Below are 70,460 nucleotides of genomic sequence, written 5' to 3'. Positions count from 1 at the left end.
CAGCCCTGTGTGTTACAGTGTGTTTTCATGAAGTAAAGCAATGTCTGAACATAGCTTTGTAATGATTATTTAAATATGAGGTAAAATCAGGTGCACCTCTCACCAGCTGGGACTATGAACTTGAGGTCTCAATTTCCTCAAGCAGTTTATTTTCATACAGGCTTCCTGACAGCAAGTTACCATTACCAGTAGTTTCAAGGGTGACTGCATAAAATCAAAGTGCAACAAAACCATCACAATGTACCTGGCTCCTTGTTTTGGGGGTCCCACAATCTTCACATTTTAGTAATACAGGTGAACAAGACAAATTTCTATCTTGGGGCTATCAAAGTGTCATACATCCCTCATAAGTGAAACCAGATGGACAGCTATGGTGTCAACAGTATCTTGTCAATTTTGAGGGACAAATAAAAAGGTTTAGCACTCATTACCAATTCTTTAAGGGACTGAAAGGCAAGCACACCTATTTCACGATAGAAATTTGTATCCTTAGTTCCATAATCATTTTCTTTTCCTACACAGCAAACATGACTATACAGCAAGAAATCAAACCTATACTAGCAATATATTGGTTCTGATTTAGGCATTGGATTATATTCCTTTGTAAATGAACAATTCATTCTCTAGGTGGCTACAAAACTCCTCATAACACTAACTAACTTATTTAGGCGAGGTAGTTTTTGTAGCACGAGGACTCCAATGAAGTCACTGCTCCAAGCCCTTCCTGGCCAGACACAGAAAGTGTTAGAAGATTTCATCCTAATAAGTGTTAATAAAAAGTTGATACCCACAGCAACTCTACAATCTAATATCTCTCTTTGTGAGCAATAGCTGTTGTGTCAATAATTTCAGTTCCTCCTGGCTCTTTCTTATTACTCCCTTTCCTCTCTGTTGCATCTGAAATAGACTCAGCAGCATCATTTTGTCTGAGGATGTGGTATCAAGTGATTCTACTCTTTACAAGAACAGGGTGAGGGAAAAGCAGTAGGGTTACAGAGGTCACAAAACCAGGTTATAGGATTTCAGCATTACAAAAACTAGAGCTTAACATTTGCACTGAGTTAGTTCCTAACTGAAGAGTTAGTTCCTAACTAAAAGATGCATTTTCTCAATTATACCCTCAACAGGGAAAGTTTCAGCTGTGCATCACATGCAAGTCCAAAGTGTCACTGTCTTCCCCACCATTTACTTACATAGATCCATAATATGGTTTCTGCAAATGGCACAGTTATCAACCACAATGTCCCATGCCCACAGAGCTACTGCGTTCCACTAGAAGGGAAAAAAGGGAAGAAAAACACAATTTTGGTTCAGTTTACAGCACATGTAACTTTTAAATTTAGAAGTGGGGGGGATTAAAAAAAATATTTTAGAACTTCAGAGCAGTTATTTTTCACTATTCCTGGTTACTAGAAAACAGGGGTTCATTCCTCTCACAAACCTCCCAGGCTCTCCTTCCAGCCACAAGGCCAAGATAACTCCCATAGCTGCCCCTTTTTTTTGGGAAACAAATGCAAACACCTCCATTCCTATTCAGAATCCAGAGGCAAGGATGCAGCTCATACATCCTCAGTTCTGATGGAAAGGGCAGTGCCTTGCAGAAAGGCCAATCCAGGTGTCATTTTGTTAAGGGAAATTTCCATTATTTGCAGCAGTTTTTATGGTAATCACCACCACATCCCCAGGACAGCTGTGGTCAAGAACTAAAATAATTTCTAATGCTACCCTTCACTGGCCCCTAAACAGTCCCCTCTGCAAGAAGGTTGCTAGACTGAAGGAGTTGGGGCTGTTCAGTCTGGAAAAGAGAAGGCTCCGAAGTGACCTCATTGTGGCCTTCCAGTATCTGAAGGGGGCCTACAGGAAGGCTGGGGAAGGACTTCTCAGGATCTCAGGTAGTGATAGGACTAGGGGGAATGGAATGAAGCTGGAGGTGGGGAGATTCAGGCTAGATGTGAGGAGGAGGTTCTTCACTATGAGAGTGGTGAAGCACTGGAATGGGTTGTCCAGGGAGGTGGTTGGGGCGCCGACCCTGGAGGTGTTTAAGCCCAGGCTGGCTGAGGCTCTGGCCAGCCTGATCTAGTGTGGGGTGTCCCTGCCCATGGCAGGGGGGTTGGAACTAGATGATCCTTGTGGTCCCTTCCAACCCTGGCTGATACTATGATAGACAATGACCTACCAGCAAGGCTGAATATAAAGTTCTGGATGTACTACTAAATTAACCTTTCAAAGACTTTGCTTATAAAAAAGAAACAACAAGGAATATCTCTGTCCCACACTACTTCAGGGGAAGGCCTGGCTACAAATTTCCATGGCAACTTTAGAAAATTGATTCAGAATAAGGACTTTAAGAAAAGCTATGCAGAAAAGCACAGCACCTTTTTATTCCTCCACAAACCCCATAATCAGGTGTTCTGTAAATTCATTACATAAATGGGGTTGCCTTCAATAGTCAAAGCAATCCAAAATCACAGAGGTAGTCAGGATAATCTTCATTTATTACTTTAGTGGTGCAGATTTTTTTTCCCTTCCATTTTTTTCAGGATGTGATTGCACTGACTATCTACTGTGTGCCATTTATGTCTCAATGTTTTCACTGCTTTCCCCCAGTTATGAATTCTGAGAGAGGAATGCAGACTGCCAAGTATTGATAAGCAGTATCCATTTTGATAAGCACTTCCAATTTTTCATTAGTAGTGATATAAAAAGTCATCATAATACTACCAGATCAGTAGTGATCTCATTTTTAATCCCCCTCTTCCAACTTCAAGTCTAGCCAGCCTTCTGACCGAGGCACTCATCTCTCAAGGGCTTCATCTGCACTCAACGGCAGCTAGGATAAAAGCTCCCAGCGCCCTTATCTGTCTCACAATCTCAGGTGCTTAATCTCTTGCTCCACTCTTGTGACCTACAGACCCATGCTGAGTCACACGTGTAACAAGTACCCCTTAGTACCTTGCTGGGGAGGAGCAATGCCACCGACACACAAGAAGCGTCCCTGCCTGCTCCTTTCATATGCTATTATATCCGTCCCTGTTTCCAGAGCAAGCGATCATGTCACCCAAACACCTCCTCCTGCACGGGCCTGCAGCCCTGTGCAGATAAGGGTTTCCATCGTCGCCGACGGCAACCACATTTCAAACCACATCTACAGGCAGGAATCACAGGAAATGTGTGCCAATATCTAATCAGAGTCCATTTCTCCTCAAACTCTACCTTAGTACAAGTCCCCATAGCCACCCCACTTGCTCTGCACAGGCTCGGCCTATCACCACTATGCAGCTGACACACTGGCGGCACTGGACAGAAAGCTGTACTATGGCTGGTTTGGGGAAGCAAAGCCAGGTTGAGAAGAGAGAGTTTACTGACTACATACACATTGTTGTAATTTCCTTTGAAGAAGGGGCGTGTGGGGGAATAATCAACGACACAAATTTGTGCCGAGTGTCTTACGCAGCACATGGGCTAGCTCAGCCGGCTGGGCCAGAGCAGCCGCGGCTGAGGTGGCAGCAGGATTTCACCCCTGCTCCTCGAGACGAACTGCTCCGAGGCTCCATGCAGCGCGGCTGAGCCGGTAAAGAGACCGAACAGGGGAGGGCGGCGGAGCCCCCTAACACGGGCAGCCCCCTCAGATCTCCCTCCTCCCGCCCGCACAGCCCAGGCCTCCCGCGCCCGCTGATTGGCCAGACTCTGCTCCACGTGCGGCGCCCCGCCTCAGCCATTGGCCCGGACGCATGCCAAGACTCCCCACAGGCACCGTCCCACCCCTCCCGCCGCGCCGGTGCGGAACCGGGCTCCCGGCTCCGTGAGGGGAGCGGGAAGTCGCCTCTACCGCGCCCCACAGGCCAGCCCTGGCCTCTCCCCCCTCTCTGTGGCCAGCTGGAGCAGCGAGCCGGCGGGCCTCACTTTTTTCACTTCGAAGCGCTTCTTGCCGGCGCCGCTGTTGGTGCCACTAGGAGTATCCACATCCATTGCGGCCGCCATTTTGGATGCGTGAATCGCCCGTCCTGCTCCGCGCGCGTGCGCGGCAGGGAGGGGCGGGGCACCGAGACAGCGAGCAGAAGGAGCGGGCGGGGCGAGCCAGTGGGCCGGGGCTGGCGTTCGCCCCGCCCCGTCGCCAACAGGTGCGGCGAAGGCCGCGAGAGCCGCCGGGGTAGGCCGGGAGCGCGGTCACGTGAGGCTGGTTCTTAAAGGCGTCGGCCGGGGCGGGGCCGCGCGCGTCCTTCCGCCGTTACCTCATCGCACCCCCCCCCTTCCCCCGCCTCCCGCCGCGGGGTTGCACAACCCGAGGGGAGCGGGAGAGCGAGGGGGCGGTGGGGGAGGCGCCTTTGAAGGCCTACGCCGTCTCGCTTTTGCCTTGCGCGGTGGTGCTGGGCGAGGCCCCTTCGCCCGTCAGGCGAAGCAGAGACCGCTTCACCGAAGTCTGCGGTGGCCCTGCGACTCTTTCTCTTCCTCCTTCTTTCTCCGGCTCCCCGGCAGAAGGATGGATTTTAAGTACAACCTCAGACCTTACAAACCTGCTGTTCATACTCGGGCCCTGAGTTTCATGTAGCACTTCTCTAAAAATCACTTGGGATTTGTCTGACCTCCTAGGAAGGGCTCCGGTCCTTGAACTTCCGTCTTGCTTTCATCCGTCGTAATTAGCAAGCGTAGAACGAGGCAGGATTTCTGGTGCTGCTCCTGTCCCGCCACTTGGCTGTTGTTCGCTTGCAGCCCAGCTTCTATTTTAAACAGAACATCGAATTTCTAGAGACAGGATTTGAGTTGTCCAAACTGCTCTTTCAGCACGCAAATTAGGCTGACAGTAGTTCTAATCAACCCGAGATGAACTTGAGTGGCTGGAGCTGCCCCAGTCCTGCCTATGCTGTGGCAAAGCTGGAGACAACGGGCCACGGCGGAGTTCGCGTTCAGAACTGTCAGTCCAGCCCAAAGCATTCTTCTGAGGAGGTCAGTAATAGGATACCCCAGAATGTGGAAACTGAGGTCCTGAAAACATCACCCAGCTTTGCAGATCATTTTAAATGTGCTACCTCGGCAGAGTCAGCTCCTTTGCAGCAGTTTATACGCCGTGTAACTGCATGGATGCAGGAAGGAGGAGGTAACAGAAGCCTAGGAAGAACGTTATTTTATATGCATATAGGCAAGTAGTATCTGTCTTGAGCCTATCACAAGCGTTTGGGCCAAACAGTGCTATCCCAGTCTGCCTCTATCATTTCCATCTTGCTGAATGCATGGAGGTTTTACCTGAGATCCAGTGAGCCCTGGGATGGGATGTCTAGAAGTCTCCAAATACAAAGTAAAGCTCTGTGGTAAGAAGAAGATGATGCTACTGTTGGATGTTTGGGAATAATTTTCAGTGGTACTCAAATCTGAAAGACAGCACATTTGTGCCTTGACTTAAGTACATCAATGTTCTGCAGAGTCCAGCTGAGCATGGAAGTTGCACACACGGATTAATACACGTTTTAACACCTCTAGTTGCCTACATGGAGAGCTTCCATGTCACTTAACTGCCCCTTTCCCCAGGTGCTGCTCAGTAATGGTACATCTCTTATTGATGACAGTAAAATGAAGTTTCACAGATTCAGGATTTTGTCTCAGTGCTCCTCATTCAGGACTGCAGTGTGAAGGCCATTGCAAAGGAGGAGACTGAAAATGAGAGGTAGGGTGCTTGAGAAAATGGATTTTTCACCTTCAGGAAAATAGCTCTTTTCAAAGCAGAATTTGTAAGGATTTTATTTACAATGGCAACGTTAATTTTAACTCTAAATCTGTGGGCAGCAATATCCCCAGCAGGACATTGCTCAGGAGGAATCTGGGACAATGAAGAAGCACGTACACTAGGACACATGCATACCAGAGAAATGCTAACAGTCATTTGAAGTGACTACTGCAATACAAAAGTGTGGTCTGGCCACCTCAGCTAATGCCACCACGGGGTGATGGTTGCCAGTAGCCAGCAATCATATAGGCTGGATTTATCATTCTGTATCTGGCAGCAAAAAGAATGTAGCAATGCAGATCTTGAGTCTCACTGAAGAGACAGTGGTGTTTTCAGGAAAGAAGGTAACAAACATGGTGCAGAAGAGAATTTATATCTGCATGCTTATTTAATTAATATTTACTGAATCATGCATGCAGATACACAATACATCCAATGGGAAGTGTATTCAGAGCTCTCCAGTGTGCTCCCCAAAGTGAAATTAGTGATTGTAGTCTTCAATAGTCCTGCACTTCATATAAAGGTCTAAGCTACCCTCTTTGCATGAAATAATCTGGGGTTTGTTGATTTTACTGCTACCTCTAATTTCTTTCCTCAAAGTGCAGCCCCTCAGACCTCTTTCCCTCCTCCTAGGGCTCTATGTTAGAGTGTCAGTAGCTGCTGCAGAAAGAAAGGCTGCACCTTTGCAAAATGTCAGCCTCGAAAGAAATGAAACTCTGTGGTCCACATTACCAGGGATGCTTTGAGGAACGGATCATTTTTCAAATCATCAGGACATGCAGGGGAAAAACAGGAGACTGCTAAGACAAAAAAAGCAGGGAGACAGACAGGCTAGGTGACACATAACAACTGCTCTGAATATGGTTGGTCCCAATTAAAATGAGACAAACTCCCTCTCCTAGTTGTCAAAAACTGTTCCAACAGACAAGGTACCAACAACCTGATGACTCTAGTGCAATTACCTGCCAAAATTAGTGTATTTCATTTTGGTCATTGCCTGTCTCCTTTACACTCATTCTGTTGGTAGTTTGTTGGGTGTTGGTTGGTTTTTGTTTGGTTTGGGTTTTGTTGTTGGTGGTTGTGCTCTTTTTTTCCCTTTTTTTCTTTTTCTGCAGCCACCAATATTTTTCTATATGGGATTTGTCAAAATTATTTGACAAATGGTTCCCCCCTTCCCCATGCACCCTTTGAAAGCATGTTCCTGGCTGGGCTTCTGTGGCACTGCTACTGGAGAGGCAGCTGCTTGTGGCCCTGGCTGTCCACAACTGCACCCATATAGCAGGGATGGGGTAGAAGGCTTGGTAGTGATGCTTCTGACAGAATTTGTCCCTCCAAGGTGCCAGGACAGAGGCATCCACACAACAGTGGAAAGATGCCCCAGAACTAACTGGGTCAGAAGGAAAATGCACACAGAAAAGGTTGCTTTGCTTTTCAGTCCTCGCTGCCTGAGCCCTTTGCATTCCACTTCCCAGCCCTGCTGGAGCACCTCCCCTATGGCAACAGGCTGCAAGAATTGGGTCTGTTCAGTCTGGGAAGACCTTAGAGCAGCCTTCCAGTAGCTGAAAGGGGCTTACAAGAAAGCTGGGGAGTGACTTTTAGCAAGTGCTGGTAGTGATAGGATGAGAGGGAAAGGACTGAAGCTGGAAGAGGGTAGATGTAGACTGGATAGTAGGAAGAAATTCTTTACAGTGGGGTTGGTGAGAAACTGGAACAGGCTGCCCAGGGAGGTTGTGGATGCCAGCTTGGACAGGGCCTTGAGCAAACTGGTCTCATGGAAGGTGTCCCTGCCCATGGCAGGGGGGTTGGAGCTAGATGATCTTTAAAGTCCCTTCCAACCCAAAACATTCTGTGAGTCTATGACAAGATGAGCTGTGTCCACCTCTGTGCACCCTCAGCATACACTCCCGTGCCACAGGATCTCTCTGGAGCCCTCAGGTCACTCTCAGAAATGAAACTACTCTGAAAGAGAGAGAACTGCAGCACTTTCAAATGCTTTCCAGAGCAGCAACTTTACTGTAACAGTCATGAGTAGGGATGGGCTTTCCAAGACTACCAGCACCAGAGTGGGGGGAAAAAGAGAGGTGGCCCCTTTCTGAGTGCTTAGAAACCTCAGGTTTTTCTCTTGATTTCTGTGCTCCACCCTTTCAGTGCTGCCTGCTTGAGGTGTGGTTTCTGTGGCACCCTCAGCAGCATCGAGCAGGAATTACCTGGTATATGAGACTGATTTCCATTCAATGGTTACAAACCAAGGAGTAAAATTCAAGTGCATTTTATTACTTTTTAAAGCACTGTAGGGCTGTCTGGCTGCTCTCCAGTTGCTGATGCTAATAAAGCCAGCTGAACTAAGTTGGGATTTTCTAGTGCCCTTTGCTTTTGGTTGCCCAGACAGCATTCACAAATGACTGTTGGGGCAAAACTGAATCTACTCTCTTTCCTTGTTGCCACAAAACTTCTTGAAGTTCACAAAGTAAGCAGGCAGTCTCTCACCAAGGTTCTGTAGTATCCCCAGCTGATTTAGCATGCTTAGCATAGGAAAGCTGAATTCAAAGAACAGAGCTAGAGGGATAGATTAGACAATATATCCCAGAGATTTTTGGACCAGGCTGTGCTTGGTTTGTGCAGAGACCCAACCCCCCTGCCTCTCTGCATGTTTTCCAAATAATGGTTACATTATACCACATATAGTACCAGGGCTTTGCAATGCATTACTAAAACCTCAAGAGACAAGTGGAGCCCCCAGTCCCCAGTACTGTAGGCAAAAAGAACAATGAGGTTCTGAGAGAGGAGCAGGTTGTAGCATTTACTGAGATGGTGGCGAGTTGTTGCTCTTCCTTTCTCACAGCATTTTACCTAAAGCTGCTTGGTAACTTGCAGATAAAATAACACACAACCAGCATGGCAGCTTGAGGTAAGTAAGAGCTTGCAAACCCCAGGGTATTTAATGACTGTGCCTAATCTCCTGCAGACAGCCTTTCCCCACACATAAGGGGGAAAAAAAGAAGCCAGGGGTGTGGGTCAAGGCTCAGTGACTGACACTGTCTCCACAGTGGGCATCTCAGCTCCACACCACACTTGACAGTGGGCTGCAGTTGATACAGAGAAAGATGATCAGGTAGATGGACCCCAGTGCATTAGGTGGGAGAGGATGTTGGGCTGATTCCACCGTGCTTCGATAAAAGGTTTCAATATATCCCTCCTATGCATCAACATCCTAGTGCTCCCCATCCTAAACCTCACCCCCAATTAAGGAGCTCCACCTCAGAAGGAATCCAACACCATCCCCACCTCCTCGCTGCCACCCCTTTGCAGTGCTGGGCGCCAAGCTGCAGATGCTGATCACATCTGGCTGTGCTGCCACCTTCCGAGAGAAACCAGCATCCCGGCTTCTGCTCCGAGGAGAGGACATGTTCTGCAGCCAGGCCTGCAGCCTACGCCTGGGTGCCCGGGGAAGCCGGGGCTCTCCACCGTGCCCATGGCCTGGGGAGGCAAGACGGGGGTCCGAGAGTCACTATACTTCAGCTGCAGCCAGCTGCCTCTTTTATTCACAAGGCTGAGGAAGAGGTGGAAGAGTGAGATCGTATACAGCAACTGAGACAAAAAGTGCACACAGAGAAAGAGTGAGGGCTTGAGAGAGAAGAGTCCTGCTTTAACCTGAGCTGGGATGCTGGAGAGATGTCAGAGACAGACTGGGATTGTAATTCAGAGAGGGGGCGAGTCTTTCAGAGGGTAACAGGAAAGTGCTCGCAGGGAAGTGATTGTTTTCAGTCTGAACATACGTCCCAGAAGAACTGCATAAGGCAACAAGAGGCTATGGGACAAAGAGGCTACTGTCCAAGTGCAGGAGACAGCATCACTAACCACAGCAGAGACATCATTTGAGCACTAGGTCACAGTCTGGATCTCTTTTGTTGCTTAGACAAGAGTTGCCAAGTGCTTTTTATCCTTTTTAAAGAGAGTGCAAAAAAAAGGGAGAATGTTATGATAGCTCAACACAAGTAGTTATATTCATCTACTACTGCATGTAAGCAACATTGGAAGATCTGCCAGGCTACTTAACAGTAGCCAGGAAAAACCACAAGAGTAACCAAAGTAGCAGCACAAACTTGCCTGTGTATCAATGAACTCCTACTGATTTGAGAGATCCATGAACCTTCAGTAACACAAGGAGAGGCAGTTCCAGACTGCTGTGTGGGAGACATTAAAGCACTGTTTACAGATATTCTTATCTACAGCTTCTCCCTGACAGTTTTCAGTGTGAGAGTCACAGAGGGAATAAGCACTCAAATGAGAAACAAAACCCCACATTATCAACAGAAGGAGGTCTGGAAGCTATCTCCACCGAGTCAAAGGTTTTGATGCTGTTTGAAAGGAGGTGAGAACTATTGAGCTACAGCTTTGCACTTGTCTTCCCCCTGTAATTCTCTGTCTTAAAAAAAACCAAACAAATAAAGAATACAGTATCCCAAAATTCCTCAAAAAATCTCTTCTAGCTGAATCAAGTTCCTCACTGTAGGCCCTGCTCAACAAGACACAGTTCACAAGACACAAAGAAGCTTTTGCCATCCTGCTTAGTCTTAATAGGAGAGATGCTGCTAGCAGTAAAAGCATTTTGTTGAAGCTCCTGGTAGTCATAGACAGAGGCACCATGTGGCAAATGAAAACTGCAAAAATCCAAACCCAAGCTTGTCTTTTTAGGGTGGGGAGTCTTGAAGGTGGAGTTCAGATGTGATTTTAGAGGGGGAAAAAAAATAAAGGAAAAGAAAATGACCCCACATCTTGGAAAGACACAAACAAATGGGAGAAAGAGATGATGTGGCCCATGGACATGGCTATTACTAGTGCAAAAACTACATGGCTCTTACAAAATAAGCCAAGAGTGAGTGAGCCAGCAGTCCCCTGCCTCCCACACCACCATAAGCAGGAACAAAAAATTCTGGCACCTAACTTGGGACAGTTCTCAGAAGGCAGTTCTCAGAAGGCCATTTAACAACTCTCTGTCATGAATGCCTAAATAAAGGTAATATACTGAGTTTAGCCTTACTTTGGGTTCCACTGGAAAGTTCATTACAGCTTCTAGGTCAGTGACTCCCACCAGGGAATGTCTGCCTGCCAATTCTACACTGAACAATAAAATGAATTAATAAGCTGTCATATTTCTTTGCAGGTTCATACACCTTGCATGCACTTTGCTGTGTCAAATATCCTTTCCTTTAATTTTGAAGCTGAACACAATTGCATTTCTAGAACCCTAATGGAAAAAAAGGGACAGATGAAGCAGCGAGCTTTCACTGATCATAAAGCATGAGCTCCCCAATCCTGACAGCTTCAGGAGCAGCAGAAAATGGGAGCAAGCAGAGAAACAAGTGTAAGGCACAGGGCTGGTGCTTTGCTAAGTTTTGCTTTTGGTAATTTACCACTGCAAAGCAGTATAGTCCCTTCCTTTCTCCACTTCAGTCACTGGGGGGGGGTGTTATGAGTGTTGTTTTTTTCCTTTTGCTCTCTGCTCACCACATTCATAAATTTTATTTCTCAACTCAGTGAAGGATTAACTGATTCCTGTCTGTGCTGGGAGAAAGAGGAAAGAGCTATATCCAGCACTAGGAATATTCTCCCACCCACCTGCAGTATCATCAAGACTTTAAGAAGAACAGAACAAGATGCAACAGCTTCAGGGAGGTTTTAGCATGACAAATAGAAAGTTCTGTACTGAGTGAGAGTTTACTACAACTATCAAGGGGGTAGTTCCTTTACCTCAATGTACAGAAATACTCATGAAGTTATCATGGAAGATTCTTATGTCCAAGTTCATTCTCATCCCATAACTTTCTTCACAACTCTGCAATCATTCAGACCACCAGTTGCACAGATTTGAAGGGGAATATTATAAATCATTTGGAGGAACCACTAAAGCTGGAGAAAGAAAGAGGCCAGAGATCTGTCAACGCTATACACATCCAAACCATCATCACAAAACAAAGCCCTATTCTCTTACCTTCCTTTGTTCAGAGAGTGACAAAGTACCTACCACTGCATTTAGAGACATGCTAACTGCTGGGGGTTGGACTGGAAAAGACAGCTTCTGCAAACGCACATCAAACAACAGCCTTTGGGTAGAAAGGGGTCTGAACCTGAGGAAGAGGCCTTAACACTCTTGTGTTGTACAGCAAAAACTGTCAGTTGGTTAAAATACTTTGAAAAGTGCAAGAAAACAATTCTTCAGTTCCAGGACAGGGGAATATGGAGCAGATGACAATTTATCTGGTTAAGAGTGAGGTGGGGGAGGTTGAAAGACCAACAGCCTCCAGAAGCAACTTGCATTCCCATGTTATTTCATAAATAATTCAGGTGGCTGCTCATGCTACACCACTTGCCCATTTCCTTCTGTCTTCCCCTTCTACAAATAGCCCTTTTAATTCCATCTTTGCATTGCCAGTCAAAATGGAGCACGGATCATTTTGCATCTCCCATTTCTTTGCTGTGAGAGCAAAATCTCTCTGTGGAGAGAGATTTCTGCAGAAATTTCCCTATAGATTTGGAGGTTGTGAAGATAAAGGGGCTTCTCTGCAGTCCTCCAAGCACCTTTAGTGAAGCCTCAGGAGAGAGGAACAATAATCTACTCTGTGAAAACACCAGAGCTGCTGTGAAAGAAAACTAAGGGTAGGAAACCTTAGGTGTCTCAGCCTCTAGCAAACACAAACTAGAGGGGATTTCCTTTAAACTCACTTTGGATCCTTTTAGCCTGTGATGCTCAGAGGAGGCCTTCTCCTGCCACAGTCTGGTGAGTGGTGGTGTTCCTGATGCCACCCACGAGTAAAAGATGTCTGTCGTTTGGCAGTGAACAGCTTTATAAACGCAGCTTTCAGCTGAACCTTGGAAGCTTCTTGCCACAGTTCATAGTCACCCCTCCTTTCCTGACAGGGATGAGCAGATTTCACTCCATTAACTGATCTCCCTCGGGTTCACTGTTTAACTTAAAAAGAAAGTTCTTAAAGAACCTGGAGATACCATTTGGGATTTGTGTACAACACAACAGTGGTTTGCTGGCAGCAGCTTAATTTAAATTGGATTTCACATCAATTCATTGACCAGCTGAGGAACCCCGTGTGGACACACTGATGTGCCTTAAGACTTGGCTTAAAATCACCTCCTAATCGATTTAAGCTCCACTGATCAGCTTTAAATATGTATTTAAAAGGTCAACACGGCCTTGTGCATTGATTTAATGAGATGATATTGAAAGCCACGCTCGGGTAAACTGCTGTAGCTCTGTGTAAGACCTGTCCAAGTTAGTGTAATATGGATTGTCAAAAGATAAAGAAACATTCCTACCCCTTGAAGCTTGCAAATTCATTCTCCTGATTGAATGCTAGAAAGACAGAGGCTGATGGATCTCTCCTCTGACGGAGCCACATATTGATTTTATCATTAGTTATACAAAACAAATGCTTGATTTAGTAAGAGGCATCTTTTATGCCTTCCCTTGCTGGTGTCAGTCTTAGCCCTACACATGTATATTTCAACTCAAAATCACAAATATTCCCTCTTCCATATAGAAGTTCAGAATTCAGGCCAGGAGATGTTTTCAGGTAATAGAATAGAATAGAATAGACCAGACCAGACCAGACCAGACCAGGTTGGAAAAGACCTTTGAGATCGAGTCCAACCTATCACCCAACACCATCTAATCAACTAAACCATGGCACCAAGCACCCCATTCAGTCTCCTCCTAAACACCTCCAGTGATGGTCACTCCACCACCTCCCTGGGCAGCACATTCCAGTGGTCAATCACTCTTTCTATGAAGAACTTCTTCCTAACCTCCAGCCTAATCCTCCCCTGGTGTAGCTTGAAACTGTGTCCCCTTGTTCTGGTGCTGGTTGCCTGGGAGAAGAGACCAACCCCGCCTGTCTACAACCTCCCTTCAGGTAGTTGTAGAGGGCAATGAGGTCACCCCTGAGCCTCCTCTTCTCCACGCTAAACAATCCCAGCTTCCTCAGCCTCTCCTCACAGGGCTGTGCTCAAGGCCTCTCCCCAGCCTTGTTGCCCTTCTCTGGACACATTCAAGTGTTTCGATGTCCTTCTTAAACTGAGGGGCCCAGAACTGGACACAGTACTCAAGGTGCAGCCTAACCAAAGCAGAGTACAGGGCACAATGACTTCCCTGCTCCTGCTGGCCACACTATTCCTAATTCAGGCCAGGATGCCATTGGCCCTCTTGGCCACCTGGGCGCACTGCTGGCTCATGTTTAGGTGGCTGTCAATCAGCACCCCCAGGTCCCTCTCTGTTTGGGAGCTCTCCAGCCACTCCGACCCCAGCCTGTAGCTCTGCATGGGATTGCCGTAGCCAAAGTGCAGCACTCGGCACTTGGACTTGTTGAATGCCATCCTGTTGGACTCTGCCCATCTGTCCAGTCGGTCGAGGTCCCTCTGCAGAGCCTTTCTACCCTCTAACTGACTAACATCTGCTCCTAACTTTGTGTCATCTGCAAACTTGCTGATGACTGACTTGACCCCCTCATCCAGATCATCAATGAAGATGTTAAAGAGCATGAGGCCCAGCACTGATCCCTGGGGGACGCCACTGGTGACTGGCCGCCAGCTGGATGTGGCACCATTCACCACCAAATACTTCAGCCAATACTTCAGCTGGCCTTCGTATGAGGACACCTTAAAACTTTTACCTATTACACAGTGACAAAATGAATTACACTCTGTCCTGTCAACTTTTCTAAGTATGCTAATCTTCTACTTAAACTTGTGTTTGTTTCTTTTATTCTTTTATTGTTTATTTCTTTTATTGTTTTATGGTTTGGTTTATTATTAAAATCCTTCCTTTATTTATAAAAATTAATTTGTTTCTTGAATTAAAAACAAAAAATAAATAAATCAACTTCCATCTTGCCCAAATTTTTATAATTAAAAAAAAAAATGGGTTTAATCTTCTAATTTCTGAGGTGATTTCACAGTGGGAGGAAGAGGAGGTATCTGCAGCAAGCATTCATGTCAATAGAGGCTCTAGTTGCCATGTGGCAGTTAAATAATATTCTTTTGGATACAGAAATACACATTATAAAGTAGATAATGGAAATTGTTGCTCCTTGACTCTGGTGCCCTCTAAAAACTTCCTGAAATAGATTAAATGCTGTCATCAGTCCAGCCACTTCCAGATAAAAATGAAATGATCATTTGTGTACAAGCAGGTTACAAGAGGCTGCATGGAAAATCCCAAGCAGAGCAAAATTCAAATGGAGTGAGGCACAGGAAGAGCAAAATGTTGATATGACCTACCTGAAAAGATAGAGGAAATAATGAATTCAAAATAAGCATTAGAGGCTGCCCATTGCTGTGTGCTCAGTTTGCAATTGCTGCATGACACAGTCACTTCTCTTGGATTAACTACCAAAGGGAGGAATGTAGGTGGGTACCTACTTCCCCCAGTTTGAATGGAAAAGAAAACAAGTAGAAAAGCACACCCTGGGTGCCCACAGGCTCACACCCCTTCTCCAGGCATGGAATAAAGCTCTCACAAAGACATTCTCCTGGTTGGTGCTTTGGGTCAGGACAGGCTGCCTGGGTCAGTCTCCTGCAGACCTTCTCCAAGCTGGGCAAACCCAGGTTACAGACCCTGTCACCCCTCCTTTTCACTACACTCGGTAGCATTCCTATCTTCCCAGCATGCAAACTGGAGCAAGGATTCCAATGGAAACACTGTTATGAAAACATCAGGTGACAGGATGGAAACATCTCCTGTCACAGCATGTTTGTCACCTGTTAGATCTATCACAGCTGGATCAGTACAAGTTTACCATCTGGGACAAGACTGAAGTTGGAGGTAGATGAAATCTGTATCATGCCTGTTAAATTTCAAATATAAAGCAAGAACAGTGGACATAGAAGATTTTAAGGGGAGGTTTTTGCTGTTGAGGAGGTTAAAGGGATCAAAAGTAACAGAAGGCAGGCAGCTGCAAGAATGGGACTTTTCTAAACCACCAGATCCTATGTCCAGAACATAACCTAACCAGGAACATCAGTTCACATGGTTACTCAGTTCTCTCTTCCACACTTGCTCTTCAGGATCTGGATTTTTCCTTTCTCTTTGTGTTGGCATGAGTAGTCTGAGATCTGCAAAGCCAGGTGATTGAGGGAATAAGTGGAAAGCTTAGATAACACCTGGACTATGCTCATGTCCTGCACAATTGCTTGTTTTATGGGAACAAAGAGGATGGCATAAAAAGGGGCAGGCCTCAGTGCTGTATGGATCCAAGTCCAGAGGAGCCCTTTTGCAACTTTTCATTTAATGTTTTAAACACAAAGATTATGTTAAGTACTAGGGAAAATAAAAGAAAAGAATGAAAAGGAGATGGCCCTGCTGACTGAAAGATTTGCTCCCTTGATGAATTGTGAATGGCCCTGTTATGCTGCTCCAGGAGCTCTGAGAAATACAGCTGAAGGAGGACATGAAGTTCAGAGCTGTAGATATTTATATGGAAGTTCAGACAGTTCCACAGTTCAAGGCTAAACTGAACCAAGAGCAGGTGTCTAAAGCTCTTCATTAAACCTATAAAGGTTCTCCTTATCTTCCCTATAATGCCTTTGGGGGTGCAAGGGGGAGGCAAAAAGAAAAGGCACACAGATTTTTAATGATGGGGTGGTTAAGAGCTGCAACAATTCCCCACCTCATCCTTCTCCCTCCCCCAACCCTCAGATCAAGGCTTGATGCTTTCCTGAGGGATCTGCTGTTGTCACACACCAGCTACCAGGCTCAGCACTAAATTGAGGAGGTAAAATGCAATGGCTGTAATGGGAAGGTGCTCAAGCTACTTGATCAAAGAGTGGCTTCTACCCTTTCATTCAGTGACTCTATTAACTGAAGGCAGGCAATATTCTAGGGGATTTTCAACAGTCCACTATTAGCTTGTGACTCATTAAAAATTGAGGCCTTAAGAGATGTAGCATTGGGTGCATTTCTTGTCTTAAATGAGCTTAGAGAAACAGCTTATCCGTCTTCTAATTTATTATTAATATTCACTAAAATTTCAGAGAGAGTTGCACACTGGAGGCAAATAGCTCTCATATGTAATTGCTGAGATTAATTTGCAGTTATCAGTGTATGAGGAATTTAGACTTTCACTACAAGCCTCCTTTTCATTAATTGCTACACTTGTTCTGTTTTCTTTATCTAAGAAACTAAGTTAGAATTTATGCATTTGGGTTCACAACTCATGTAGCTGAGAGTTCTGGATTTCAAGAGTAATACTCACATCCTTCAGATAGCACACTCTTACCTTTTGGGGAAAGGCACTCCTCAGGTGAGAATCACAGAATGCTGTCACCTCAAAAGCCTCAAACTGCAAGGAAATTACATTACAAAAAAGAAAGAAGCAAAAAAAGAAGCAAAAAGAAAGAAGAAAGAAGCAAAAAGAAAGAAGAAAGAAGCAAAAAGGAAGAAGAAAGAAGCAAAAAAGAAGCCCTGAAGATGGAGGCAATGTTAAGGCTACAGGACAGTGATTTACAGTAAAATATGCTAAAGAGATACTGCAATTATTCAAACCCTAGGAATTATGAACCCTGGACATCCCTAGGCAAAATGAAATTGAACAATGAGTGCAAATAAAGCAGAAAGAACTGAAGAGTGAAATACCTGAATAATAATTTAGCTTGGAGAAAAAAATCTCTTCTAAACTCAAAGTAGAGAAAAGTCCCAATCACAACAGTTGTTTGCATAATGTGTGTGTGTGTGCTTGTATTTAGCCTGCACATGCTTTAGAAGATGATTCACACCTTTTCACTTGGGAGTGTGTAACTGAGAGTTCATGAGAAAGCACTGTCTGCCCTGCAGGGAAGGGCAGAAAATGCAGCATGCCTTTAAAAATAATAATAATAATAAAAAGAATAAATCTCTTATTCATAACCAAGTCCACAAATGTAGACCCATCTCAATATGAACTGGATGTTTTTGCCTGGTTACAGTCACCACAGTAACACTCATGTAGCTGTTGAAAAGCTCCTCTACTGGAAAAATAAGGGGGGGAAGAAGAGAGAGAACAGGGTAAAGCATAAAATGGAAAGCAATCTACATACCAGAGAGCTGCAATGCATCACAGGAACCTCAGCAGTACCTTATGGACTCTGACAAGAAACAGGTCAGTACAAGGAGCACTCCAGAGGCTCTTTTGGCTGCAGGCTGGCAGCTCTACAAGTTCAGAGGGGAAAGACAGCTGGAGATTTAAGGCCTCTGTGCCAGGGGCGGCTGCACGGGGATGTGAGGACTGGAGACTCCCGAGCTGTCAGTAGGGCCCTTTCTCTCTGCCCCTCTGAGAACACGTACAGCTGGGCTGAAGGAGCACAGGCACCTCGTGTGAGGAGTCAGCCAGACCAGGCTCCGCCACACTTCCGTCCTGTGATGGGAACTCTCCTAATCCCTGATGCTACATCAAACCTTGTCGCTCCCAGAAGCAACATCAAAAATGTTAAGCTGGTACTGGATCAAACCGGGATCCTGATGGCACACTAGGACAAGCACAGAAATGCCAGCACAAAGAGGCTACTAAATAGAAAGGACTCATCTGGCAAAAGGAGGTAAGAAAGGGTGTTTGTAGGTAGCATTCACTGCCTGGTTATGTAGCCTGGTAAGCTACTTGCACTGAGAAAGCTTAAACTCTCTCCCCTTCAATACCATCAACAGCTGCACTTCCTCTGACTACAATGCTGACTACAATGTCTATAACCAAAATGCAAGTTTACTAATTACAGAGATACTGCTTGTAGTGGCCATAGGCAAACCTGATGGTGTGTGTTGCCCTCTGTGTGCACACAGACTAGAAACACAAAGTTTATTATCCCCAAACTTTAAGCACTGTCTTTTTGAGTAAAAGATTCACATGATAAGAAGTTGCCTGAGATCAGACTGCTCAATCTTAAATTCAATCAGTGGCCAATCCTGGTTTGTATTAATCTCCCAAAAGAGGGCATGGTCACGGAAGCCTTGTTTTGCCTAGGAATGAAAAGAAGCTGAGCCTCTGTCCACTTCACACAAGAGTCTTCATAATGGCCCACTTTACTGACAAAACAAAACAAAAGAAGCAGTGAGCCTATTGCCCTAAAATTAATTGCATTTCGATCAGTTTTTGCTGGATTGACAACTTCTCCTGGTCTTGATCATTGAATCACAGGCTGTGTTCCCACCTCCTGATGCCATGATATTCCTGCCTGAATCAGGAAAAGGAGAAGGAGAAGGAGAAGGAGAAGGAGAAGGAGAAGGAGAAGGAGAAGGAGAAGGAGAAGGAGAAGGAGAAGGAGAAGGAGAAGGAGAAGGAGAAGGAGAAGGAGAAGGAGAAGGAGAAGGAGAAGGAGAAGGAGAAGGAGAAGGAGAAGGAGAAGGAGGAGAAGAAGGAGAAGGAGAAGAAGGAGAAGGAGAAGGAGAAGGAGGAGAAGAGGGAGAAGGAGAAGGAGGAGAAGGAGAAGGAAAAAAGAGATTCCCTTGAAAAGCCACAGGCTCTTCATTGTTTTGAGAAAACCAAACAAGAGCTTCAACCACTGTCAATTCTGGCCCACCACAGCATGTCTGAGACCCAAGAAGTTCCCAAACCAAGACTGCACATCACTCCTGCAGTGCTACTTGTCTTTCCAACATCAAAGGGGAAGGAACATATCAAACAGTAGCCATTCTCACTCCTGGGACTGCAGTGAGCTTTCTTGTTACTTGTTCCTGTGCTCAGAGATCTGGTCATCAGGCTTTCCCACACAGGTATTTACATTTTTTCCTTTGCCATTGCTAATGGACAACTCTGGCAGAGTAGTTAAAAAAGGCATAGTTGGTATGAGTCAGCAAGAGAAGGTAACACTCATGGAGGACATGGAAATTCTTTCATGTTCTCCCCATCTTCTGAATAGTACAGTTTTGGTTAGCCAAATGTTAGATGGTACTTCAGAGAAACAAGTAGGTGGGCTGAGGCATAACTTGTCACAGACAGGAATTTATTGCTCCACTTGCTGCTAGTGAGGAAGGCTCAGAGCTGGCACCCAGTTAAGAGAGCAAGCAAAACTCCAAGAAGCTGAGGAGAGAAACAGTGCCACTGAGGTTACAGTGCCTCACAATACATTTTGATTATAAGTTCTGCTTTAAAAAAGTAACTCCATGAATTTTGTAAGTCAGGCCCGCTCCCAGAGCCAGTGCAGAGTAAAGTGTTTACATGATGATTTTTAATCAAGTAGAGGCTAAGCATGTGTGTAGGGAACACATATACCAGAGATGCTGTAATGATCTCAGAAGATGATAAACTTAAATGCAGTTTAGATCTGCATACTAATGAAGAGATGCCTACCTAGGCTTCCAGACAACTTGATTTAAAAGAAATCAAGAAATGTCAGGGCAGAATTTCGTGATCCAATTACACAAAGTATTAAGCAGCTCATCATAATTAAAGCATTTCTGTCAATTATCTCACACTTCCCCCCCCAAAATTTAGCACTAACTCTTTGCTTTATGGTAATTCTCCTGGGAGTAATTACCAACTTTCTATAGCAGTTAATCTGGGTAGCATAAGAGCATGTAAACTCAGCCTTGCTCCCTCCATCACAGTCAACATCTTGCCTAGAAATGTACTTCCCCACCCCTTCACATCATTTAAAATATGACACATGACCAATAATGTGAAACTATAGGAAACTTTCTCATATGATAATTCTGTATTGATTTCAAACAGAAATAATTAAACTAACTGTTAAGACCAAGTTCATCAATACCATTTGACTCCTTTGTTCCCCCACCTCCTGAGTAGGAAAAAATCAATCAGGATCTCCTGGTTAGCATAACCAGTTTCCTGGAGCTGGTGCAGCACCCTGACAGCACACTGAATAGCTATTTTACACCCTGTTGTTCTCTCCTTGCTTTCACATCCACCTGCACACATCCCCACAGCTCCAAATCAGCCCCTTCTCCTGCATCTCCTTTATTGCATTGTGCAATCCCAAGCCCCTCCGTCTCCATTCTCTTTTACGTGCTCGCTCAGTTTGCCTCTTCCTACACCATCAGGTTCCTTTGCAAAATAATGAATGCAATTTTAGGAAAGGCATATTCTATTTTTCCCCCAGATAATAGAGACAGAATGCCAAATTGTGTTAAATGCCAAGTCCCTTTTCACACTGATGACAGAATCACATCTGCGGATTAGCACCACTGCTCAGACTGTTACTTTAACAACAGGACTTCACTGCTAACTAGTTCTCTGCAAGGCAAAGCAGGCCCCTGGTAGAAAGTGAAATGGGAAAGCAAAGGAAAAAAAACTCCTGGGCTTCCTCTGAAAGCAAAGCAGCTTCTCTACAGGGATGGCTGGCTTTCATTTGGAATTTTTCTCCCTTACTCTGGATTTCCTTAAGACCTGTGCCATAGCTGCAATAAAAGACAACTTGCATGCATCTCAATTTCTCTTTCACTTCCAGTGACCCCACCAACGCCCTTACCATGCACCTGGCAACTTGTGCTGCCACCAAGAGCAGCTCCTGCACCCAAGTGGTGGGAGTGAGGAATCTCTTCTGTGGCAGAGACCCTGGAAATCCAGCAGTATGGGACAGGTTGTAGCCAGGAAGGGGTTGGTCTCTTCTCCCTAGCAACCAGCACCAGAACAAGAGGACACAGCCTCAAGCTGCACCAGGGGAAGTTTAGGCTGGACGTGAGGAGAAAGTTCTTCACTGAGAGAGTCATTAGTCATTGGAATGTGCTGCCCAGGGAGGTGGTGGAGTCACCGTCCCTGGAGGTGTTCAAGAGGGGATTGGATGTGGCACTTGGTGCCATGGTCTAGTCATGAGGTCTGTGGTGACAGGTTGGACTTCATAATCTTTGAGGTCTCTTCCAACCTTGGTGATACTGTGACACTGTGATTAGGGAGGTATGCCACAGGTACATGCCAGTGCAGAAGGGATTCTTTAGTTTCTTGATGAAGGTCACACCAAATGCTTATGGATTTAGTTGTATTTGAGGGACACTGCACCACGTGTGTTGGCCCCAAATGGTACCCTGAGGATCCATTTCTGCAACAAGTGAGAAAAAGCCTTAAAAAATGTATGCTGACAAGACTCAAATGTAATACATTCTGCAAAATGCACTCTTCTTTATGGGGAACAAGAGACTCAAAACATTAGCAGCAGTTGATGCTCAAGAAATGGCTGAACACTGTGGAGGAACTGCAGCCAAACCCAGACACACTTGGCATGGTGGGGTACAGCAGCCCTAGCAGATCCATTACTCCCCACTCAGCAGGGTTACAAACACTTCTTTACTGACAGAAATATTCATCCACAACATTGCTGAGATCTCCTGGTGTCTGCATGTTGCAGGATTCTCCTGGGAGGAGTAGGAATTAGTGTGTGCCTACATTTGACAATGTTATTTCAAGTCCAAGACAGGTTACAGAATTTATAAATCTCCCTGGAAAAAAAAGGATGTTTTGATTTTTTTGTTCCCTGGAGCTGCTTTTATCTGTTCCACAGCCATGCAACTTGATGGCCCAAGAAATCACTTCACACAAATTGTTTTATTTTAAAACCAATGGGGTTTTTTTATGTGTATTTCCAAGGCTTATTTACAGTAAGTACAATCATTAACTCTGGTGGCTCCATGGGCAGATGTGCAGATCAGCACACACATGAAACTCTCAGGTTAATGTGACTTTAAGCTTCTTACATAGTCCAAAACTCCAGGGTTTGTCCCACTTGACATGGGTCTGACAGGTGTCACTGGAACAACAAATATGTTAACAGATCATAGCCCCAAAAGCATTCATCAGTTCTGTACCCACACTTACCAAGCCTTCCTTCTAACAATTCACGCTGTACATGTCACTGTAAACATGCTCATCTAACAGAGGCCTCCACCAAAGTTCAGCAGATTCTCCTAGATAAGTGAAACTTGATACACTGAGCTGTGTAGAAGCATTTACTTTTTGTCATGTTTAAAAAATAAGATGAGGGCATGTCCTGGCTGCCATTCAAGTGCCAAATCTGAACCTCAGTGCATAGAGCCAGCTCCCATTAAAAGCAAGGAGAGATAGAAGGCACTGTCCACTTGGCCTTCACTAAGTGAAAAGAAACATGGAAAAGAAGGGAAAAGGAAAAGAAGAAAAAAAGGCAGATTTCACTACAAGTTAACACAGCAACAGAGCCAGAGGTCAAACTTGGGAACCCTGCCAAACCTTCCCTACATGATTCTGACAACATCCACTGGGGAGAATTAAGGCAAACTAGGGGGAAGAGGCAGTGACATTGCCTAGAAAGCAAAATGGATTAGAAATCAGTGACATTAGAATAAACCTTTATTAGAATAAACCAAACCAGGTTGGAAGAGACCTTCAAGATCATCGTGTCCAACCCATCAACCAATCCAACCCACCCAAACAGCTAACCCATGGCACCAAGCACCCCGTCAAGTCTCCTTCTGAACACCTTCAATGACGGCGACTCCACCACCTCCCCAGGCAACCCATTCCATAGCGCAATCACTCTTTCTGTATAGAACTTCTTCCTAACATCCAACCTGAACCTCCCCTGGCGCAGCTTGAGACTGTGTCCTCTTGTTCTGGTACTGGGTGCCTGGGAGAAGAGACCATCATCAGCCTGTCTACAACCTCCCTTCAGGTAGTTGTAGAGAGTGATAAGGTCACCCCTAAGTCTCCTCTTCTCCAGGCTAAGCAGCCCCAGCTCCCTCAGCCTCTCCTCATAGGGCTTGTGTTCCAAACCCCTCACCAACTTTGTTGCTCTTCTCTGGACTCGTTCCAGCAAGTCAACATCCTTCCTAAACTGAGGGGCCCAGAACTGGACACAGTACTCGAGGTGTGGCCTAACCAGTGCAGTGTACAGGGGCAGAATGACCTCCCTGCTCCTGCTGGCCACACTGTTCTTGATGCAGGCCAGGATGCCATTGGCCCTCTTGGCTGCCTGGGCACACTGCAGGCTCATGTTAAGCCTACCATCAACCATTCTAGTGGGTCAGTAATAGGTGATATGAGAAGAGAAAAAGAAAGACTATTGAGAATAACAGACAGAAAATACAGAAAGCTACCATCAGGAAGGAAGTAGGATGATATGCTGCAACAGCAAGCATAAATAAAAGGAGATGCACTGATGAGAGGCATCTTTCAGACATGTTAAATAGCTGATTGTCAAAATATTGTCAGTAAATACACAGACACCATGTTTGCCTCTACAGGTGTTATACACTATGGCATATAGTGGCCTGGGTGGTAGACTGATGTTTAGAGAAGACAACTCTTCTCTTAATTCCTCATCCACCCCAGCTCCTTATCACATTTACAGCTCCCTCAAAAACATTATCACAGAGTGCTAGTTACTGACCACACTTGGCAATACCCAAAAGGCAGCTCTGATCATGGACTTGAGACTTGCCATAGGGCAGACTTGTCAAAAATACACTGTTGAAGTTGCTGGCACTTACAGCACAGAACAGAAAGGTGCTGTGACTGCCCCACAATCAGGCACCTCACAACTAGCAGCTGACCAGTGGGGTCCAGCATAGCCAACCAACATAGCCCTGATTCCCAGGATAGAGACAGGTTGAGGACAGGAGACTGGAATGGACACTTGGGACAAAAAGAAGGGAATGTGGAAGACTGCAGGAATGGGTCTGTCCAACCTCCTGAGCTCTAGCTGTCCTTTATGAAATTACCAAGCACTCCAATAAACTGAAAGATCACAACAGATGCTTTTCACTGCTGCTGGCTTATTTTGCATATGTTTGAACAAGGTCCAAACATATCTTTATCCTTAAAATACTAAAAACATTCTCCACAGGCTCCAGATAAAACTACCTCCTGATCAAACCCATCTGACTTCCAAAACCCTTCCCTTTCAGAGCTCTGTGAGAATCAAAGCTGTTTGATGAGACTTTCTTTCCCCAAAGCAGCATTTATCAAAGCTTCATTTTTAAAATCTGTGGTGAAAAGGGATTGTTGTGTCCAGGGTTTAAAACAGGCCCTGGTGTCAGTGCTTGCACCTATGCGTCCCGGGAAGGGCCACGCCGAAGCCCTGCGGGTGGGACTGACAAAATTCATCCCTCTAAAGGCATCAGAACAGATGGATCCACACAGCAGAGGGATGAATTCACTTCAGATCCTACAACAGCTCAACATTAGCACTAGTCACATCAGAAGGAAAATGCACACAGAAAAGGTTTCTTTACTTTTTCATCCCTGGGCACCCAAGCCTTTTGCGTTCCACTTCCCAGCCCCTGCTGTGGAAGGAGCCATCAACTGTCCACATCCTCCACCTCTTGACAGCCACAGCCAGCTACAAGGATCTGCATCCCCGGAGGGCTGTGTCTCCCAAGGAAGACGAAAGAGGCAGAGAAGGAGCGTCATGAGCTGCGCCCACAGATCTGCTCGATGTGGTAGATCTCCTTGGGACAGTCAGCAGACAGGACGAGAGGAGCATCCTCAGTTATCACAACGTCATCCTCGATGCGCACACCAATGCCGCGGAACCTCTCCGGGGCGCTCACATCATCCTCAGGGATATAGATGCCTGAAAGAAGAAGGGGAATAAACCCATACAGCACCCTGCAGAACAACATCTTTCCCTTACTGCACCACCATGAGAGCAGGGCTGGATTCTCAGCAATCTGAGTGCGATCCCACAATATTTTCAGTAAGGAAAGCCCCTCTCTCTTTTATCCCTCACTCATGGCAGATGGTAGGCAAAGGAAGAAAAGTGTCCCTCAGTGCCTACAGACACTAACATATTAAGAAAAAGCTTCCACAATTACAGCTTGTCCTTCCACACTTCTTGCTCTCAATGCTATGTTCACAATGATGATTTTAACAATGTTCTGAATAGAGAGAAAGAGAAAAGAGCCAAGCATTAAATACCAATTTCCAGCTGACAGCTCCAAATCCACTGGCAAGCAGAAAGAAAGACTCATCACAAAATGCCCAACTTGCAAAGCTCAGTTATGGATGCCTGTAACTGCAGACTGCAAGGCTGGAGACACCACCAGGGACTGGCAGCAGTTCAGTCACAATAACACAGGACACAGCACAAGTGAACTGACTCTGCTTCTCTGCACGGCAGTTGACCTGTACTGCTGGTCAGACACTATCAGTTTGAGGTCCTCATTGCTCTGCTTTCTGCTGCACAGGCACTTTCTGAGAGCTTGCTCCCATCATTTGTTACCTTGGCTGTACCTGGGAGGGAAATACAGGGTTGGGGATAACTTTAGGTTTTCCAACTCTGTAACCATTTTCAGTTTCACCAGAAAGGACCTGAATGCTTTGGTCTGAGGGACCAACTGACTACTGAAAGCAATAGTGTTATCCTCAGTGCTGCATCTTTTGTCCACCACTGGCTGCACATCTTTTTACCTGGTTCGATGGTTATCACCATGCCTGGCTGGAGCGGGAGCGATCGGGACATGTCTGGCGTGTCATGAACGTCCATGCCCAAGTAATGGCCTACATGATGTGGGCAGTACTTTCGAACAGCCTAGCAGAAGACAAAAACAAGTGTCACAGAGGCAGTTAAAACATATCCCAGTCTCTTGTTCTAATAGAAAAGATGGGGAGAAGAGGCAGAAGAGTTGTGTGTATAACTAGCAATCTTACTGCCATGACTAGGTCATCAGGGGCTGCCTTCCATTTGCCAGAGCTGGATGGCCCTCAAAACCCATCAGTACCAGGTGCCTGTTGTGAGACTTGCAGACTGCCTTTTCCCCCACTGAAAAGAACAGCCCAAGCCCTTCAGTGTGTCAGGCAAGACTTCAGTTTTCTGCTCACTGAGCTTTGCTGCCCCAACCCTTTATATTCTTTAAACATCCAAGTCCTGTGCTGCTCCCAGCAGCAGACCCTGACAACCAGTGGTAGCTGATAGAGCTGCTACATGATGTGGCAAAAAGGTCTCCTATGCAGGACAGAGAGAATGCTGTGCCAGTTTCACTCAGCAGCTACAGCAGGATTTTAATCCACCCCTGCAGAGCACAGACACCACCTTCCCCTGCAGCATCCTAATCCCCCTCCCTCCAGAGAGGAGCTCCTTGACAGCAGGAATCCAAGAGCTAAGTCCTCTGCTGTCTCACGCTCCTCACATTCACTGGGGAGGGAGCTGCAAGCGCTGGTCTCATCTGGCTGTGCTGCCGCCTGCCGAGAAGAGCTGGCGTGGTAGCCTCCCTTCATGTTCTGGACTGACACTTGTAGGACAACCAAATCGGGTAGAAATCTGTCCTGCTGCCAAAGGGGTGGTTCCAGCACCTGGTTCCACCTTCTTTCTTGTATTGGCAGCAGCAGTCATGCAGGTTTGCAGTGACTGGGACTGGATGAACTTCTCTAACCACAAGCCAATCCTATTTTACCTGCAGGTTCAGCTCTAAGGCAGACCAGTTTCCCAGCCTCCTTCACCAGGTAGCTCAGAGAATCCCAACACTGACACAAAATAGCACAAAAGAGACAAGAAGTGGAAGGACTGAGAAGAATGGGCTGCACCTTATGGTAGCACTGCAGATTTATGTTGCTACACAGATCATGAAACTGTGACTAAGTGCCTGCAGCCAGCCCTGGACCCAGAATTCTGTGTTAGTGCCAATGTCCCTGTAGGTCCCTTCAGACTGCCTGTACTCTAAAGCTGCATCTACACTAACAAGTAGTGTCCACCAACAGGAGTGGACCTGCAGAATGAAATAGCAAGTGCAGAGGGACACATCACAGAATCACACAAGCAATCACAGCATTGTAGGGGTTGGAAGAGACCTCTGAAGATCAAGTCCAACCTCCTGCCAAGGCAGTTCACCTACAGAAAGTCACACAGGAATGCATCCAGGCAGGTTTCGATGCCTCCAGAGGTGGGGACTCCACCACCTCTCTGGATAGCATGTTCCAGTGCTCCTTTATCCTTAAAGAAATTTCTCCTTATGTTTAGATGGAAGTTACCACATTATGTGCATACAAGACTGAGGGGGTTACTTCACACCAAACTGATAAAGTTTAGCCTTGTCTGAGACAAATCCAGTCCTGATACCAGCCCACAGCATGAATTCAAGCACAGTGCATGGCAGCAGTTAGAAGACACACCTGAAAAGCACATTCCTGAGCCAAACTATGGCCACTAACATAACCCAAGGAAAAAAGAGTCAGGCTGAGTACCTTGAAGTAGTGGCTGTCAGTGACACTGCTCTTTAGGACCCCCAAGTCTTTCAGTTTCTGTCCAATAAGACTCAGCATGAGGCTGTAGATATTTTCTAGATTCATGCCTGGGGAGCAGAGGCTCAGGCAGGACTTCTGGATATCCAGCACAGCCTGGTATAACTCTGCCTGGGGTTTGGTGAACCTGTAAATCATTGAGAAAAGGAACAAATGACATTTCTCACAACTAAGCCTCTACCTAGAATCTATTCTGGGGGCAGATTCAGCTCAGCTTTGCAGCAGGGAATGTCTGAAATGAAAGCAATTGGCTCCTTATTAGAAGTGCCAGACAAGCATCACTGCAACATGCCAGTCAATACACTGAGGCAGGGGTTCTCAGCTGACAGCTTAACCCCAAAGTAAAGCAAGGCAAAGCTACTGCAGGAAAAAGAATGCACTTGAGCCAAAACATACCGGATTCAAAGACACAACCACGAGGACATCACAGCAGCAAATTCAGAACTGACAGAGTTGTCTGTACAGGTCAACTAAACTCCTGTTTTCTTACACACAATCTAAGTCAGTCACAGCTGAATGCACACAACCCCTCCCTGCACTTGAAGCATGCTGCAATAGCTGAAAAAAGCAGTGACCACATACATCCATGCAGCAATTAATAAGGCAGCGGGGAATACAGCTTCTCATGCTGAAAGATTAGTTTATATGATTTGATTACCCTGAAGAACCACAGAATGGTACATGTTGAAACTACTCACAAGGAACACATACATTAAAGCCATCAATTATTTAAGAGCTTCTCAAAGTTCTTCAAAGCAGCCTTATCACAGCATACCTTCCATTGACGGGCCAGGTACGGGTGATGTCACTGACGTAGCAGGAAGACTCACATCCACCATCTAGCAAGACCAGTTCACCATCCTGGGGAATAACAGGAAAAATGCCCTGTGAGCCAGTCCAGCCATTGACTGGATTGATTTTTCTGTCTGAGAGCATGAAAGGAGATTATGTATCTATGTTTGCAAAGCAGCTGCAGAGCTGTGAATTCCTTTTGCAGACCAACACTCCAGGTGCAACTGTTTTAGAAGCAGGCTAATTCCAGTTGGATTGTTCCTCTGCATGGCAGTCTTTCTGTTATGCTTACCACTGATTTTCAACCACTTGAACTATTCTGTGCTCTAAGACATCAGTCCTATTTATACATGGATTGCTTACTCCAGCAAATTGAAGCAGTGACTCCTTTCACTAGAAATTCTCTGCTAGTGACTGAGATAGAAGAGTTTTGCAACAAAAACATTAAGATTTGTGAGCTACCCCCACGATCACTGCCAGCTCAAATTTAGCTTTGTCACAAGGTAGGAGGACCCAACCAAATCACCCCTCTGACAGTGTATCACTACTGTAAATGTAATTTTGAAGAGCTTGTACCATCTTCCCATCTGGAACCCTTTTGATTGCTCAAAGATATACTTCTGAATCTACCTGGTGATGAAGAAAAAGCTTATGGAAGTGTGAGCTTCCAAATCACTTCAGCAAAACTGTTCCATGTCAATTAAATCACTGACTGCACATCTTCCAGAAAGCCATGCCAAAAAGACAAAGGGCTAGGAATAAAACTGCTGCCTTGCCTTCCCTCTTTAGAGAGGCTGAAAACAAAGGGAGCAGCAAGCTCTGGAAAAGGTTTGAATTAAACTCTCTAAGGATTTACACTACATGTACTCAGAACAGTCAGCTCAGTAGGTAGAGCATGAGACCCTTAATCTCAGGGTGGTGGGTTAAAGCCTGCAGTGGGCAGGCAGCAATGTCCTTTGGGCCAATGGCATCAAGAACAGTGTGGCCAGCAGGAGCAGGGAGGTCATATGCCCCTGTACACTGCACTGGTAGGCCACACCTTGAGTACTGTGTCCAGTTCTGGGCTCCTCAGTTTAGGAAGGAGGTTGACTTGCTGGAACGAGTCCAGAGAAGGGCAACAAAGTTGGTGAGGGGTTTGGAACACAAGCCCTATGAGGAGAGGCTGAGGGAACTGGGGTTGCTTAGCCTGGAGAAGAGGACACTCAGGGGTGACCTTATTACTCTCTACAACTACCTGAAGGGAGGTTGTAGACAGGCGGATGTTGGTCTCCTCTCCCAGGCAGCCAGTACCAGAGCAAGAGGACACAGTCTCAGGCTGTGCCAGGGGAGGTTTAGGTTGGATGTTAGGAAGAAGTTCTATACAGAGAGAGTGATTGCCCATTGGAATGGGCTGCCCAAAGAGGTGGTGGAGTCACCATCACTGGAGGTGTTCAGGAGGAGACTTGATGGGGTGCTTGGTGCCATGGGTTAGTTGTTTAGGTGGGTTGGATTGGTTGATGGGTTGGATGCGATGATCTTGAAGGTCTCTTCCAACCTGCTTTATTCTATGTAATTCTACTCCAAGGCCTTTTATAGAGATTCATTCCACAGATCCATGAGTGTGCCAGCAGCCATGATGTGGAATGACATAGCACATTAACAGAAAAAATAAGAAGCAAATGCAATTGCTAGCACTACTTCCAGTGCTAGTTGCTACCATTGTGTACAGGGAAGTGCCACAAACACCTCACAGTAGCTAAACAAGCAGTGAACAGATCTCACTTTCCCAGTGAATAGACAGAGCACAAACTATTCCATTTAAATGGTTGGGGTTTTTTTTAATCAGAATAGCTGAATCATTTGATTCTTTAAGTAAAACACAAAATTATAACACCTGCCCTCTTCCAAGCAATTAAACAAGCTAAGTAACAATTGATTGGCTAAGTCAATTCAGCCTGTGGTTTGATTGTCCAGTAAGTGCCTTATGTCAGGCATCCTGTTCTCTGTCTTTAAAGCTGAGTCCACTAAGTGGTGGACTGAAGAAAGCCCACATAAGGGCTTCAGGTGCCTTCCAAATTAGACACTTTGTTAGCCCATTTGGCAACAAGATCTATAGGCAGTGTCACACAAAGGAAGAGTCAAGTTTATGGGTTTAACCTCCTACTTGACAGTTCTGAAACAACCCAAGTGACAGCCATTTAACTGAACAACTCTAACAGAAGCAACTGGAGTTACATGAGCACGCCTGACCTTGGATGACAGCACAACAAAGGAGGCTTCTTTCTGCCAAAAGCAGCCTGTCATATCTTTTGTATGTCTGTCTCTGCAGATCATTTCAAGGTCTGCTAGCATGCCAACTTCAAGAAAAGACAATGCTAGTGGGAAAGCTTCATCCTGCATTAAGGCAGAGGAAAAACACGCTTCTCTCAAAAATGAATCATGAGTGGAACAGTAAGGGAATACTGCTTCTGAAAATACTTATCTGAATCTAAAGGTGTATTGTTAGGAAAGCTGGAGAGCATTCAGTTCAATACTGTGCATTTTCAAATTAAGACATGCTAATTTACCTACAGCCATCTAAGCCACCTCTCACCACTTAACACTAAGCCTTTCCCTCTTTGTGCCCCTTTTCTGCTTTGCTGGCCTACAAAATCCAAACTGCTTTTCGAATTGACAGCACCCAAAGGGTGGCTGTCAATGGGTCCATGTCCAAGTGGAGGCCAGTGACAAGTGGAGTCCCTCAGGGATCAGTACTGGGACCAGTCTTGTTTAACATCTTTGTTGGCGACATGGACAGCGGCACTGAGTGCACCCTCAGCAGGTTTGGTGACGATACCAATCTGTGTGGTGTGGCAGACGCTGGAGGGAAGGGATGCATCCAGAGGAACGTTAACAGGATGAAGAGGTGAGCCCATGACAGCCTCATGAGGTTCAACAAGACCGAAGGCAAGGTCCTGCATCTGGGTCAGGGCAATCCCAAGCACCAATATAGGCTGGGCAGGGACTGGCTCGAGAGCAGCCCTGAAGAAAAGGACCTGTGGGTGCTGGTGGATGAGAAGCTCAACATGAGCCACCAGTGTGCACCTGCAGCCCAGAAAGCCAATCACATCCTGGGCTGCATCAAGAGAAGCATAGTCAGCAGGTCAAGGGAGGTGATTCTCCCCCTCTACTCCACTCTGGTGAGACCACACCTGGAGTGCTGTATCCAGTTCTGGAGCCCCTATTACAGGAAGGATCTGGAGGTGCTGGAACATGTCCAGAGAAGGGCCACGAGGATGATCAGAGGGCTGGAGCACCTCTTCTATGAGGACAGACAGAGAGAGTTGGGACTATTCAGTCTGGAGAAGAGAAGGCCCCAAGAAGACCTTATTGTGGCCTTCCAGTATCTGAAGAGGGCCTACAAGAAAGCTGGGGAGGGACTTTCTCGGGTGTCAGGTAGTGACAAGACTAGGGGGAATGGAGAAAAACCTAGAAATGGGTAGATTCAGATTGGATGTTAGGAAGAAACTCTTCACCATGAGCGTGGTGAGATGCTGGAACAGGTTGCCCAGGAGGTGGTGGAAGCCTCATCCCTGGAGGTTTTTAAGGCCAGGCTAGACGTAGCTCTGAGCAACCTGATCTAGTGTGAGGTGTCCCTACCCCATAGCAGGGGGGTTGGAACTAGATGATCCTTGAGGTCCCTTCCAACCCTAACAATTCTATGATTCTATGATTCATGAAGGCAGTAATGCACCTGATGCTGCAAAGCAAGGCCAAGCAATGCAAGAGATGGCAGAAGACATCTTCCACCCCCCAGCACCTTCACGCTGCCGGCTGCAGAGGTCCTCTCTTTTGTGAGGTTAGTAACCCACAGAGCACTGCACACTGCTGCATGGATTGGGAGCAGACATGCTCACTAAATGAAGTATTTGCAAGCTTGCATTCAAGTCCTTCCACTTCTTGAATAAACACTGCTGAGTTATTGCAAAGAGGAGAAGAGGCTAGATGGAGTGAAGTTCATCTGTCACTGACAGTAGTTCTAACCAGGACAGGACTCCTTTCCCCTGCTCACTTGGAAATACTTATTTAAGTGTTTTGATCTGTTCAGTCCAAACAAAGAGCAGCTTGGGGACTTACATGGATGGGAACAGTGTATCACAGCACTGCATTTTAAGTTACTGAACTGCATATGGTTTACCTTGATGAGCTGATTGTTCTTCACATAGTGCAAAGTGTTTGATCTGTTGCCACCAGCAACGACAGGGGGGTACGCCAAGATGTCAGCACCACGAGCTCGGCACTCAAATTCAAACTGGAATATCAATTTACAGAGGAGGAGACCATTAGTGCTGACTCAGGTGATTAAGTGCCCTGGGGCTCTTCTAGTTCATGTCTTACAGCTATTTTCTTAATTTGTGTAACACAAAAGTAAAACTGGAAGGACAGACAACATCCACCCCCATCTACCTCACCTCCAGCTACCACATACTCACCTTTGCATACAGAAAGGCTTCATCCACTGGGGATTTGCTTGCAAACATTGTCTCTATGAAAGCCTAGGAAAAAGAACAACCTTTCAGATAGTAAAGGAGCCTGAATTTAAGGGAACTTTGTTTTTTTTTACCTGCTGTCTTTTTAGGAAGGTCTAAAATCACCTGGCCCAGAACAAAGGACCAGAGGTAGCTGAAAATGCAGTCTTGTCAAGGCTAGAATCAATTAAACTCTGTTTCCTGTGACACTGTATTTAGAAGAGGATTGATTCTAGTTTTTAAAGAAGGATTAGATGACTGAAGCTGATCCCAAGCGTTGGCATTTTACAAGCTGCCTCACCTATGGAGTCCCTCAACTACAATAGGAGTGCCTTATGCAGCTTTTCCTTCAGAGAATGACAAGCTGTGCCTCTCTTTTCTATTGTGATAATAGTTACAAAACTGTAACAGCATTTCCAGCATCTCTCAGATTTGTTTAAAATTGGCCAATGAGTTCAAAAGGAGTTTTTGAAGGAGAAGGGAGAATACAGACACAGGCAGTGTGTTCACAAAAGCCCTGTTTCCTCAAAATCAACTGGATAAATGGGCAAGAAAATAGTGTGGGGAAGGAGAGGGAAAGGTGGGGAAAAAAGTGAAGAGGCTACCCTTGCTCCTGAACAGATACTGCTTTTTCTCCAGGCTGGGAGAGAGTTAACTTTTCTCCTGATAGCTGGTACAGTTCTGTGTTTTGGATTTAGTGTGAGAATAATGTTGATAACACACCGATGTTTTGGTTGTTCCTAAGCAGCACTTATCCTAAGTGAAGGATTTCTCATTTTCCCATGCTGTGCTAGCCAGGTGCACAAGAAGCCGGGAGGGAGCGTGACCAGGACAGCTGACCCAAACTAATCAAAGGGATATTTCATACCATAGGATGTTCAGTAGATAAATATGGGGGGAGTTGGCTGGGAGGGTCAGCAGGTTGGTGAGCAACTGCATTGAACATCACTTATCTTTTCTTGGGTTTTATTTCTTTCTCTTTTTGCTGTGATCATTTTCGTTACTAATTATTATGATAGTTATTTAACTGTTCTTATCTCTACCCCTGAGTTTTGATTCTTCTCCTCCTCCTCCCACAATCTGGGAGGAGTGAGCAAATGGCTGCACAGTGCTCAGTTGCTGGCTGGGGTTAAACCACAATACTTAAAAGTCTACCAGCTGCTAGCTTGTCTTCGATGGAATTAGACTCCTTGGGAGAAGCTGGCAGTCCAAGCAGTCTTCTTGCTTCTCCTTGTGACGTGGATGGAGCTGAGTCCAGCCAATGGTTGCAACAAAGCAGTTCAGTAACAGATTAGACCAAAGCTAGCCATGCCACCTCACAAACAGCCCTCTCCCCTTTCTTCTTTGGTTCATTTGGAGAGCATACAATCCCTTACCTCTGCTGTCACTCGTCCAGCTATCTTCATCCTTTCAATCTCTGCAGGAGATTTGATCAGCCGAAGGTTTTGCACTAGGTGTCGGATGCCCTGGATATGGTTTTTGCTCCTAGCTTTTATCTCAGCCAGTGGCTGCATGTAGTCAGAGTGTAGCTCTGTGTGCACTGGTTTTCTCATGTCATACCAAACAACGTTTGACTCACCTGGAATGCAAAACAAAAGCTGACACAGATGAAAATAAATGTAGAAATGTCCTCCCCATATTGAACAAACTCACTCCTGAACTAGACCTGTTGCTTTATTTGAGACATGAATTTCCCCTGACTCTGCATTTACAGGCCATATAGACACTTTCCCTGTCACAGGACATTAGCAATCTCTTCAAAATCTGGAAGATTACCAACGGCCTGCACATCTGACAAATCTCCACTTCTCTGCAAATCAACTTCCAAACCCGTACCATTCAGGCCCTGCAAATCACATCTCATCTCATTCTCCCTCCATTTTTTGTTACCTTTCAGCCTGGCCACCAAGTGCCTGAACTCCTCGATGGTGTAAGCTTCGTCCACTCCTGTGAGAGCAATTGCCCCATCCGTGCCTGATCTGGGCCCATCCCAGAGCTCTCTGCTTGGATCTCTCCGGGGCACAAAAAGTATGGATTTGTGGGAGGGCAGCGCCTTGCCAGGAATGCTCTGCAGCACCAGGATGCTGTCAGGCTCCTGGAACCCACAGAGGTACAGAAAGTTAGTGTCCTGGTGGAAAACATAGGGGATGTCATTGCTCATGTAGTACGTGGGGTTGGCCAGCAGAATCACTGTGTGTTCCAAGCCATCCCAGCCATGGCTCTCTTTCTGGATCAACGCCATCAGCCTGTGGCGGCGAAGTGCATATTCCACTTGTGACAGTCCTGGGGTTACCTCTCCTACAAATACAAAACAGAACAGATCAAGAAATTCAAGGCACCCTGCATATTTTGCCTGATTCCTGCCTAACCCCTGATGTCTTTCACTGTGGCTCATTAGCCTTTCCCTGCTTTCCCATGCATCTCTTCAGCTTCCATCCCCCTACAGCACATCCTCACTCAAACTGCTCCTCCCTCATGCAAAGACAGCAATTTGTTCTAACAAACTGGATTTTCTGTTATGCATTTCTGTGCAAAAGCAGAAATCATAAAAACCTGGTAGATTTAGACAACCATCCAAAACAGATGGATGCTTTCAGACAGATGTTTAAAAAAGGGGAAGGGGCAGAACAAACTGGACTTTGACTGCTGAAAACTGATGGGGTTTATAGTACCTGAACATTGAACAGAAGATTATCTCCTGAGGCACTGATTTCCTCAGATAAAGCTAGAATGTCCATTCAAATACACACTAAGTCAACTCATTAAGTAACTAGTTCTAAATCCCAAGGGGCAATTTGAGTGTTGCAGATACTGGGAGATCAGGCAGAAACACAGGGGTTGCAGAGTCTAACCAGTCACAAGATTCCAGGCAGAAACAAACCACCAGCTCTGGGCTGGTGTCAGACTCTGTGAGAAGGAATTTTCTCCAGGGCAGATGTAGCTTTTCTCACTAATTAACACATTGGATTTTTCCAAAGTTGGATACTCTTACTTCTAATTACTCTAAACAAAAGATCTCTTAAGATAAAAGTACATTTGAAATTGCTGCAGTCACAAAGGATATGAAGTAGAGCAACCAAGCCACTCACCAAAACCAGACTGAAGCTGGAAGAACAACCAACAATGGACAAAGTATGTATGTTTAAAAACAGGAGACTGTGATTTCAACTAATACATAAACCTTAATCAATACTTTGGCTAATACCCTCTTTTAACACAGGTTGCATTTTCCTACAGCTAACTGTCTACTTTCACAATCTTTTCTTCCACTTTAATGTATTAGTAGTGACAATTCTAGAATCAAAGTGGACATTTGGCTTGTACTGTAAGTAGACTCTTTCATGGGTGGGGTGGGGTGGGCTGGGCAAGTTCTAGCCAGAATCCTTTCCCCTCTCAAAAGAGGGTTTGAAAAAAAAATCATCTATGTGGTATTTGCATTTAACTTCACACCATACAATCCCCAACACCTATTTGGTGTGAAAGGTGGTGGGGTTTAAGAAAAAAGACAAACCCGCAACGTCTGGTTTGCTCTGCAAATCTAGGAATTACAGGGAACACAAAAACTGGTTTGTTGCAATCTGATCCCACAGTTCTACAATGTCATGCTCTCAGTTTCTCATGCTCTGCTGCATTTCAGTCAGCTAACGACCACAACAGCCCAGTGAAGTTCAGAAGCTGCAGCAGGGTGGAACAGGGGAACTGTGTTTTTTCCTTTGACTTCTCAGGGTATCAGGTAGTGATAGGACTAGGGGGAATGGAGGTGGGGAGATTCAGGCTGGATGTGAGGAGGAAGTTCTTCACCATGAGAGTGGTGAAGCACTGGAATGGGTTGTCCAGGGAGGTGGTTGGGGCGCCATCCCTGGAGGTGTTTAAGACCAGGCTGGACGAGGCTCTGGCCAGCCTGATCTAGTGTGGGGTGTCCCTGCCCACGGCAGGGGGTTTGGAACTAGATGATCCTTGTGGTCCCTTCCAACCCTGACTGATACTATGATACTGTGAACGTCTGGGAATTTTCCTTGCCCTAAAAGCACTTGCTTTTTAAACCAATAACTGAAATAAAACAATGTTGTGTATCTTAAAGAAAACACTTTATTAATGGAAAATTAATCTCCAGTGTTTGAGCTGTGAATACTTTCAAAGTGTCAGCCTCATTTCCAGTCAGCTGTTAATTAACCTGATCTAATATTGAAATTAGCTCATCTTTGAGCAGAGAGTCATAGAATGGTTTAGGCTGGAAAGGACCTTAAAGATCATGTAGTTCCAAACTCCCTGCCATGGGCAAGGACACCTTCCACTAGACGAGGTTGCTCAAGGCCATCCAACCTGGCCTTGAACACCTTCATGGAGGGAGCATCCAAGACCTCCCTGGGCAAACTGTTCCAGAATCTCAGCCCCCTCACTGTAAAAAATTTCCTCCTAGTATCTGCCCTCCTCAAGCTTCAATCCATTCCCTCTTGTCCTAGCACTACAGGCCCTTGTAAAAATCCCTCCCCAGTTTTCTTGTAGGCCCCTTCAGGTACCTGAACACTGCTATAAGGTCTCCCCAGAACCTCCTCCTCTCCAGGCTGAACAGCCCCAACTCTCTCAGCCTGTCTCCATAGGGCAAATTCTCCAGCCCTCTGATCATCTTTGTGGCCCTCCTCTGGACCTGCTCCAGCAGCTCCATGTCCCTCTTATGCTGCAGATATCAGAACTGGATGCAGTACTCCAGGTGGGGTCTCATGAGAGCAGAGGGGGAGAATCACCTCCCTAGTCCTGCTGGCTACACTTCTTTTGATGTATCCTAGGATACAGTTGGTCTTCTGGGCTGTAAGCAACCATTGCTGTCTCATGTTGAGTTTATCATCGACACCCCCAAGTCCTTCTTGAGGCTGCTCAAGCCACTCCTTGCCCAGCCTATATTTGTCCTTGGGATTGCCCTGACCCAGGTGCAGAACCTTGCAATTGGCCTTGTTGAACTTCACAAGGTTGGCTTGGGCCCATGTCTCAAGCCTGTCCAAGTCCCTCTGGATGGCATCCCTTCCCTCCAGCATGCCACCTGCAAACTTGCTCAGGGTGCCTCAGCAAGTTTTCATGTTGCTGACAAAGATGTTAAACAGCACTGGTCCCAGTGCCAATCCCTGAGGGACACCACTTGTCACTGGTGAGACTGGCCTACAGTTTCCAGGGTCTTCCTTTTTCCCCTTTTGAAGATTTGGGTTATATTTCCCCTTTTCCAGTCAGCAGGGACTTCACCAGATTACTGTGACTTTTTGAGTATGATGGACAGTGGTTTGGCAACTTGATCAGCCAGTTCCCTCAGGTCCTGTGGATTGATATCATCAGCCCCCATGGACTTGTGCACCTTCAGGTTCTTTAGATGCTCCTGAACCTGCTCTTCACTTACAGTGGGACCAATAACTTCCTAAGTTCCTTCTGACCTCAATTATTCTACATTTAAATATGTAAGTATATACTTAGATATTAACCTGTTCTCTCTGTGTATCTACCTAGGGATAAAGACCACATACCCAGAATATTTTCTTGGACATATCCTGGAATATATTTTTACTTCAAATTTCTTTTAGATTAATCATGATCCCCTCATACCCACATGCTCATTTTCATTAATCTCATAAAAGTTCACAACCTCAAGTTCTCTGTCATCACCACCGTCTAACTTTATAGCCACACATTTCTTTCTTCTTTTCCTCACAACTTAAATACTCTTTTGCATGGGGTATATACTTTAGACAAGAGCTGTCCAACTCTCAGTATGTCTTCCCTGAGCTCCTTTTCTACCATCTTTCTGCTGTGACCCACAAGACATTAGATACAAAGCAGTTCAGCTTGCACAAAGGACTCCTTCTTATTATAAATTGTATTGTATTTGCAGGACAATGAGCTCCTAAATATGCCACTGCCACCAAGCACTCCATAAGAAAAAGGTAAAAAGCTAACACATGAAGCCTATTTTTGGAATCAGTATCATCACAGACAAGGAAATGAAATACTGGACGTAATTACTGTCTAATGAGGCTAATCATAAACAGCTGAAATCATGGACAACTGTATGATGCAGCAAATCAATACTCTGTCCCAGACATCTCAGAAAAATAGAGGCAAGAAAGAGTACCAATGATTGGCTTACACAGGGCCTGAACCTAACCTGGTTTGAGAAGGTGTGGGTGTGTGAAAGGGCTGGGCTGGCCCAGGTATCGGCTTGGAATCTTCTGCTGGGCAGGCTGGATGGAAAATCTTCGGAGAGCACATGACTCACAAACTAGAGGAAAGAGAAATGCACCATGTCAAGGCAGAACACCTTTCCAATTAGCAAGATGAAGAATTATACTTCAGACACCTAACTCAGTAGCATTCATTCACCTTGCATCACATAAATGTCCCCCCTTCTCAATAATAGCTTATGAAATGATGTGCACATGACTCAACTAATGATCATAAAACAGATGAATATGCCAAACCTAACAACCCAGCAAGAAAACTCAGAAAGCTATGCTGGTTTGCAGAGGCCTGATTTCTGTACTTGGTGTTTATGCTGCACTCAGAGCTCTTCCTAGCTCAGTTCACTCCAACACTGCAGGGTCTGATGTGCAGTGTTTTCTGTAAGATTCCCTGTTGATGTATTTACTTGACAGTAGCATTAACTGAATTGAAAGCAGTTCCTCAGAAGCATACAGTTATGTGTCCCTCTTCAAATCCACACACAGCCAAAGCAGAGCAGTCTGAAAGAGAATTACAAGCGTGCATCTGGGAGCTGGGAGTGTGCATGATAAAAGATATAATTTTATCTGTCACAAACTTTACCCACTTTGGAATTCTTAGTCACAGCCTTTTGCAGCTAAAGAATTGCTTCTTCCTACAGACAAATAAGCACATGGAAGGAGACAGCTTTTGCCTAGATACAATTAAACACATGGAAAGAGACAGTAATCAATCTCCTCACATCTACCAGCTGATGTTTTGGAATATGGTTCTCTATTATGCCACTTGCTATGTGCCTACGACAAAAGCAATTCATGTTGCTATAGCACGGTACTGGATTCTTAGAATAGAATTTAACCAACTCATCAGTACCACAAATAAGTACAACAAAAGCAAACCAGCTGCCTGCCTTTCAGGGAGCTGAGGCTCAGAGACAGCAGAATATACAGGCTGTGGGTTTTCTGTGGGAGCTAGTATTATTAGCCAGTAATTGAAGAGTACTTATGTATGACAAATGATAGTCATAACAAAGTATTCCCTATGTAATGACTGCCGGCATTAACAGGCTGGAAGCCCGGGCAGTGAAATGTAATTACAGCTTTATGTGAAGTTTTAAAAGTGTTTTCACCGGTTCTCTCCACCTACACTGAAGACAAACACGATGGCTTACAACGAAACAAGTGAACACAACAAGCACTAAATAAAGCAGTATTCTGAAGACAGCAAGAAGCTTTCCATATCATTGCTTTATTTTTCAAACAACAGGCTGTTCTTTCCTCGGATTGAACCGTGACTGGGGCTGTAACTTCGCTTCCGGAGAGAGCTGCCTTCCCGTACCTCTCGCACCTACAGCCCAACGGAGGCGAAGGCAGCCTCACAGCTCGCCCGCTGGCCTCTCAGCACCGCCACTGGGGCAGAAGGGTGGGCTCTAACCGGCACTAACGCTTAGCGTGTCTCGGGCTGTCGGTTACCAGAGCCCTGAGGTCGGAAGCAGACACAGGCGCGGGGCTGGACAGGACCCGGCATGACCGAGCTGGGCTACACCGGTGAAGTACGGCGCGTAGGGGTAATAGGAGTCTCTGACCTGGGAAGCCGCGCCAGCCCCTCACCGCCGCCACAAGCCTCCGAGCCGGAAGGCGCGACATGCCCGAAGGACACGGCAAGCGCGGGGCTCACCCGCCCCCCACGCCAGCCCACCCCCTGCGTGGCAGGGCCTTCTCATGCTGAGGCGCTAAGCGCTGACGCCATCAACGAGCGCAGGCGCTAAGCACCGCCGACTTAGCCGCCAATGAGCGGCGCTACACCAGCTTAGGCGCCCGACAAGGCTGCCTGTCTCGCTGCAGTGGAGACGCGAAGAAGAACCCGGTCCTCGGCAGAACTCCGACAGTGCAGCGGGGGCGGGCAACAACGCCAAGGAGAATAATGTTGCCGCTTCTGGCGGGACCGGGCCGCTCACCAGCCACCTTCCCTTCTAGAACGTTCCCGCCACTGCCCGGCAGCGGGGCGGGGCGCTAGGCCCTGGCGGGGGCGGGGTTCGGCGGGCGGGGGCGGTGCCGGTGCCTGGGGGTAGGAGGGGCGGGCTGGAAGCTTCCGCGGCGCCGCGCGGCGGTTGGGTCGGGAAGCAGCGGGCAAGTGAGCTTGGGTTGAGTGGTGTTGCTGCTGCTACTGCTCCGCCATGGACTCCCGCAAGCTGAGCGAGCTGCGGGCCTTCGTCAGGCTCTGCAAGCAGAACCCGGGCCTGCTGCACACCGAGGAGCTGGCTTTCCTCCGCGAGTGGGTGGAGAGGTCGGTTATGGGCCGCGCCGCCGTTCAGGTGGCCGTGAGGGGAGGTGGCGGGCTTGGGAGGGGGAGGGGTGGTGTGGTTTCGCGCGGGACGCGGGGGGAGGGGGGGAAGGAGGGGTCGCGTCTCGTCAGCGGGAGAGGGGGGCGGCGGCGGCACGTGCCGGCGCGCAGCCCTGCCGTGTCGCGGGGAGGGGAGGCGGGGGCGAGGGTAGGGGTTGTCGCTGCAGGTCCGGCTCGGTCCTGTGCGGCGGGGTCTTCGCCGGGGAGCGGCTCCGGTGGCTGCCTCCTCCTCTCTCTTGCCGCCGTAGGGCGCGCCGGTGTTACAACTCGGGCATTAAAAAGACTTATTTTTGTCTTTTGTTTTGCTTCAAACTCTGGCTATTCCCGTTGCAAAAGCCTGCCCCCCGGCCATCTCAGTTGCTCAGCTTTCCAGGCTGGAAAGCCCCAGAGTAATACTTACCGAGCCTAATTCTCGCATTATGCAGCAGAGTTGGCTAGCCAGTCTGTCTTAAAAGGAGCCGAGTTTGCGGGGAGGTGAGTGGCGTTCACTTACATCCTGGTACTCGAAAGCATAAAATACTTCACGGTTTAACGGGCGGAGTGGTTTCAGGCCAGAAGATGGTTGTCCCCTTCAAGTTCCGCGTGTCGCGTGGTTGTAATCTTGCTCCCCTGCGAGGCGCTTCAAACGCCTGCTGGTTATGCTGCGCAGCGCCTTGGCACGTGTGGCCTGTCATAGCAGAAGCTCCTCTGTAAGCAAATCAGCCTTGGTTCCATCCCGAGCACCCAGAAAAGCCAGGCTCGAAAGGTCCTTTGCTGCTGGCAGGGGACCCGTAAACACACTGTATTCAGCTAGGGTCCCACTGCTTGGCTTTCGTGGCTGCAATCCTCCTTATGCTGAAGAGCTCGGAGAAGTGAGGAAAGTCCTTGCAGATAACACATTTTTTTCATGAAATGGGAAGTGGAAAGATTATTATCTAGTGGTGAACTGAAATTTACTGCAGAAAACGTGCTTTACATTTTAATCTGCAAGCATTTTAGCTGTACTTTTTCTACTGCACAGCGCTTGCAGTTAGTTGAAAAACTAGCAGGGCTTTGTGTGTATATATAAGTCGATACTGGCATTTCACAGCATGTCATGTAGTATCAGTGGCCTGCAATGGACTACTGTTGTGTGGAGGGTTTTTTATCGGTTGGTTGGTTTTTGTTTCGCGTTTTTTGTTCGGTTTATTTTGTTTGTTTGTTTGTTTTTCCCAGTGGTGTTTAAACCTTTTCATGCATCCCAGTGTTAGCATGGCTATGAAACCACTCCTGTTCAACCTCGCTTTGAAGTGCTAATAGGATCTGCACGTATGCCTAGGAAGGAGAGGCACGTCTCTTACCTTCCTGCAGATCTTCAGTTCCTTTTGCTACCGTGAAAAGTGCCTCGCCCTAGATTGATTCCTTTCTTCTGTTGTGTAATTCTGAAGGTGTGGACAGAGTCTTTTGGAAGGGAGAGGAAGAATGCTAACTTCTTTTGGCCAGAGAAAGCATTAGGGAACAGAAAGCTGATCACTTGGTTTCTAACTTTCTTTGTGTTAATGGGGAGGACTCTAAATTCCACATGAATTTTGTTTGGTTAATAGAAGGATGCTTGTAATACAAGTATAAAAATTAGATTTTGAACTGTGGAGTGTGTTGGGGTTTTTTCCTCCATATAAAGTCTTCATTGGGTATTTTATCTCAGAAACTGAAACATATTTCAGAATAGAACCTTCTATAGCCCTCTCAAGGTTTCCAGTTTTCTTTACATATTTTGGAATGGTAAACCAATAAACTTTCAAGTCAAAATGGAAGTCTGTTGAGTTCCCCTTTGCCCTTCCATAGTAGTGCTGTTTGCAGTGGGATAATTAAATGTATTTATGGCATCTTCTCATTCTTTGGAAACTGCTGGAAACCTAGCATGGCTGGGCTTCAGGGGGAAATAAACTCTACAAGTCCTCTACCCCGTCAGGCTGACAGGTAGTAAGAAATGAAGATATAGGCTTAATCACTGCTGTGGGTGGTTACAGAATAATAACTAAACTGTACTAGAATCCATCAGTAAATTTTTCAACCAAAATTCTGATGAGCTAGCCTTTTTTTCTTACCCCCCCCTTAAAGCTAGCAGTTCTGGCTTAAATGATGCTAACTGCTCATAAACCCAGAATGGGCTGCTGTTAATATTGCATCAGAAACATTGTCCTACCTGTTTTCATGCACTGGCTATCTCCTAAGCTATCTGTCTAGCTGTTGTATTTGATTCCTGTGTAGGAAAGCACACACTAGCGTACGGTCTTGTTTGGAAAGTGTTTTGACATCCCTTTTAGTTTTCATAATTGCATAAAACAAATATTTTGACTTGAATCGCTGTGAGATGAGTCATTAAAGGGAACACGTTTCAAAAACCTGCAATTCAGTGAAGAAACAATAGCAGTCCTTGGAAGTAAAGCGCAGAATCCCTTCGAACGAGGCTCTTTGCCTTTTTTGCTTCTGTGGTGGTGGTGGTGGTTGTTTTCTTCACATATTTTGGCCACTTTGAATTCATGGTAATTCATTTTTCTTTGTTTTTATTCAGTATAATTTTGTTGTCAATTACAAAAGTGGCTGCAGAAATAATGGTTGCAGTTCTTCCAGCGAGTCGTAAAAGCAGCAGTTTTCCCTCACTGATGAGTGGAAGCATGGAGTCATTGTTGCATTAGAGCCCTGACAGCTCCCAAGAGTTGTTGCTGGAATTGCACAACTTTGTTTTAGCACAAAGGTTTCATTTAATTTTTTTCCCCCTCCTCTCTGTGTGTGCTATTTATGTAACTCATTACCTGCCTTTCCCACAAGTGTCTCAAACATCTTGAGGCTAAATGCATTGCAAACTTAAATATATGTCCTTGCTGTGCATTGAATCATTGTAATCAATATTGGTTTAAGGAATTTTGGAGTAACTGGTGTTTGAATTGCTCTGGGATTGTAGCTCTAGTTTAAATAGATAGTAAAAACACTTTCAAGGACTAGGAGTCAAACTGTTTAGCCTTTGCAGCTCGTGAAAGAGCATGTCATAAAATATGCATGTGTATTAGTAAGACATCTTACATGTTCTAAGCTTGGGTAGTTTTGGGTGGATGTGAAGCAAGTAGAGAAGATGAACCAAGTTGTTTTCTCCTTGGGATGCTTCAAGGTGTCAGGCTTAAAACCAGCTGATCTTGAGACCCATAATTTGGAACTGTTCAAGAACTTGTTCCCTGTGTGGTTTTTAGCTTGAGGTGTTCTTAAATACATGATTGGAAGCTGTGGATGTTACTGACCTGTTTGAGTCAGAGGGTTCTCAGTCTTTTTTTCAAGTGAGGCAGGCTCTGAAAGGCTCTTACTGTTAGGAGACAAACAAAAAGTGGTGCCAACAGGCACGAGATGACTTCTAATTTGTGAGCATTGTGTTACCCTCTTAGCTATCAGTACCACTGAAATTCTTCAGAATTCGTAGTTTCCTTTGTGCAGAAGAGAGATTCCAAGGCTTCCTTAGACAATCCTTCTAATCCTAGAGAGAACTTCTATTTTTCACAGACTGGTAGAGAGCTGTGTGCCCTACTGTCAGCATGTGAAGGTAAAACTTTGGTAGGAACAGTTATTCCATGTCTTGTGTGTTACAGTTTGTCAGTCTATGGTTATTTTGTCCTTGCGGTGTAACTTGATTAACTAATGTCAACATTCCAAGGACACATCTTGACTTTTGCAATAAGTTCAGAAGATGCCAGGTTTTGTAGCTTGTGACTTTTTCTCAGCAGTTTATCCTTGTAAACTAGAGGTAATGTAGTGCTGTTTGCTTGCTTTTTGCTTCAGAGCCTTGTGCCAGGACCTGTCTATCTTGCCACCTCCTCTTCCTTTGTCTACCCTCTCTCCCCCTATTCATCCCTGTCCTCATTCTGTCTCATCCAGGTTTGTTTTCAGCCAGTTTAGGGTCTGACTCTGGGATGGTGTTGGTGATGGGAGGGAGGAGAGCAGAGAACAGGATGCCAGCAGCCTGACTTTAGAAGCCATAGAATCTCATCCATAGGGTATAGTTTTATGTTGCACTGTTTCCTGAAAACACATAGTTCTGCACACTTTGAATTCCTCCTGCCCACTCCTCTTTGCCCACATCATTCTTCCCTCCCCTCCATCACATCTAACAGTGCTGTGGGGCCCCAATGAGTTGGCTGAGTCTGAGTTTGTAAACTGTTAATAAGTGGGAATATGGAGCAAAGGCTGGGTGGGATTGGCAGTCCTTGTGGCAGCCTGCCATGAGGTGTGAATAGATGTTGCATGAAATAGCTGGAGAATTCAGCCTGTGCTTATTTTCTGGCTGCTCACCAAAGTGGGTATAATATAGAAGTTATCCTATACTGAAAGCATGCTGTGTGTACTGGGGGTGCTCCTTAACTTGTAGCTAAGAAAAGGCATGAATATTGCAATACATGAGAGAAGTGAATTTGTGTACCCTGGGCAGCAGTTTGACTGCATAAGCATTTTAGGCCGTTGTGATTCCCTCAACTTGTTTGATCTCTGTTCCAAAACCAATTACAATTTGAGTACCACCTGTAGTACTATTTAGTTTTCCACTTTAAACACAAATTGTATTTTCAGGAGAAAATTAATTTTGGCCAGGGAGGCTGGTTTTCCTTGTGAGAATGGGTGGGGTGGGCGTTGGGTGAGGAGCATTGAGTACAAGTCACAGTGGAGCTGTAGGTGAAAGAGCCAGCAGGCAGCGTGCACTGTTACGCTCTGAAAAGCGTGGTGGATGTGTGCTTTTCGTTTGCTGGTTTTACAGTGAATTGGATCATCATCATGTTTCTGTCACTACAAAAAGCTGGGATTACCAGAAGGATTTGAAACAGTAAAACACATGTCACTGTTTTGATAATCTTACTGTTTTGTGGTTGTTTTTTTTCCCTCCCCTCTTTGTTTTGCTGAAAAGTATGGGAGGCACAATACCACCTGCTCCAGCCAATACCTCCACAGAGGACACAAGTAAGGTGAGATATGAACAATTTATGATGGCAAACTAACATTTGGATTCTCTGCAGATACAACTGAGCAGGAGGAAGGGGGGAAAAGTGCTGTCAATTTTTATTCAGACAGGGTGGGTGAATCCACTAGGGTGAGTGAGTGTGACAGTTCAGTTTGAAGCCTGCCCACTGCATGTTGTAGCTGACTTGTTACAGATGGCTTCCTAGTTTATTTCAAGTATTATCATGCTCCATTTCCTTAATCCTGAATGCCTGATGTTCTGTGCAATGCAAATGCCAACAAAAGTCTCAATTTCTCTGCTTCTTTTTATGTTTGTTGTGTTTATACACCTCCTCTGTAGTCTTCAGTGGATTAAATAATCATCTTTGCATAAAAAGAACTATTAATGGGGATGATAGATCATGAAGTGAACAGTTAAAACTGCCAACTTTTCCAGGCAGTATAGTGGAAGAGGTTTTTGTTGGGTTTGGTTCCTTTGTTTTGTAGGAGACAATAAATTTGCCATGTAGATATTTCTAGCAAGGTTGTCCTAAGACTGAAATTATTTAGGAAGAATTCTTGTTTGGGATTTACTAATACAGTGGATGCTGAAATTGCTGGCTAGTAAGAACTGTACAGAGGGATTATGTATGTATGTAGTGAGTACAGTCTGTGACACTGGATAGTAAAACAAGCAGCTTCTGTCTGTGATTAGAGCAGGATGTGCTAAGTTCTGGGATTCAAAGGAAGTAAGTAATACCATAGTATCATTCAGGGTTGGAAGGGACCACAAGGATCATCTAGTTCCAACCCCCCTGCCATGGGCAGAGACACCCCACACTAGATCAGGCTGGCCAGAGCCTCAGCCAGCCTGGTCTTAAACACCTCCAGTGACGGGGCCTTGACCACCTCCCTGGACAACCCATTCCAGGGCTTCACCACTCTCATGGTGAAGAACTTCGTCCTCACATCCAGCCTGAATCTCCCCACCTCCAGCTTCATTCCATTCCCCCTAGTCCTGTCACTACCTGAGATCCTGAGAAGTCCTTCCCCAGCCTTCCTGTAGGCCCCCTTCAGATACTGGAAGGCCACAATTAGGTCACCTCGGAGCCTTCTCTTCTGCAGACTGAACAGCTTCAACTCCTTCAGTCTGTCCTCATAGGAGAGGTGCTCCAGCCCTCTGATCATCCTCATGGCCCTTCTCTGGACACGTTCCAGCACCTCCACATCCCTCTTGTAATAGGGGCTCCAGAACTTACTTAGAAGCTGATGGGGAAAGTTGTTTGAAAGACCTCTCACTATGGCAAGTGAAAACAATATTTTCATCAGTGACCCCAGTTTATTGTTCACTGCTAAAGGACCACAGTCTAATACTATTTGAGGGAGAGAATTTTTGATCCAGAGAATGTCTGAAGAAAGGCAGAAGAGTTGGTTAGTATTTATTGCAAACCAGGTTCTGAATTGAGTGTTACCTGGATTTGTCTTGTTTGTTTGTTTTGATTATTGAATTACACCATTTGAAGGACAGGCTTTACCAATAATAAAAGTTCCTAAGTCAGGATCTGGGCTCTGTATAATTTGCATGCATGAGAGACTTAATCTGAGAGGAAGAAAAAGGGGATTTGTATCTTAAAGCAGTTTAGCCCCATGGCAGTCTCATGCTTTGAAAATGAATTTGGGGATTTTGGATGCATTGTTATTTATTACAGTAGCAATAGGCTATCAGTCAGAAATCATGTATAGTTATAAACACATTTTTTTTTCTTGCTTTCAGGGCAAAGCTGAGCAACAGCCAGAGGAGCCAGTTAAATCACCTGAACCAGAAAGTGAAGAGAGTGACTTAGGTGTGGAAAATAGATTACTTTATCACATTTCACCACTTTCAGCATGGTTCTGGAAATCCTTTCTCTGTTTGTAGAAGGAGCTTAATCTTGGTGGTGTTTTGTTTTTTCTTTCCCTTTCCATTCCCTGTCAGAAATTGACAATGAGGGGGTAATTGAACCAGACAATGATGACCCCCAAGAAATGGGAGATGAAAATTTGGAGGTAAGCACACTATTTTCAGTGTCCATGGCTGTAGGAAGGATAGGGAGAGGTTTCAAGTTTAGTGTAAGGATAGAAGCTGGGGGGTGATGAGTACAATATTAGCTGCATAGCCAGATGTTGCTTTGGCTCTAAGTAGAAATAGAAAATGTAACTGTCTTAAAACCTTCTTATTCAAGGTTAAGAGTTCATCAGAGAGCTCAGTGAGGAAAATCAGGTCAGAAAACACACACACACACAAAATACCAAAACACCAGTGAGAAGCAGATACACAGAAATGTGCTGTTATTCAGCTTCTCTTTTAAGCCTTTCCTGGCTAAAAATAACGGTGGCTAATGTCTCCAAGCTGAAAGCAAAGATTTGTGTGGTGTGGGTTTTTTCTTTTTAACAAAACCAAGGCTCTGGAATGACAAACTGGAGCTCTTCTCTTTGGCAGTGTCATTCTGGCATGGACTCTACAGCTTCTCTTCTGTGTGGTTTTTGATTTCATTTGTTTTCTTAGGTAACGGAAGAGATGATGGATCAAGCTAATGAGAAGAAGATGGAAGCCATAAATGCTCTAAGTGAAGGTGATCAGTTGTTTTTTAGTACTTAATCAAGGGCATTGAGGTTTGGTTCTCCTGTTTTAAAAAATAAATAAGTATCTTGGACCATTTGGAAGGCTTTCAAGGAAGAGAAAACCATCTTCCTGTTGGATAGTATCTGCAATTAGCCCATACCTGGGGATAAACTGTAGCAGTTGCTCTGTTGCATGATGACCCCTCCCCAGCTAAGAAATCAGGAGGAGGAGGAGACCTCTGTGTTGAAATCAGAAGGATTTAGGGAAATGGCAATATTAATACTAGTACCAATATAAAGTACATAAACCTGTGTCCAGCCCAGTGAATGTGTGGCAGGTACAATGAATGAGTCACTCCAGGAATGGTGACCCTTGAGAGGAGGAGCCTCCATCCTCAGCAAACTTCCCCCTCTATCATGAGAGTGGTGTTTGTGGTATGGCATACACCACCTATGAGCCAACTCAAGTCAGCTGCCCTGGCTTTTGCCTCTCCCAACTTAAGCTCCTGGCTGATTTGAAACTGCTAATGGCCTGCATACTACAGCTGGCCTGTGATTCTGTCCCAGTGAAACCAGGGCAGGTAGCCAAAACTAACCAGAACATGAAAGCTCCTTTAGTATTGTCTTAGTCCTGGGCAGGGGGGAATGAGGTACAGCAGCATCTCTACTACAAACAGACTGCTACAGTGCTTCCCTATTTATTCTTAGGAGTGTCTCTAGTGGGTTGTCTTAATGCAGTGAAAAGCTGTATAATGAAGAAGTAACCTCCTGTTTAATTTCATACAAAGTTAAATGTATAAATTCAACTGGTTGAAGTCTTTCCTCCCAGCATTAATTTTTAGAGCTTGTACTTCAGTAACACAGCAAGAAGGAAAGTGATTTTTTATTTTGTTGATAATGTTCTACTGAAGAAGTGCCCAGGGATGTAATACCCTGTCAGGCAGGTTTAGCAATCTGGATGTAATATCATTGTATAATGATTGAAAATTAACTGTAACTCATGTTTAGGTGAACTGCAGAAGGCTGTTGACTTGTTCACAGATGCTATCAAGCTGAATCCTTGTTTGGCCATCTTGTATGCCAAGAGGGCAAGGTGAGTCATTGCAAACCAGTGCTTTATATTCCTGTTTGTCCTGTGTTTTCCTTCAAGAGTCTAAATACAATGGCAACTTCAGGATCTGTGTAAACTTAAACTGTGTGAGGGAAAGAGGAAAAACACACTTACTGCATTATTTTTTCCTGGATATGATTAACCAGATTTGCTAAAGCAGCCATACTCTGAAGTGTATGTTGTGATTAAGGTGATGACTGAAATCATCACAGTATCACTAAGGTTGGAAGAGACCTCAAAGATCGAGTCCAACCTGTCACCACAAACCTCATGACTAGATGCAAAATTACTTGTGGATCATGTGACTCTTGTCTCTTGTACCTGCTAAATCAGTTGTTTCCCTGTGAAAGAGACTTGTTTCTGTTCAGCAGTCCTCCATTTGAGCAAGACCCCTGTTTTTCAGCCCATTCAATACCCACCTTGGTGCTAGTTCCATCTTCCAGACCACAAATAATGTGGTGGGACCATTATCAGGTTTGGCATAATGCACAAACAGTTCTATATTCAGGATTCTTGAGGAAAGGTGGGCAAGCATGGGTTGAAGAAGCAGAAGTTCCCAAAGATTTTTTTTCTATTAGTATTCTATTTTCTCCTTTTACACAAACCCACCCCACTACTAAACATGGGTGATCTGATACCTTAGCAGATCTTTTTCATAGCAAGGTATAATTCAAAGAGACATTTGGCTCTTGATGACTTCTATGTGATTCATTAGTGTCCTTTTAACTGTTAACATTCCAGTACATCTTAACTGGTAAATTATGCCTTGCTGTTTTTTCCCTTTCCATATCAAAGATTTTGCATGTAGCACAATTTGTGTACCTTAATACACTGTTGTTGTCACCACAGTGGTATTTTTACAGCACCTTGCAGTGCCATATCTTCTCAGGACTAGAATCAGCAACGGACAATAAGTGTGTTAGGAGAAGCTTAAAAGTTACCTCAGTTTGGTCTGTTGTAGAAGTAAACAATGTATTAAGATACTGCATTTAGAATATAGAATAAACCAGGTTGGAAGAGACCTTCAAGATCATCGCGTCCAACCCTTCAACCGATCCAACCCACCTAAATAACTAACCCATGGCACCAAGCACCCCATCAAGTCTCCTCCTGAACACCTCCAATGATGGTGACTCCACCACCTCCCCAGGCAGCCCATTGCAATGGGCAATCACTCTCTCTGTATAGAACTTCTTCCTAACATCCAACCTAAACCTCCCCTGGTGCAGCCTGATACTGTGTCCTCTTGTTCTGGTACTGGCTGCCTGGGAGAAGAGACCAACATCCACCTGTCTACAACCTCCCTTCAGGTAGTTGTAGAGAGTGATAAGGTCACCCCTGAGTCTCCTCTTCTCCAGGCTAAGCAACCCCAGCTGCCTCAGCCTCTCCTCATAGGGCTTGTGTTCCAAACCCCTCACCAACTTTGTTGCCCTTCTCTGGACTCATTCCAGCAAGTCAACCTCCTTCCTAAACTGAGGGGCCCAGAACTGGACACAGTACTCGAGGTGCAGCCTAACCAGTGCAGTGTACAGGGGCAGAATGACCTCCCTGCTCCTGCTGGCCACACTGTTCTTGATGCAGGCCAGGAGGCCATTGGCCCTCTTGGCTGCCTGGGCACACTGCAGGCTCATGTTCAGCCTACCATCGACCAGTACCCCCAGGTCCCTCTCTGCCTGGCTGCTCTCCAGCCACTCAGACCCCAGCCTGTAGCTGCAGCATAACCGCAGTGAGGATCAAGTGCTGTGACTAATCCACCTCTCTGCTTGGGGTTTGGTTCTGAGGGAGTTGTTCATTTGGAAGATGAGGGGGTTTGTGCAGTCAGCAGCATTGGTATGTGTAGCTTTGAGACAGTTTCTTGACACATTGTCCACCTCTTTGTTTCTAGAAGGGAATGTGTGACTTTGTGCTTGCTTTCTAACAGGCCTTAATGATGAAGCTGCTGAGGGGCATTCTTAGTTGCTGATTATTTTCAAGTAGATGTAAAAGGGCGCAAGTCCTGACTTGGAGAGTATTGAATATCAAACACTTCTGTTAATTCAGGAATGTGGTTTTTTTTAGTGATTCCTTCAGAGATTTTTTTAATTTGAAATGCCTGAACCTCCTCAAATACTGCCCTACTCATGGGACAGACTTCTGCATTGTAAAATTTGCAGTTACTTTGCTTAACTCTCAAGGGATTTGGGCTGCTTTGTGGGTTTGTGTTTTATTTTGCCCATTTTGGTTTTTGATGACTCCTCTCCTGTAGTTTCAGATCATTCTAGCTGTTGATTCTTGTAGCCTGTGTGATAACTCAGGCTTGCTTTGTCTTACTCTTTTAAAGACTATTTAGTACAGTGTGTATAATATTATTGTTCAAATTGCTAGTTGCTGTTTGCTTTAAGTGCCAAACACCATGCAACTGAACTGCCCATAGCATTTATGTACCCTTTCCTTGTGCACTGAAGTTACTCTTGCTGGCAAGGCTTGAGTCTGAGCAAGCAAAGCTTCTGCAGCTCCAGTGGTGGGGTGGAGGAACTAAATTTCAATTATTTCATTATCACTACAAAATCTTTTTGGACTCAGCTTTTCAAATGTGTTATCTCACTAGCTTGCCTGTTAGTCATGCAAAATTATCTCTCGCTTGGCTTAGTAAGTTGGTATTTCAGTATATACATTAAATGTTCTCCTTCCCACAGTGTTTTTGTGAAGCTACAGAAGCCAAATGCTGCCATTAGAGATTGTGACAGAGCCATCAAGATTAATCCTGACTCAGCACAGACCTACAAATGGAGGGGGAAAGCACACAGGTAATGGCCTGCATCCCTACTTGATAATCACTTTACTTAATGGGGCTGAACAGCTTTGTTCAGAGACGCAGAGAAGACAATGCATGAACTATCTGTCTTGCAATTGAGAGCAGTAGCCAAGAAACCATTGTGCTGAGTGTGTGGCTTGCAAAAGACTGTAGTGGTTTATTGATGGCAATTTATGAGCAGTCTTTCTGGCACTGTCTTTTTTCTCTCCTGTTTTAAACCTTCTTGTAATGACATTTTCTAACCATTTGCTGCAAGATTGAGTCTGAGGATTGTGGATTTTATTTGTTTGGAGGTCTTTTGTTTTCACTTAGGGTAATTATTCAAATTTATTTACTAACCTATAATTCTTAAACAATTCTCTGCTGCCTTTATTCCATTAGATCCTAGAGCTCTTACATAGTAAATGGATCTCTTAACAACTAGGCAGTTCAATTTGTTGTGATTGAAGAGTGATTTTTAGCAAGCTGTGCTTATTTTAAGTAGCATTAAGCCAGTGTGTATCCCCCCCAACTATAGTTGAAGGTGGGTTTTTAAATGACAAGAGGTGAGGGGACAAAAAAGCCAGTTCTTACAGTATGTGTAAAAGTGGAAGGAGTAAATGGTAATAGAACTTAACAAAAGAGATGTTTTAAACAGTGCTGAGAGAGCAGTTTGCTGATGCCTAGAGTTCTCATAAGGGACACAGAGCCTTAAAGTGAGAAGCCTGGAGCATAGGGTGGAGTAACACCTCTGTCCCTATGCAGAAGTGCTTTGACCATTTAGAAATACCCCCATTTGCTTAGTTTTTTGATTATCAAGAGTTAACATAAATAAAGTTAAGAAGTGTGCACAGTAATTCATATGACCTCTTCAGTTAAGACATGGTGCCTCCTGTTAGCTAGGATGTTTTGAGTGCTGAGTAGAGAGGGTCCTTAATCTTGCTGTAGAGTTGTACAGAGCACTGAATGTGTAGTTTTAATGTGAACATGTCCCTAGTGGTGCAGAGTGTTTTTATTAGTGTCCTTCATGTGTTTAGGTAGGTACCTTCTCCCTCTTAGGCCTTTCTTGTTTATAACAAACAATGACACTGGTGAGGGAATTTTGTGTTTTCTTGAGTGTTACTTCATGCAGAAGTTACTGTAAGGGTATAAAGCAACCAAGTTGTCCCTAATGGCACCACAGTGTGTAGGTGACAGAAAACACCAAGCCCATTAAACTGCTGCAAATCCATACAGCTGCAGGTAAAAATACTGGGTTGGATGCTGCATGGTTTTAAATAGTGTGAACTGTGAGAGTTCAGTTTGCTTTTTTCCTTCCTCTGAATTGCAGACTTCTGGGTCACTGGGAGGAAGCTGCTCATGATCTTGCATTAGCTTGTAAACTGGATTATGATGAAGATGCTAGTGCCATGCTGAAGGAGGTGCAACCAAGAGTAAGTGGAGAGGCATAATGGGGGTCCTTCCTCTATTTATTTGAGTGACATTTCTTGCCTTCAGGGTCTTCCAGTATGTATTGCCTTGTGGGAATGTGTTCCTGTCATGTGACAGATCAAACCATTTATAAACACCGCTGTCTTCGATCACAGCTGTTCATGGCAGTGTGTGGAGAAATTGAGCCTCTGGTGCTGGGTGTGTAACCAGACAAGGAAATATGGTTCTTCCAAAATACCTTAACAGAAAAATCTGAAGCAGGCTCTTTAGAATATAGCCTAAAAACATTCAGAAGAGCAAGAGAACACTTAATGGTTTGGGTTTGGTTGGTGGTTGGTTCTCCACCCCCTCAAGATGTTTGAGTTGATCAAAGCTTCATCCTAAATGTGCTTTATAAAGGAAGCCTTCATTGCTTTGATTTGTACTTCCCTTAGTCTACCCCGTGAGGGCAGTACAGCCTCTTTAAGAATGCTGTTGGCCCCAGCATTCTTCTAAGGAAGAGCTTTTGTGTGACAAATGTGGCAGTGTTGATAGCAGCCTTTCTTCTTCACCTGTTTGGTGTATTGTTTTAAAATGGTCGACAGACCACAGATGGCAGCTGTTGCACTTCATCAGATTTACATGGCAAGGTTTAGGGGCAGTGGAAACTGCAGTGCTGCTCTCCTGCAACAAGAGATGCAGGGCTACCCCTGTGTCATAGAAAGCCAGTTCCATCTGGCTGCAAAACAGACCCTGCTGGCCAAAGCTGAGCCAGTCAGCGATGCTGGCAGTGCTTCTGTGGTAGCATGTGTAAGGAAGGGTTAAAAAATGCAGTGTTAGAGCTGGGAGAGAGATGGGGGTAAAGTAAGAAAAGAAGCAACCCTACAGACACGAGGATAAGTGAAGGAGAGGAAGGAGGTTTGCCAGACACAGGAGCAAAGATTCCTCTGCAGCTTATGGAGAAGCCTGTGGTTAAGCATGTTGTCCCTCTTGAGCCTGTAGAGGTCCACAGTGGAACAGATTTTCACTCTGCAGCCCATGGCTGATCCCATGCTAGAGCAAGTGGATGTGCCCTGAGGGAAGCTGCAGCCAATGAAGAGTCCACACTGGAGCTCGTTCCTGTCAGAAACTGGCCTGTGGAGAGGAGACCATGCAGGAACTGGTTTTCTGGCAGGAGATGCAGCCCATGGGGTACCCATGCTGGAGCAGTCTGTTGGTCAAGGACCATACTCTGTGGAGAGGACCCATGCTGGAACAGTTTGCCAAGGGCTGTATCCTGTGAAGGGGACCCCATGCTAGAGCACAAAAAAAGTGTGAGGAGGAAGGAGTGGCAGATTTGCAGTGTTCTGAACTGGCCACAGCCTCTATTCCTCTGCACTGTTGCTATTGGTTGTAGAGAGGAGGTGAAAGAGTGGGGAACAGAGTGAAGTTGAGCTTTGGGAAGAAGAGGAATACAGTAAAATGGTTTTTAGCTTTGCTGTTGCTTCTCATTCTCCTATTCTATTTGTACTTTGCAGTAAGTGAGAGTCTATTTTGCCCATGATGGTAGCAGATGGGCAATTTCCTTGTCTTGAGATAAAGCCAGGAGCTTCTCCATCATCTTTTCCTCTCACTGTCCTGGTAAGGAGGATGAGTGAGAGAGCAGCTTAGTGAGTATCTGGCAGCCACCCAAGCTTAACCCACCACATAAATAAACATTCCTGTATTGAATAACTTCAGCTTTCAGTTTTCCTACCATGTCTTTGTACAAGCTTCTGTCTCCAGGAAGACAACAATGAAAACCATCTTACACCCTATTAGTCATTTGTGTTGGTGCCTATTGATCTGTGGTAAATGTAATTAGGTCTTGAGTCCTAGCCCTCTTTGTAAGAGGCATTGTTTATGCTTGGCTAAGGGGGGAAACTGTTTTATTTCCCTCTTAATCTGCCAGTGTACAGAAACAGCAGAATATGTCTGAGACATTGGTGTGTAGTTGCAAAGGGGAATTTGTCTGTGTAGCTCAAGGAGAAGTAAATGACCATTTTAGGGGTGATTTCTTTTTTTTCCCCTTTCCCTTCCAGCTTTCCTAGAACTCAGACTTTCACCTGAAAGTACAATTCTCAAAGTGCTGAGTTCATTTTGATAAATGTTTAGAAACTTTGGAAAATTGTCATGTTTAATAAAATCACAGCAAACAAATCCACCAAAAAAACTCTCCAAACCCAAACCACACAAAAGCAAAGTGAATGAAAAAAGCTCACCACACAAACCCGAAACCCACTTGGCCTCTCTCTTAATGAGTTACTGAGTGGTTGTAACACTGATTTTTTGATAACACAACTGCATTCAATGTCAAGTCAGTCCTGCTGTCTGCCCTGGGCCTTCTCTGACAGAAGTACTTCCAGGATTGGATTACAGTACACTCTGGGCTCAGAGGGGCTGGAGAGTGGCCAGGCAGAGAGGGACCTGGGGGTGCTGGTTGATGGTAGGCTGAACATGAGCCTGCAGTGTGCCCAGGCAGCCAAGAGGGCCAATGGCATCCTGGCCTGCAACAAGAACAGTGTGGCCAGCAGGAGCAGGGAGGTCATTCTGCCCCTGTACACTGCACTGGTTAGGCCACACCTCGAGTCCTGTGTCCAGTTCTGGGCCCCTCAGTTTAGGAAGGAGGTTGACTTGCTGGAACAAGTCCAGAGAAGGGCAACAAAGCTGGTGAGGGGTTTGGAACACAAGCCTTATGAGGAGAGGCTGAGGGAGCTGGGGCTGCTTAGCCTGGAGAAGAGGAGGCTCAGGGGTGACCTTATTGTGCTCTACAACTATCTGAAGGGAGGTTGTAGCCAGGCAGAGGTTGGTCTCTTCTCCCAGGCAGCCAGCACCAGCACAAGAGGACACAGTCTCAAGCTGCACCAGGGGCAGTTTAGGCTGGAGGTTAGGAAGAAGTTCTATACAGAGAGAGTGATTGCCCATTGGAATGGGCTGCCTGGGGAGGTGGTGGAGTCACCATCACTTGGGGGTGTTCAGGAGGAGACTGGATAGGGTGCTTGGTTGCATGGTTTAATTGATTAGGTGATGTTGGATGATAGGTTGGGCTTGATGCTCTTGAAGGTCTCTTCCAACCTGGTTTATTCTATTCTATTGATGTTTTAGCTAGGAGATATTTGTCCCACACAACAATCTCTATCAGAACTTAGAATGTACTGCAAACAAATGATTTTTTATGAAAAAATAGGGGAGTAGCCATTGTAGTTGTTGTCCCTGTTCTTGAGTCTTGATTTTGCCATGTACAGGAGTAGCCATCATAACAATTTGTGAAATCATAAACCATTTTTTGCAATGCTGTCCTGGTTTCAGGAATGCAGTCCTATGATTAGGGCTTGTTGTACCAATAGAACCCTGAGAGGCCTTGAGGAGCTCCTTGCTAACTACTCTCTTCTGCTGGGGTTGTAGATCTGTCAGACTTGAGAAGAGCTTATAATAGGAAGCAGACTTTCTCCTCACTGGCCCTTTCTTGGTTTGGTTCATGAATTCTTTGGTCTGCTTACATCTAGATGTATATGCTGCAAAGACCTGGAACAGCAATAACACTCTCTACAAAGTCTGTGCAGGAGGAGTCATATTTCCTGTGGTACCAGTGAAAATCCCCTTTTGGGGGATAGTTGCTGTTTTTAGCTGTGGAGGAAGTAATGTTTCAAATGGACATGGAATCATAGAACTGTTCAGGTTGGGAATGACCTCTGGGATCACCAAGTCCAACCAATGGCCCTACTCTGCAAAGTTCACCCCTAAACCATATCCTCAAGCACCACATCTAAATGACCTTTAAACACATCCAGGGATGGTGACTCAACCACCTCCCTGAGCAGCCTGTTCCAGGGTCTGACTAAAAACTTTGCCTAATGTGCTGTCTAAACCTACCCTGTTGCAGTTTGAGGCCGTTCCCTCTTGTTCTATCGCTAATTACCTTTGAGAAGAGACCAGCACCAGCCACTCTACAACATCCTTGTGGGTAGTTGTAGATGATAATGTGTTTAAGTTCCAACTATGCTGCAAGCCCCAGAAGTCTAGCAAGAAAGCATGCCAAGTGTGCATGTTCTGGTGAATCCAGCTAGGGCCGAGTAGACCTGGATAGCTGATTTCCTTAAAGAGCAAGTAGCAAACGGCTCCTAAAACAAAGGGGTTTCTGGGATGTGAAGTCAGATCTTCTGTAAGAGAAACAAAGTAGGTGTTTACTCTTGCATGTATTTTGTATTGAAGTAACACATTTCTAGCATGTTACATGAGGTATGAAATTGTGGTGTGGTGTTGCAACAGGCTCAGAAGATTGCGGAACATCGCCGAAAATACGAGCGGAAGCGCGAAGAGAAGGAAATCAAGGAGAGAATGGAAAGGGTGAAGAAGGCACGGGAGGAGCACGAGAGAGCACAAAGGGTACATACTTAAGCTTTACTATTAGTCGTTTGGAGAGTGTCATTGTTACTTTGGTGAAAATGAATTGCAGAGAAGAATTGCTTTAAGTCATAGAGAAATCAACTCTAAAATGTCATTCTCCTTTTTCACTTGATCACTAACAAAATGTGGAGGAAAGAGAGTAGTCTTGCATCTGTTGTTGCTGCTTGTGACAAAAGCAGGCTCTGGAATCTCTACTAATCCTGTATTTTAATACATTGGTTATTGTATAACTGCTCCAGAATACTTTTTGCCTAGTGTACTTCAGTCCTCCAAAGTGGGAGGCTTTTTCATTTCAGGATAATACTTTGCTTTTCGTCCTGACTTCCTGACACAATTTGTTTTTTTTTCCCCATCATGCTTTCTGATATATTTTAATATGTTGGAAGTAGGAGTTCTGTAAATACAGGTTGAGGAGCTAAACCAAATCATACAGTTTATATTCAAGGAAAACATAACTCTGCTTCATTTATCTACAAAACGGACTAAGCGTAGCTGGGACAAGTTCTTGTCAGTGCTTCTGTATGTAGTGGGGGGCTTTGTTTATTGCCATAGCCTGCCTGAAACAGTCTCAGCTGTTTGTTTTCTTTTCCCTCCTAAAAGCAGTTGAGCTATAGAAAACAGGCTGCAGTTCCATTGCTTTGTGTGGAATGATGTGCTTTCATCTGTGCAGGAGGAAGAAGCAAGACGACAGGCAGGAGGAGCTCAGTTTGGTGGTTTCCCAGGTGGCTTCCCAGGTACTGTATTTTTAAGCACCTATATTTGAGGTAGAGGTGACTGTTGTTTCCATGGGGAGTATTATAACCACAGCTTTTACAGCATTTGTTCTGAGTACAGGGAGGAGAATATTGATGAAGTCTAGAACTTGTCTGCAGATAAGTGTTTGAGCACTGATGGGAAGAGGGAGGGGATTCTTTCCCTGAAAGAGGATGGATGCTGGGTAGCAAATAGAGCAAAGATGGAAATCAAAAGTCATGAATAACAGAAAGAAAGGATTTAGGTCTGAGAATGCAGAGATGCAGTATTTGCTTAATACGTGCTGAAAGTGAGTCTAAAAATGTTTTCAAAATTACCCAAGGTGCCTTGAACTGCTGAAGGAGTTTTAAAGTTGGAAATGTTGATGGAATACATTAAGACTCTTGAATGTGTCCAGAGACGGGCAACGAGGCTGGGGAGCGGCCTCAAGCACAGCCCTGTGAGGAGAGGCTGAGGAAGCTGGGGTTGCTTAGCCTGGAGAAGAGGAGGCTCAGGAGAGACCTCATTGCTGTCTACAACTACCTGAAGGGAGGCTGTAGCCAGGTCGGGGTTGGTCTCTTCTCCCAGGCAACCAGCACCAGAACAAGAGGGCACAGTCCTCTGCCCCAGGGGAGTTTAGGCTCAAGGTGAGGAGAAAGTTCTTCACAGAGAGAGTTACTAGCTGTTGGAATGTGCTGCCCAGGGAGGTGGTGGAGTCACCATCCCTGGAAGTGTTCAAGAAGGGATTGGACATGGCACTTGGTGCCATGGTTTAGTAGTCATGAGATCTTGAGTGACAGGTTGGACTTGATGATCTTTGAGGTCTTTTCCAACCTTACTGATTCTATGATTCTATTAGGGACATCTGTGCCGATTGCAGGCTACTGTTGAGCAAAACAGATTCTCATAGGAGGTGGTGCAGTTTACTTTGTAGAAAAGCTGTCCTTGGCAAGTTCCACAAACCTCAGGCTTTCCATGTTATTTTGGGGTACAGTAAATTGGGGAGAAACAAAAGTACTTGAAGACTGAGCTGTAGTTGAGGTAAGCAGTGTGTGTGCTTTAACTGGATCAGCTTGCAGGGGGACCAAATAGAGACTGTATCTGCCCTGTTTAGCATAGCTTGGGTAGCTGCTGATTATAGATTGGAAGACAGAGCCTCAGGAATTTTTCCTTCAGGGATTTTTTTTTTTGTAATTTGGTGTTAGAATTTCCTCAAACTTAAAGGTCCAGCCAAAAGTGGAATGTGCTTGGGACATACTACTACTGCCCTGCTTTTTTGTCTGAATTGTTCACCCCAGGTATTCAAACTCCATACACTTCTGGGTTTGAGATCCACCTGATTTAAGTTACCCAGGAAAATGACTGCATCTCTTCACAAGGTGATAGAACCCAACCCTCATTACAAGCCTCTTACTCAGCTGGGTTAGAAACAATAGGTAAAATAAGATATATGTCTTCACAGAAGGTGAAGACTAGCTGTAGCTTTATGGAAGACATGGCTTTAGAGGTGTGACAAAGGAAGTGAGCTGCTTGTATAGACAAATGTTTATCATCTTTCATTATTCTTGTCTTGGGTTTTCAGGTGGATTCCCTGGGGCTATGCCTGGAGGTATGCCAGGAATGGCAGGGATGCCAGGTCTCAATGAGATTCTCAGTGATCCAGAAGTTCTTGCGGCCATGCAGGTGAGTATTAGTTAAAATCTGAGCTAAACATTCTGAACAGTGGAACAGCACCTGTGAGCTAAGGGAAGGAAGATAGATGTGACCTTCAGGTGTGACTGTCCCTGGAGATAGTCAGAAGTGAGGCTCAACAGGGCTCTGGGCAACCTGATCTAGTTGAGGATGCCCTTGCTTACTGCAGAGGGAGTTGGACTAGATGACCTTCAGAGGTCCCTCCCAACCCAGACCATTCTATGACAATGGGATGCTTGCTTATTGTGAAAACCCCTCCTTGTGTGTGTGGGATCACTGTCTGGAAATAATGTTAGCTGTTTTTCAAGCTGATGGGAACTTAATTAAAGATCCACCCTCATACTTGCCTATGATAGGCAAAACTCTGCTATATAGAGTTCTCAATCTCTTTTGAGTCTCTTGAATTGTCATTTTCCACTCAGTGTAATTCACTTGCTGCTTCTTTGAAGGGACACACATTGTGGTGAGATGGTTATGCCCAAACAAAAAACACAATGATTGTTTATATTGTTGCAACACAAATACTACAATAATAGTGAGATGAATGAGCTTTTATTTTCTCTTAGGGGATTAGTGTTTGGTTATTGCCTGAGGCAAGCAAGCATCAGAGTAGTTCTGCATCTGGCATTTTCTAAATTCATGTTCAGAAAGCTTACTTCCCCAGTGGGCTTGCTTAATTGTTTAATTAGCAAATTGCTCAATGTCATGGCTACTTTTACACAAGCAAACTCTTCCAGCAGGTTAAATGGAGTATATCTGACATCAGTTTTAAGGGCAGGTGGGCTAGGAAAAAATCTGAGTTATATAGTTGCATTTGTGTACAAACATGTTCAAGTGTAAGAGTCTTGTTACTTTTTCTGGATTGCTCTGCTGTTTCCAGCCCACTGGACAGCTGTGATCCCCTTCTAAATCAAAGCATCACAAGGGACCCTTACGTGCTGTGCTCTCAAATCACCACGAAGGCATCACTTTCCATGCAGCAGCTCATGGGTTCCCTCAGTGTTTCCAAACACCAGCAACTGAAGCTTTATTTAGGCTGCCACAATTGGCAATGTTAACTTCCATCCAAACCATCTGGGGAAAAAAAAAAGCTCATAACTTCTTGTTGTATTCATGGCATGGCTAATTTATGCTGCAATGCAGGAGTTTGAAATTCCAGTTGTTGAGAGCAGAGCTTCGGGGTGCAGCTCACATGCCTTTAAGAAGCCTCCACTGCATGCTAATTATGCATAGCCCAGCATAGTGTAGGCCTCTCTTGCAAGAAAATGTTGATAGTGCTTCCTGATAATAAAGGCAGGCTTTAACATGTAGAATCTGTAAGGAATGACTTGAGTTTTGCTGATCTCTTTAAGAACTTTACATCTGGATGCTATTTATTCATCATTTTGCCTATGTCTGCTCTGCCATCTTCTCTGATGTCCAACTGACTTTATTCTGGTTCTTTCTGAATTGGCAGTGCAAACTTTAGTCTGAAAAGAATGGTTTCTACTGCTTGGCTTCTGCTCCATGTAGCTATGGAGTATGTTGATGGATAATGGTAGCAGGCAGTTACTATGTAGCTTATCTCTGAGGTGGTGTGGAAAACTCTGAAGATACTGAATCACACAAGCCTCTCCCAATTGCTAGTGTCAAGATAATGTTTTAACTGGCAGTAGGTAGAGGCTTTTCAAAGTGAGGAGTTACTGCTGAAACTGGAGCTGCAACATGGTGTGATGAAGGCTAACAAGGTTCTCTTCCAAGTGTGATTTCTTGGAGGAGGTGGGGAATGACTGAGAATGAGAGATTTATTGATTTATTTACTGCTTTGTTTGCTTATTTATTGGTTGGTTTATTTAAAGTCAAATGTTGCCACATTGTCTGCTTGCAGTCCCACAGGTAAAAGTTTCTGCTGTTCAAACAAAGAGTTAAAAGAGAGGAGTAGCAGCTGTTGCTCAGAGGAGGGTTATTCTGTTGTGCATGCTACATGCAAAGCTCCTGCCTTCTTCAAAATACATTTGAAAGATGCCTGAAGTAATCCAGTAGGTGTGGCTGTGATGTTTGGCTCCTGTTTTGGGGAAAAACACTTTATCCCCCTTCTCACAAGTGGAGCTATTAGTGTAGCAAGTTCAGTAATGATGGTGGTGTTTATTGATGCATTGTTAACAACATGCACTGTATCATTGGGCTCTAAATAGAGACCTTGTGCCCCAAACTGTCATTAGAAGCTGAGCCAGACTAGATTCATGTTGGAAGCACATAACCAATAACTTTTGTGGACTAAATGCCCTATTTTGTTTGCTTTTGTCCTGCAGGATCCGGAAGTCATGGTTGCATTCCAAGATGTTGCCCAGAACCCAGCAAATATGTCCAAGTACCAGAATAATCCCAAGGTTATGAATCTCATCAGTAAATTGTCTGCCAAATTTGGCAGTAAACCATAAAATCCCTGGTTCTTAAAAATCATATCTGAATGGGAAGGTTTGGATTTGGCTAACCAGTGTTGCAATAAAACAAACCATTGTACCTCTGATCTTCTTAAGAAGAGAAATGGGGTGTTCAAAGGAGACTGCTCTTTAGCCCCAAGTCTTGACTTTACTCAATGATTGGTTTATAGCACTCAGATTATATTCAGATGGCCTAGTTTCAACCATCCCTCCTTGTCCTAGAGTTGCAAACTTTTGCTGTAAGTACTGCAGACAGTTTTCCTCTGAATTATCACTCCTATAAAACATGTAATATTCCAGGAGTGTAAGATAAAAACCTGCTGTTGTGGTGTTTGGGGTTCTTTTTATTATTATTATTAATTACTCTCAGTGAGCAAAGGGGAAGGAACATTAACAGTTGAAGCCTGTCTTAATCCTCTTAGGACAGAAACATTGGCCTAGTCACAAATAGCAAAGGTGGGACAAGTCTGAAGAATTAACTGGATAAAGGAATTGTCTTCAAATACAAGTCCTTAATTATTTTTTTTAATGGGTGACTGACTTTATATAGCTGATCAGTTGTCAATGTAACCATGCTAGCTAGGTACACACTGGAACTTCTGGCAGTACTGCAAGTAATGTAATGTTTTTTGATCACATCTGTGCAGCAAAGGTACAGTTCTATCCTTTGCACACCCTGGCATGAAGTACATATTGCAGAGGCCACAAGAGGTTTTGTTACTTGCTCCATTTTTGTCCAGCACCTTTATGTAACATTTTATTTATCACTTTGGGTGTGGGAGAGCAGCTTACTGTCTGCTTGTGCTCTTGTCCTTTCCCAGTTGGCAGGTCCTCCACTGGTTGCACTTGCCCTTCCTTGGGGCCATGCTTACCAGCTTTCATCTATTTGGAAACTTTAGGGAAGGAATCTTACTCTCACCACTACCTCTGTCCCACTGAATGCAAGCCATCCAGAACATGTAAATGCAGATGTACAAATCAGCAAAAGGGAGAGAATACACAACAGAATTGCAGCTCTGTGTTCTGAGTCAGTTTGAGTCCTTACATGCTTACTGATTAAAATATTTTGGCCCAAGTCCTGCTGTCTCTGTAGAAGTGATGACTCTTCCTTCACCACATACTGTAGTCTTCCATCTTTTCTTGTATCTTTTTCTTCAAAAAGCAAACACACACACACACACCGGGGGGAGGGAGGCGGGGAATCACAAATAACCCACAGAAAACCCCAAGAAAACGCAAAGCTGTGGTCATGGATTCACACTTAGGTGTTTTTGACACTTCTGATATGAAGAAAAAGGTTGAAGTATTAGGAGCTGACAGAACATGGGTCTCACGCTCGTGGATCACGAGCAGTGGGTATCCTTGAAGCGGTGTCTGCTGATGAGGTTCAATTGATTTGTCTACTGGTAAAAGACAGTTGTTGCTTCTGTTTGTCTTAGCTGAAACATAGCTGTTCTGTGGAAAAATGACTGTAGTTACCTGTTCACCACTTGAGTCTCAGCATTTGTGTTAACTCTTTTGTAATTCTGTATCTGAAGCCATAACTGATGTTACCATTTTAAAACAAATCTGGATTGATGTAGGAACTCGACAACAGTTGCAAAAAAAACAAACCCCAAATGCTTTTTGTCACACTGATGACCCTGCAGGAAGAAATGTGAATTGTTTTTGCTTAAGAAATATAGTTCTGAATACTTAGCCTTTAAAAAAAGAATAAATAAAGTATGGTTTTGAGAAATAAAGCTTTTGGGCTTTGTGTAACTTTCTGGTGAAAACTCTTTTGCTTGAATTAAATATGGAAGTGCTTCAATTAAACTGGATGTGTGACTTGCAGTTTAAGTTGGAACTAAATGCTCCAGGGCTTGTCTTTGTGACCAAATGAACTCAAGGACTGAGTGTTGCTGTGTGCCTGGCTTTTGATTTATGGGTTTTTTTTTTTCCTCCTGTTCCCCAGAGGAGATAATTTAAGTAGGTCCTTCCTCTGCATGGGCTGACACTCAGCTTCTGTGTTCAGGCATGAATTGGAGTAGTTTGAATATATAGATTTACTCTCTGTAGGTTCCTGTCGCTGTCTTGGCCATTGATGTCTGTTTATCCATGACTAGTCAAAAGTGGGAAGTTGCCCCTACCTAGTAAAGTCACTCATCTGTGTCCTCCCTGCTTGCCTACACATCAGTTGCCCTTATTAAGAGCCATCTGACTCCAGGAAAAAACCCACTTTCCCCAATTTTGGTGTCAATATTAGCAGTCTAGCTGAACTCTTATTCTTTGGGAATGCACATCCCATGACTCCCTTAGTGTGGTGAGGTTTATGGTTTTGTGTTTGTGTTGTTACCTGGTAGATTACCTGAGATAGTTGGACACAACTCTGTTCCCCAGACTAGCATGTGGACATCTAAGCAGCTAAACTGGTTTGAACAGAAGTGTAGAAAGCTAACAGCACAGAGCTATGATGGTAAGTTCCAAATGTAGGATATAAGTAACTATAGGAGGATGTTGTTATTTTCAGGGCTTGTCCTGGTATATACTGGGAGCTCCTTTAGGTGACTTGTCTCCATTGCAGCACACAGTGTGGCTCTTGCAAGCATAGTGTTAGTAGTAGCTCAGCTGACCATTTGACTAAAAGCTGCCAGCATGTATGTGTGACTGGGTCAGGTGGTGCAGTGTATGTTGGAGGTGCTGACCCAGAGGCAGGTGTGCATTTCAGCTATCAAAAGCAAGTCCTGTACTGTGCTGTTTGGCCAATCCAGTGCCACAGTTTAGATAACCTCATCTGCCAAAAAGTAAGATGATAGATCTGCAACTGGCTGGTGGTAGAGGGTCACAGCCTTGTTAATGTGTTTGTCTGAGTGACTTGTCTGTCCTTTGTTGTCCAGCTGCTGCTCTGAGGAATAATAAATGCCAGGTCAGATGCCACTACCATGCTCTACTGCTGCACAGTGCTTTTCATTGCATAGTAATGTGGAGAGTGCAAGACTTGGTGCCTTTACCAGAATTTGTCTAAAAATTACTCTCACTTCAGTGTCAGGCTGTGAATAAAAGCTATTTGCTGAAATGGTTTGGTTTGTCTTTGTTGGAAGGCAGTGATCAGATGGGTAGGAGCCTGACTGTCTCCAAGTTAAGTGAAGCCATGTGGGACAAGACTGGGCAGAGCAGTGATAGGCCAGAGTCAGCATGTGTCAATGAGCATTAAAAAGCTATGCAAAGGTAAAACCATGTAGAAACAGCTCCTTGCCAGTGGCCAGCAGTAATATCTGTGGTTTAGAATGACTCTTTTAAACACCACTTCATTATTCTTGTTACCTTCAGGCCTTTTGCATAAAGGTCATAGAAGCCACACTTGTATACGCTTGTACATAGAGTCACAGAATCGCATCCCTCTTCTGTATGATGTAAGAGCAAACAGTACTGATGTGGGAACTGCTGAGTCCTTTGCCCAAAGTGATAAGAAGTTGTGGAGCCAGCTAGGGTGAGTTGGAACCAGGTTGGCTTTGGCATGTACCTTCCTGCAGACCGTTGCATTTTCCTTACCTGAAAGTGTTTGGCAGCTCTTTGAAACCCCACAGGGCATCTAGGCTGAGGGATATGGCAGTGCTTTTGGGGTTGTAGGGCAAGCAGGTTGTTGGAATAGTGGTAGAGGCTAGAGGGTTGTTTTCTGTTCTTTAGCAGCAGGTTAGCCTGGTACAGATGTGGATTGGCATCCTCAAGCAGGAGGAGGATTCGCTGAGGTAGGTATCTCAAACCTCCTTCAGAGCTTTGCAGAGGTGGGCCTCAACCTTATTTCATGTATGACAGACTGAGGATAGTGTTGTAGGAAAGTAATTCTGGATTACCAAAGAGATGAAAAAAGGGGCAGCTTCCAATTGGACCCAGAGACAGTGCATTATGCTGAGTACTACAGGCCAAGTCATAGGAGGTCAGTAGTGTGATAGAAGCAAATGCAAATCAGATGAAGCAGGAACAGTTTTAATGTAACAAAAGAGGTTACATAGGTTAGGTGGTGTCAAGTGGGTCTGGGCTATGGAGCAGCAAAAAAATTCAGGTGACTTTGGTCTACAAGTTACTGATCACCTTGTGGATCAGAGCTTAGGTAAGTCATGTTTTCCTGGTGTGGTCCTTACAAACAGGAACTTGATATGAGACATCTCTTTACTTCATCCCCACTAACTAGAGGTCCTACTGACTGTAAATATGGAGGACTTGCCTGTAAATCTGAACCTTTATGACTAACCAAGATGTTAACACTACATTAGCAAGTTTACAAGTTATTACTGTACCTGTCCTTGATGTACAAATATACTTTGAAATGTCTATTCTGGATGGATGGTCTTGGACAAGCTTAAGGTCTTGTCAATAAATAAATGCATTTGCAGAATGTGTTATGGCTCTTTGTTAAGTGGGTAACAAAACTTGGCAGCTTTGTTGCACACATCTACTAAAACCAGGATATTTTTTAGTGTGCAAACACTTCAGTGGCTACAGCAAATAGAAGTTGCTTCTACCGTTACAGAAATTAAATGCAAGAGATTACAGGATTAGGAGTAGCAGTTCATCTTGGAATTTCTTTCTGAAGTACAGCAGCTGAGGCAAGTCAGAGGGTAAGTATGATTTGTATGGAGTAAAGGTATTCAGAGAGACAAGCTGCTTCTTACTGAACTGTAAAGAAAATAATGAGGTGACATCTAAATCAGTTAACAGTTGGCCTAGGTTGACACAGCCCACTCTCACAAAGACCCCCTCTCTCCCCACACAGATGGGAGGGAAAGTAGCACACACAAAAACCTCTCTGGGTTGGTATCAAGAGTTGAGCTAGAGTTTTGCTCTGATGTGTCTGAGCCTATGTGAAATATATTGAGACAACTCAGCAGCGTTCCAGAGGCTCAGTCAAAATCTGCTCTGGCAAAGTGTGCTCACAAATGTGCTTTAAAACTGGGCCTTCGAATACATTTGCGTTTACAGTGCTTACTCCTGGGATAGTGTGGCCTTTCCATGGTCTTACACTGAAGTCAAATCTTGCTGTGTTAGTGTGATCAAGCACTGAGCTGTTTAATTCACTCAAATTGTCAACACAGTGTCGTATGTTAATCTCTGGTTGCTTTAATGTATGGTGCACTGGGAGTATGATCCAGTTTATCAGCATTTTCTGAAAGATAAAGTTTTGCAACAGAGTCAAAGTCCTTTTGAAAGTAGTAATTAAATCTGCCTTAACATGTTTTTCCTCTAGTGAATTAAATTACTAAGCAAAAAAAAAAATAGTAAAGGGAGAGATACCTGTCAAAATATATATATATTTTAAATTAATACTAGAATAAGGTAAAGTTGGTTTAGGTTCAGAGTTCATCTTTTATTTGCTAAGGAAAGAGTGCAGAGACAGTAAACTTGACCTCTGGAGCAATTAACAGTGTCCTCTTTCTTTGTCATAAATCAGGAACAAAGCTGTGGCCTGTCCAAACAAAATCTGTCCAGCTTCAAGTTTCTCAACATTTGTTACCTGTGTACAGGAATCTTCACCATTAAAATGGTGCACATAAGGAATTGCAAAGGTGCAGTTCATGTACAGAGGATGTGTTCGTATTGGTGAGTGTTTAACTTGATTCACTTTTTCTAGCAGAATTGACAAATTGGAGGAAAAAGAGAGAATTTGTGCCTTCTGTCCTTCAGTAAGCTCTGCCTGCACAGATTACATGGTTACCTGGAAAACTTGAATTTGCAGTGTTTGTGCGAAGACCTAAGGCCATCTCTTCATTAAATTATTTATGGGTAGGTTCCATTGTTTTCCCTACAGAACACCCTGGCATGTTTTAATATAACCTGTAGTTTTTCTCAGACGGCTTTGCTAGGTCTGTGTGCTGCAAAATTGAAGTCTGTTCGTTGTAGAATATTGCAGTTGTTGCATTACCTGTTAATGCTCTGGTTTTCAACACATACAGGGCATAGTGCTGTGTGAAAAATGCTGGTAAACAGAATAGCAACAGTACAGAAAGAGCTGGGTGCACATGATGGGAATCTAGTCTGCAGTACAAACTGACTCTTGGTGAAAGCGTCCCTGGGCACAATAGAGACAGAATCAAGAACAGCAGTAATTTGAGCTCGAGTCTTGCTTGGGGCATTTCTCCCAAAGTGCATGTACCTAACTATGCAAAGCCACATTGTGTAATTGTTCCCAGGGTTTGTAAAAACCAAGGTGCTGCTGGCTGCTTTAGTGACAGGAAGCAGCCAGTGAAATAGAATTAGGATTACAGAATTAACCAGGTTGGAAAAGACCTTTGAGATCAACACCATCTAATCAACTGAACCATGGCACCAAGTGCCTCATCCAGTCTCTTCTTAAGCACTTCCAGTGACGGTGACTCCACCACCTCCCTGGGCAGCCCATTCCAATGGACACCTCAATTCTAAACCCCAATACATTTGAGTCTTTTGCATGTAGAGGGGTGTCACAGGTGAATTAAGAGAGGTCATTGAATGTGGCACTTGGTGCCATGGTTTAGTAGTCATGAGGTCTTGGGTGACAGGTTGGACTTCATGATCTTTGAGGTCTCTTCCAAACTTATTGATTCTTTGAAAAGGATTCCATTAATGATTAAATGATGGTCAAGTTATAATTGACTGAATGAAATGGT

General features: G+C 44.8%; 3 protein-coding genes across 5 annotated transcripts in view; 1 reads left to right on the top strand and 2 right to left on the bottom strand.

Annotated features, from left to right (window-relative positions):
* The window catches only part of RBX1 (ring-box 1), a 10,726-nt gene extending 6,695 nt beyond the window's left edge, over positions 1–4,031 (bottom strand). The window contains exons 1-2 of the mRNA XM_068142528.1: positions 3,904–4,031; positions 1,194–1,272 (exon numbers count right to left, since the gene is read on the bottom strand). Of these exons, the coding sequence (XP_067998629.1) occupies positions 1,194–1,272; positions 3,904–3,981 (157 nt within the window). The 5' untranslated portion in view covers positions 3,982–4,031. The remainder of the gene's footprint in view (positions 1–1,193; positions 1,273–3,903) is intronic.
* An 18,215-nt stretch (positions 4,032–22,246) lies between these two features.
* XPNPEP3 (X-prolyl aminopeptidase 3) lies at positions 22,247–42,417 on the bottom strand. 2 transcript variants are annotated; one of them, XM_068142525.1, is made up of 10 exons: positions 42,139–42,417; positions 39,343–39,456; positions 35,085–35,492; positions 34,571–34,773; positions 33,159–33,221; positions 32,864–32,977; positions 28,691–28,776; positions 27,859–28,042; positions 26,089–26,209; positions 22,247–25,252 (listed from the first exon to the last, which is right to left on the bottom strand). In XM_068142525.1, the coding sequence occupies exons 3-10, from the start codon at positions 35,434–35,436 to the stop codon at positions 25,086–25,088; spliced, it is 1,290 nt and encodes a 429-aa protein (XP_067998626.1). In that variant the 5' UTR covers positions 35,437–35,492; positions 39,343–39,456; positions 42,139–42,417; the 3' UTR covers positions 22,247–25,085. The 2 variants fall into 2 exon arrangements, with proteins under 2 accessions (XP_067998626.1, XP_067998625.1); XM_068142524.1 differs by lacking the exon at positions 42,139–42,417 and adding an exon at positions 40,981–41,375.
* On the top strand, positions 41,478–65,579 carry ST13 (ST13 Hsp70 interacting protein). Of its 2 annotated transcripts, none has more exons than XM_068142526.1 (12): positions 41,478–41,681; positions 46,639–46,696; positions 48,445–48,514; positions 48,646–48,716; positions 49,216–49,282; positions 50,280–50,364; positions 53,058–53,168; positions 54,486–54,588; positions 58,853–58,969; positions 59,661–59,724; positions 61,305–61,405; positions 63,706–65,579. In XM_068142526.1, the coding sequence occupies exons 1-12, from the start codon at positions 41,572–41,574 to the stop codon at positions 63,832–63,834; spliced, it is 1,086 nt and encodes a 361-aa protein (XP_067998627.1). In that variant the 5' UTR covers positions 41,478–41,571; the 3' UTR covers positions 63,835–65,579. The 2 variants fall into 2 exon arrangements, with proteins under 2 accessions (XP_067998627.1, XP_067998628.1); XM_068142527.1 differs by lacking the exon at positions 41,478–41,681 and adding an exon at positions 41,931–42,212.
* The last annotated feature ends 4,881 nt before the right edge of the window (positions 65,580–70,460 follow it).

This window comes from Melanerpes formicivorus, unplaced genomic scaffold (genome assembly GCF_026170545.1).
Source record: "Melanerpes formicivorus ecotype bairdi unplaced genomic scaffold, bMelFor1.0.p_v2 SCAF_8, whole genome shotgun sequence".
In the NCBI taxonomy this organism is placed as follows: domain Eukaryota; kingdom Metazoa; phylum Chordata; class Aves; order Piciformes; family Picidae; genus Melanerpes; species Melanerpes formicivorus.
This window is presented reverse-complemented; position numbering and strand designations above follow the sequence as displayed.

Coding starts and splice junctions, on each gene's coding strand:
- XPNPEP3 (XM_068142524.1), bottom strand. CDS start 41,041: ATGTCGCGCCTTCCGGCTCGGAGGCTTGTGGCGGCGGTGAGGGGCTGG. Junction 32,978..33,158: donor AAGCCTTTCTGTATGCAAAG/GTGAGTATGTGG, acceptor TTGATATTCCAG/TTTGAATTTGAGTGCCGAGC. Junction 28,043..28,690: donor ACCTGGCCCGTCAATGGAAG/GTATGCTGTGAT, acceptor AATGATTTACAG/GTTCACCAAACCCCAGGCAG.
- ST13 (XM_068142526.1), top strand. CDS start 41,572: ATGGACTCCCGCAAGCTGAGCGAGCTGCGGGCCTTCGTCAGGCTCTGC. Junction 48,515..48,645: donor AAGTGAAGAGAGTGACTTAG/GTGTGGAAAATA, acceptor ATTCCCTGTCAG/AAATTGACAATGAGGGGGTA. Junction 54,589..58,852: donor TGAAGGAGGTGCAACCAAGA/GTAAGTGGAGAG, acceptor GTGTTGCAACAG/GCTCAGAAGATTGCGGAACA.